Source organism: Chondrus crispus, genomic scaffold (genome assembly GCF_000350225.1).
Source record: "Chondrus crispus Stackhouse genomic scaffold, scaffold_293, whole genome shotgun sequence".
Taxonomy (NCBI): Eukaryota; Rhodophyta; class Florideophyceae; order Gigartinales; family Gigartinaceae; genus Chondrus; species Chondrus crispus.
In genome coordinates this window covers 932-72087 of record NW_005179177.1, presented here as the reverse complement: position 1 = coordinate 72087, position 71156 = coordinate 932, and the positions used below count along the sequence as shown (strand labels likewise).

Genomic DNA, 71156 nt, shown 5'->3' with positions numbered 1-71156 from the left:
TTTGTCCTCTCCTCACGTAATGTTTTGCATTATCGAAGCATTTTTAGGAGAGGATGCACTGCATGTTGACAACTGAGATTATTAAAATGCTCCCGTTGTTGTGCATTACATTAATTGCGTTCAGGTGCATTTCATTCGTCCTGTATGCGTCACCGTCCTACCATAATTTCCCACAAGTACCCTTGGTACTGTGCGTATATAGTATCGTAACACTGAACCATGCCGGATGATACACGTGTGGGCTTATGATAACTTGTGCCAGAGGGTGAGCCATAGCACTATATAGAGGGAAGCACTACTAAAGAAGACACAATCGAGCGACCCCCCTGTATCTCGACAACATACCCAGCAGTACAGGTATACCTATCTCTGTACCCCAAAATCACTTGGTACGGTGATACAGCGCTATACTTTCAGAAATCGCATTCACTGCCGGAGCAACTTCGCTCCAGATTCCAAGAGCGAGGTTGATGCGGGAGTGGAAGCCACCCTCAAGATGCCCAGAAGCGTTTCAAGGGTGACGGGGCAAAATTACTGCAGTTTATACTGTACCTAAGGGTACTGTACAACGATGCATATTTTTAACGCCGTCTCTTCCACTAGCTGCACCACCCCTTACTCACACAGTGGCAGCTGCTGGTTGATGAAGTTTCGAAACGCGTCCTCATATTTGGTCTTCCCAGGTTCCCACTCGGATACGAGAAGTAAGATACACTTATACAAGTGGGGTCACCCATTTTTTGAACAGTGCTCCTGTGAGTTGAACAGCCCAAATTAAATTAAATTTAGGTTTCAACGCATCCTGCCTAAAATTGAGAACATCTGGGAGCTTTACATTGCTGTATCTCTTGAAGTATTGACCTAACGAATAAGCTGTGTCCAGAATCAGATTCCGCGCGCGACTTTACTGTACTTGGACATACTCAAACGCTTTGGCTTCCCACCATTCGCGAATTGGCTAGAATATAGGTAATTATGGCGATCTCAATAGACTTCCAATGTGGTCCCAAGAGCCATGAGTGTGCGCCGAGCTGCTGCACGAAAAGGAGTGCTGTGAAAATGTCTATCAATTTAATCGCAAGAGGCCTCACCACGCAAATGGGCCACGCGGTGAGAGCAGAACTTGCCTTTGCTTAGAGTTAGATTAATGTAGTATATAAGGAACGGACCTAGGCGACTAGCGCGTTGGTCTGACCCCGAGGCAGGTTTGAACAGACGTGTCTACGCAGAATCCTTCTCGAACAGCGCTCCGATTATCCAGAGGTTCGGTTGGGTTCGAAGAGCCGGTCGTAGGCTCTTCTAGACATTTAATAAATTGTTGAAACTATTCTCTATAATTTTTTCTGGGACAATTCCTACATTCATCAATCGCGTTTTCCCCTTACGTTTTTTCCCGACCATTCCATTGGCCAGGCGGCGATCCGCCACCACTCCTTCGGAGCACCTCGCGTATCTCCATCCCCCCTAGCTCGTGTATTCCTCGCCGCTCGCTGTCTGCCCTTTCGCCGCTCGCTCGCCACTGCCCTCGCCGCCGCTCGCTCGCCACTGCCCTCGCCGCTGCACGCTCGGTGCTGCCTTTGTCGCCGCTCGCTCGGTGCTGCCTTTGTCGCTGCTTGCTCAACGCTGCCTCACCGCCGCCACCCGCTGCTCCCGCCGTTGTCTGGCCTGCGCTGCCGCTGCGCCCCGCCGCTCCCCCTGCTGTGCGGGCTGCGCCGCCGCTGCGCCCCTGCCGCTGCGTCGCGCCCACCGCTCCGGCTATTGGCTGGCCTACGCCGCCGTTGCCTCGTCACCGCGCCGCCGCCCGCCGCTTCTTGCCGTAGCCCTGCGGCTGCGCCGCTGCCACCCGCCGCTGTCTGGCCTGCTCCGCCGCTGCACCCCGCCGCTCCCCGTGCTGTCCGGGCCGCGCCGCCGCTGCCCCGCCGCCACGCCGCCCCGCCGCAAATTGAGCTGTCCAGCCTGAGTCGCCGCTGCCACTGCCCGCCGCGCTGGCCGCTCTCGCTGCTGTTTGGTCCGCGCCGCCGCTGCCCCGCCGCCGCGCCGCGCCCGCCTCTCCGGCTGCTCCCTGGCCGACGCCGCCGCTGCCTCGTTGCCGCGCCGCCGCCCGCCGCTCCCGCTGCTGTCAGGTCTGCGCCGCCGCTGGCCCCGCTGCCGCGCCGTCGCCCGCCGCTCTTGCTGCAGTCTGGGCCACGCTGCCCACACTTCCCCGCAGTCGCGCCGGCGCCTGTTGCGGCGCTGTCTCTCGTCAGCGCTTCGTTCTGCCTGCCGCCGCATTGCCGACCGACAGCCGCTCCGGTCTGTACTACCTGGCCGCCTGCTTCCTCCGCCAACAGCTCGCTATCGCTCTGCACTGCGCCTGCTATCACAGTGCAGCAGAGCAGCCGACGCTAAACTCACTGCAGCTAGCTGTCGCCCGCTGGCGCTCGCTGCTGACCGCTGCTGCCACTCGCTGTCGCCCGCCTCTACTGCCCTGAGGTCGGTGAGCCTGCACGCTCCGTTTTTTTGTGCGCATCGCATCGTTGGTTTGGGAGTAACGATAGGGTCTCGGCTATTGTTGGAAGGGACTGAAGGCCTGGTCGTTGAGGTGTGTGGAGGCTAAGGACGCGGTACTGCCCTTACTTTGCTCGATCCGCAACATGCCCCCGCCCCCCTCCCGCGAGGGAGCAGGGCCTTCTGAGAGCGGAGAGCATTCCGACTCGTCACCACTCGAACCCCTGGTTCCATTCATGAAAGGCATAACGAACGACGCGTTGGGTGCGCTTACGAGTGCCCAGAAAGGCTTCATCTCCTCAATTCGGTTCCTAGAAACAACTCCGGAGCTAACCGGAACCCAACTAAAGCGCACTATCGCTGACATGTTCCCGCCGGCTTCGCTTTTCCAACAAGAAATATGCGACCTCCCTGCAGTTCATATTGAGTTGCGAAACTTCTTGGATATTAGAGGAGGGAATTTGGAGCAACACTCATCTCACCGTGTTGTAATGACCCTAGCTCATGGCCTTTACGAAGAACCGGAAGACTCTCAAGCGGCCATTGACATGGCACGAGAACTCGTTGCTGCCGGCCGTCGGTCCCGCTCGGACACTCCGGGTTCGAACAGAAGAAGCATGAGCCAGCCTACTTCACAGTCGACTCAAGTGACCCTTCCGAATCACACTTCCCCGGAAAAGGTTGCGCACAATGTAGCCATGAGACTAAAAGACAAAGATAAAAAGTTTTCTTGCGATCTAGGGGAGTCCTGGATGGAGTACGTTGACGATTACCTCCAGGTTTGTCGAGACTATTCCCTTTCCCGGCTGCAAAAGCTACAGTACCTCCACAATCTACTTCGAGGAGACGCGAAGAGGTATTACCTCGACAAGGTAGATGGTTACGCTACCAGTTTCCAGCAGGCGACACAAATGCTCGAGAATGAGTACAATTATGCAGTACGTCAAACTCGAGTTAAGAACTACCTGAACACGCTGCGAGTTACTTCCTTTGTTGCTCAAGGGACAGAGATGTCTGCCACACTTGCAAGGGTCTACACGTCTATCATCCAGCTATCTAGACAGGCTCCAACATCCTACCAAGGAGACGCCCACAAAGTGGAATTCCTTCGAAATGCAGTAATAGGGACGCCATGGTCGAGCGAACCGCTAAACAGAGTTGCGACTCATAATCTTACATTCCAACAGCTCTATACCGAGCTCAAGGCTGCCCTGCAGCTAGAGAAGGAGTCCAAACTAGCGATCTTACGAGACCGCGCACAGATAGGTGAAAGGACGCCTTCTTCCGACGACAATGCCGGAATAATGTACACGGGGCAAGTAAGGTACTACAACAGCCCTTCTTCGTCACGTTACCAAAGAAGGAGTACGCCTTTCCGAAGCTCTCCCACCGGCCAAAGCGCGAACAACCGAGTTGCAAAGACCGGAAGCTTTAACCCTCTATCGGTCTCCGGGTGTTTCAATTGCGGAGGTACGCATCTTTTGAAGGACTGCACGCTCCCGTTGAACACGTGCAGGGCAGCTGCACGCAAAATGGAGTACTATGCGAAGAAGGCTGCCACAAAACCAATTGCGGTACACCACGTTCTCGCGGACGTATGTCAGCAACTTGATTGCGAAGCGAAGGAGGACTGCGGGGAAGAAGCAGAGGCCAGTGACCTGCGAATATTTGAAAGTATCCTAAAGCTGGAACACACGAGCTCAGAGGAAGACAATCCGCATCGGGATCATGATGAATCTTCAGCCGCAAGTATAAACCAGGAATACGTCACTGGAAATTCATGCGACATTCCTTCATCAGATACTTTCCAAGGGGTATGCAACGATTCCGCAGCCCAGAAATCGGTTATAGGAGCTTCCCAAGCACGCGCATACTGCGGCTTGTTTGATGTTCCCTTTCAGCCCTCCTCAACGAGGAGAAGAAATGTCTTCAGTTTCGGGACACACAAACACCTTGGACTAGGTCTTCTCAACATGCGAGTACCAACTACGTCGAGTCACTTCCTCCCTATCACGGTCGATGTCGTTGATGCGGACGTACTTTTCCTGTTAGGCTTAGACAACATGGAATTGTACAAGATGGTGCTCGACACAGATAAGTGCGTACTGTCTTCAAGGTTACAAGGATGGGACGTGCCCCTTAAGAAAAAGCTAGGACACCTGTACTATGAATGGGGCCCCCAAATCCTCTTCACAGAAACCGAACTCATGAAAGTGAACAGGCATTTCCACCATCCGGATTCTGGAAGGCTCTACTTGGTCATGAAAAGGGTAGACCCCGAAAAAACCTCCCCTCAGGTCTTGACTGACTTAAAGCGCATCAGCGCGGCATGTGACCTCTGCCAAAGACTCTCACATGCACCGCACCGGTTCCGGGTGGCACTCCCAGACGGAGAAGTCGTCTTCAATAAGACCGTCAGCCTGTACCTTGACAATGTAGCTGTTCTACACGTGGTAGAAAAAGACACCAAATTCTCTGCGGCTTCTTTCCTATCCAATGAGACGGCTAACGAAACTTGGAACACGTTCATGCGCATATGGGTCTGCACATATATTAGATTCCCAGACATTATGGCCACTGATCAAGGCACTCAATTCAAGTCCAACAGGTGGAGCAACCTGCTCAACCTAGCAGGGATTTAGCACCACCCCTCTGGTGTTCAAAGTCACAACGCATTGGGTGTCGGTGAGCGGTACCATTCCTTTCTACGGGGAATATACCGCAAGGCTCGACAGCAACACCCTCAGCTGGAGAATGAACACATTCTCGCCCTTTCCGTCAAGGCTATGAACGATACCGTTGGGTACCACGGTCTTGTACTTACTCTAATCGTGTTTGGAGCCATGCCACGGATTCCAGTGACCCCTATGGACCTCCCAGCGCAAGTAGATAGAACGAAAGCGATGGTTTTGGCTCGAAAGGAAATGGCTCGGGTCATTGCAAAGGAGAGGGTCACAAGGGCTTTGCGCGCGCATGTACCGTCAGGAGCTCAATCCGATATACCCATCGGCTCACGTGTCCTGATATTCAGGGAGAAACCTGAGAATAAGTGGATTGGGCCGTACAGGGTTTTGGACGTAAATAATAAGTGCCTTTTCATGGACTTGGATGGTACCGACTACCAAGTGTCCATAGACTAGGTGAAAACTTACGAGTCCCCCCGCCAGTCAGTACAATTGACGCCACACCCGATCTCAAGAATACGTCAAATCCTGTTGCGGAGCCTCCGCCGCAGAGAGATGTCCTGGACTTGGAAACCATATTAACTAGGATCCGTGCGAATCCACAAAGCTCTCAGTTACTGTTGACACCTCTACAAAGTACGCCCCCTCCTTTACAAAGCGCAGTACCCGTTGGGGCGACACCGACCTCGACGTTTTCATGACTGAAGTCATCGAACAAACGGACGGAAGAGCAAAATCAGAGGAATTCGCCAAAGCCATGAGAAAGGAGGTTGTTGGACTTGAGAAAAGGAATACTTGAAAGGTAATCCTGAAGGGATCTCTACCCCCGAGGCCGAATATTTTTTGGGGGGCCGTTTGTTCTTGCCGTTAAGAACGCAGGTACGGATATTGAACTCGCAAAAGCCCGTTATGTGGCGCAAGGTCATCGTGATATGGACAAATCATACATGGACCATAACATCACGCACTTACGCCAAAGTTCAACAAGAATAATAGTTTCGGTCGCCGCTATCAAAAAGTTTCGTACCTTTTCACACGACGTCACTCAAGCTTACCTTCAAAGTGAGGAGAAGCTTACCCGCAAGGTGTTCCTGCTCCCAAAAAGAAGGATATGGAGCATTTTGGGTTGGCTCAGAACGAGATTCTAGAATTGCTGAGGCCAATATACGGTATGACCGACGCAGGTGACAACTGGGGAGTCACCATCGATCACCACGCCAAAGATGACCTTGGACTTGTGCCCTTACTGGGTGACCCGTCGCTATACATCAAACGCAACGATGAGGACATTGACGGACTTTTAGGAAAGTGTGTGGACGATGGGTGCCTAGCAGGGAACAAATCAATGCAGGAACTTACGGAGCTAACGCTTCAGAAGTTCGAATCAAGGCGACGAGAATGGGATAACTTCGAGTTCTTTGGAACGACTATCTCCACAATGAACCACGGACATTTTGTGATATCCCAAAAAGCCTATATAAAACGACTAAAGCCGGTACCGCTTGACGCATCATTCGAACGATTCCGATCGTACAGAGCCACAATCGCTTGGGTGAGATACACAAGGCCCAACGAATTATGTGCTATCAAGAAAGCAGCAAAGGTGACTGAAAGTGCATTTGGGGTGGAAAAGGTCAATGCATTCAACACTACGATCACTTTCTTACAGAAAGCCCCCGAAACTGCCTCTAATTTCTTCCCTTGGAAAAGCAGACGCTTCATCTGAAGGTACGTGAAGATGCTTCATTTGCTGGAAATGATGATTTGTCATCACAACTCGGGTTCATCATCCTTTTATGTGATGAGTCGAATCGCACGCATGTTTTGGATTACTCCAGTAGAAATTCCAAGCGTGTTGTCAGATCCATTCTTGGTGGAGAAGTGTACGCTTTCGCTGATGGTTTCGACAGAGCATATATTTTACGCTATGACCTCCAAATGATATTTAAGAAGATGATTCCACTTCATATGTTCACAGATTCTCTACAAATGTTTGAAGTCATCACGAAGGGGTTATCAACGACAGAAAACGGCTGTTGATTGACATCGCATCTGCGCATCAATGCGACAACCGAGAAGAAATATCACCCGTCAGTCTTGTATCGTCTAAGAACAACGTGGCCAATGGGTTCACCAAAGAAAGTCCCAATGACGCTTTAGAGAAGCTCCTCGATACTGGTTACGACCAGAACACCGTGCGAAAATGGATTGTCCGGACTCCGGCATGTTCTCCTTCTGGAAAAATGGCAATGTGAAAATTTCTATCAATTTAATCGCAAGTGGCCTGACCACGCAAATGGGTCGCGCGGTGAGAGCAGAACTTGCCTTTGCTTAGGGTTTGATTAATGTAGTATATAAGGAACGAACCTAGGCGACTAGCGCGTGGGTCTGTCCCCGAGGCAGGTTTGAACAGACGTGTCTGCGCAGAATCCTTCTCGAACAGCGCTCCGATTATCCAGAGGTTCGGTTGGGTTCGAAGAGCCGGTCGTAGGCTCTTCTAGACATTTAATAAACTGTTTAAACGATTCTCTATAATTTTTTCTGGGACAATTCCCACAAGTGCTAGCAGCTCGCTCTGGACATGCGCTTGATTCTTGTTCCGAACATTAAATGAGATAAAATTTGAGGATTCCAGTCACTGGGATATGCACCGTGGCGTTCAAATAATAGGCGCAATGTTCGGTGACGTGTATCTTCAGATCGTGTTTGATACAAAGAAATGCCATTTGTAAGCAGTCCTGGGGTCCTCTAATTCATGAGTACAGTAGGGCTCAGGGCATTAGGAGCTCTCCTTTGGTGGCGGTTTCGTCCTGGGACGTAAAGGGAAAGTATATTTTCCATTAAGTTTTGTGAGGCGTTCAAGAAAAGGGTGACCCCACTTGTACAAGTACAGGACTGTGCCTTTAGTAAAACGTTACCCTTGGTACAGTATTGCACTGAGGATATCTGCCTGGGGATTCTTGTCGTGCGACACATAAAATACTTTATGTCCTGCTGTCACCCCGAGCCCTGGGAATACAGCAATGTACATAATAAATAAACATGCAGGCAATCAGTTTTTACTGTCCAAGAATTGAGACATCTCGCATCCATGCGGCTGGCGATGTGGGAGAAAGACATGACCTTGGCCACCCACTGCCACCGACTCCCTATGACATCACGAATCTCGGACGCACCTTGAATGTGATTTACTGCTCCATTCTGCAAGTTGGGCAATCCTAATGGTCTACGTAGAGTGGAATTTTTGGAGGCAGCAAGTTTAATATGTTTCAAAAACGAAACTAGAATACAACAGTACAGTACTAGTTAGGGGCATGCCATCTGGATGGTTTCCATGATGCAAGTCAAGATGAGCAAGACAGAGTGGATCTAGCAAAAACCCAAGGCCAGTTGCAGAACAAGGTGCGCTCGCCAACTGCTTTTCATGATGGAGATCACAATCGAAGACAATTAGATGGCACTTTTACGTGTTGGCTTCGTAGCAAAGAAATCTACGTCTACTGGAGGGCAAACTGCACCTCAGTTCCGAACAAGGTTTTTGGTTGCGCAACAAAAAGACAATCCTTTCTTGGGGTTGGTTCAGTGGGTCAATGATGATGCATGAGCATCTCCGGTGATAATAGAGCACGCAGGACGAGTGCAAAAAAATTGCTTCATGCTCATAAAATAGCCCCTACTGCTCGCTCGTCCGTGAGATTTCGCAAAAGGCATTATTTTCCGAAATCAGCAGACCGAAGCTCCAATGAAGTGCCTTGTCCCGTTGTATATGGTAGAATCCTCCATACAAGGTCCTCTTCTGTCGCAAGCCACACGCTCTCATCATACAGGCTTTGAAACTCGAGTGCTTGTATTCACCAATCTGAGTCCAACCAACCCCTCGCCGGGTCTTCCGAGCAACCTTCGGACCAAAATCCAGCGTTCCCAAGCTTCTTCTCATGGCAGGAACAATTTTCTCCGTGCCGGGAATGTTGGGCAGTTGTTGTGATATGAGGCAGTCTTGGATGCGCCATACGTGGCGATACAACGATAATATCTACAGTGCGCGCTCAGGTCACGAGAATCATAAATCGTGCGGCTTCTACAAAAGCGGCGTTTACAAAAACGGCTTGTACAAAAGCAGCTTGCGCAATAGCAGATTGTGCAAAACGCGCTCGTGCTGTGTGCTGTGTCGTAGATTTTGACTATTTCATTATCTTCCTCCTTTGTTCATGAACGAATCAAGCTCGCAAATGACAAGAATCGCATCGCTCTGAGGTTCTCTCACGAAGGAGATACCAACGCGAACATGTTCAGCAAGTGCAGAGCTACGCACACAAGAAAGTGATGGGTCCTTCACGCGAAACGGAAAAGTTTCCTGTGACAAGAGAACTCAGTTGTTTGAAGCACAAATGCCATTTTCCAGTATACCTCTTGTCGCCCAGTCGTTTGTTGAAGTTGTTCCAAGATTTTCGCCAACATAACGACGTATGTTCCGTTTCTTCGGCCCTCAAGGACCTCGACCAATGCATAAAGCGTCACGGCGGTGATTCTTCCGCCTTGCGTCGCCGAGAATATGATTTGGCTAGCTTGTTCTCCGAGTTCCTAGCTGACGCGGTTCTTCCAGTTTCAGGATGTGTCTCAAACCAACTGGTGTCTCGTTTTGGCGCTAAGCTACAAAAGGTCTTAATAGAATTCGGAGTAAGCGTATACACGAGCAAGTCTGCAGCGAAAGCAGTAGCAGAGGTTTTCAGGTGCGAGAAAGCCTCTCAAAGTGTGAGAAGATTGTACTCACAAACCAGTGTCGCCCTGCGAAAGGCACCCCAGACCGCCAGAGATGCGGCTCCTGCTCCAGATGCAAATTCTGCAGAAGAGTCTGAACAGGACCCCTTACCCGTAAGTTATTGCCTGCACGTAATAAATCACCTGCTCAGCGTGGCAGGGGCCGAGGTGAAATGCTCCTTTCGTCGACTTGAGGATGCCTACAGGCAATCAGAACAAGCTGCGAGTTTCAAGTACAGTCGCAAGCTCTGCAGAAAGATAGAGCAGGCTGTCTTCCACTATCTACGTAAGAACGTTTCTGATCCCCGAAAGGCAGTGCACAAAAGGATGCGTGATGAACTGGCAGCTATAGTGGTTCGAAAGCTCGACTACGCAGGATTTGATAAGGGCTTCCTGGATAAGGCGTCGTGCCTGGTTGTCAGGATGGCATGCGACGACGCAGTTCGGGAATTGGCTTGGCAGTGGGCGGCCAACATGAAAAAAATGCAAACCACTTTCACGATGAGCACAGGTCAAACAGTTTCGATCCGATATTCTTCAAGCGCAGCAGAATCAGCAGACAAGCACCACGATACAATTAACAAAGACAGCAAGTCTCAGAGTCAGCACGGGTCAACGGCGAAGATTACACGAAAATCAGACGCAAATCGACCGAAACCAAGCACACCTGCCTGCGTGCCGGCAACATCAGGTAGTGTATCATCTTCCAAACATGTACCCAGTTCTGACCAGTCACCCGAGAGCGATTCGTCACAAGCAAAGCGAAGAAGAAGTTTTCGAAAAAAGCACGTGCAAGCCCCTTCAATGAGCACACCCCGTGAAAAGGAGATTCTCCATAAAATACTGAGTCCACCCCGGAAAAAAGACGTGGCAGAGTCGAAAATTCCATCGAAAGTGAAAGTGGTTATTGACGGCCTTAACGTAGCCAACTACTATGGGGGTAAAAGGCCGCAGGGCGGTGAAGGTAAGAAAGAGCCGGATTGGGATCTTCTCATGAAAGTGCTGCTAGATTACGAGCAATATGGAATGACAGCAGTTCCAGTCTTGTGGGAAAAACATATTGAGGACTTTAGAAGAAAAGCCGAAAATCGGCTAAAGAATGTCTACTTCAGCGTGGTACTGAGGGATGATAGCGACGATATGCATGCCCTATCCCTCGCATATGAAAAGTGCGCGCTTCTCCTGTCCAACGACAAGTTTAGGTCGGAGATTAGACGTCAGTTTACTCGAGATGAAAAGCTTAGGCTTGCAAGATTTGTGCGAAGTAACGTGATTCAATATTCGATCAGAGATGGACAATTCTTTCCAGGGGAGCCTAGATATCCCTCTAGGAAGTAGAATGTGCGGAAAGCCTATCAGCGAAAGTGAGTTGAGTTTCAAAACCCGGTTCAATTGGAGACCAAGTGGAATTAAGGCTCACTTCAACTCACTTCGTGGGCACTGTATCGTTCAATATGGTATAGGTTTATGACATGTGAGGGTTTATGCACTAAGATTTCTGGAGTGTATGTGACAAATTCTCCGTAAACATGTTGCTGCTATCTTGTGCTGGGAGCTCAACTCTTGATGAAGACCTGCGCCCGGACAGAGCAGCCAGTGTCTGCGCAGAAGGATTGCTAAGAAACGCACTCCATTTGTTCACAGACAGGAAGTCAGGTTGATGACTGAAAGTGTTTGCCCATAAACTTAAGTATTGTTCCTTTCACTCATCGTCACAAATTTGCTTTTCTTCATCACCACTTGCGCGCATTGATACAAATTTGCGGTGCAAGTTGGTTTTTGCTATCCTCCTGTCCAGGATCGCTTGTGCCATCCAAGCCGTTGCTTACTTGCAACGAGGACAGGAACCTCAGCGACAAGCCCAAGATGTACTGAGACACGACGAGATCCCGGGTCTGTTTCCGAACCCCATCCGAAATCTGAGCGAGCAAAACGCTCTCGTTCTAAGCTGTAGCCAAATATGGCGTGGAGCCAAATATGGCAACTCGGGGATCATTCCGTCGCTCCGAGAGCATTCGAGCTTGCATTTCTTTCGTGTCATGCACAGCTGCAACTTTAGCTACAATTGCATTTTGCACCTCTTTCATGGCATATATCGCTCTCCAGCACTCGTTGCCTCCACTCGTGTTCTGAATCCCTTTACGATAGATTAGTATATAGTCTCCTTCTCTTACGACACATAGTAAAGAGGGGCATGCTACCGCACAGCATCACTCTACAACGGCCCTACCGGCCTTACACCACTTCCTAGCTGCACGACAAAGACGCGCAGGCTAGCACAGTGATCACTTCGCATAAACGCCGAGCACGTGTTTTTGCTGCACGCTGTTCCGACTGACCTGCACCAGGTATTTACGGAACCTATCACACCTCAGACGGAGAGCACGCTCTCTGCAGTTCTACACCGAAGATGTCTAGTGCATCCGAGGCGCCTGTTTCGCGCGGCGCCAAATTTGTGGGTACCTCTATCGACCACCCTCATTTGCTGCGACTCGATGCAGAGTCCATCAGGGTATTTCTACGCAGATACGACGCTTACTGCAAAGAATTGACAGCTCGGGCAGCCCAGCTAACCGGTGACGGTGTCACCACAGAGCCTGTCACACCAGTGAACATAAAGTTCTGTGTAGATTCAGAGCAGCTGGAGTCGGCTCTCGACCTTGGGTTCATCGAAGGCGCCGATGACTACGATGGCTTAACGGAAACGAAACTCCGAGACTATCTAGACAAGAAGGCCGCTGAATCAAAACATTTACTTACAGCCGCCGACCTGGATTCACTCGTAAGAAAAGAGCTGCACATGGACATGTCTGTTAAATCCGCTCGCTCTAGAATGGAACTTCTCTTCATGGCATATATTTCTTTGCTCCGCCGTTCGGGTCTCAAATGGGTTATAGAAAATAGCCCAAAGATGTCCGTGTATCATGTTTTGTCTGCCGTCAAGCCTCATCTACTACGCCAGCGCCTTGAAAATGATCTCCTATTTTCACACGCCAACCTTCGTCGGGACTTTAGTCAATTTATGTGCCATGCACTGTCCTTATCAGAAGCTTTTGAAAAGTTGGACAGCGGTCCCCCTGCCAAGAATAACAAAGTTCCCGTCTTTGGCGATGAAAAAAGCAGCGGCGGCCGCGGAGGAAGCTCTAGCACAACTAGATTCCGTAGCGGCCCTAACACAGTCGTTGATAAGCAGGATGGCACACGTAACAAGCAGCTAACCCGCACTAAGACCAAACGTGATCCGCCACCATGTCCATTTGGCCCCTGTCAGAACATGGGGATGCATCATTGGATTAATGATTGCGACAAATCGAGCGATGACCAAAAAAGCGCTATGAAAGCCGTCATTGCTGCGTCTAAAGCCCGTGATGGACCGTCGAGGTCCACTCGCTCGCAGAAAGCAAAAGAAAGCCATTCTTATACTAGATCACCCACGGGGTCTGTGAAAGGGACAGCTGGCCGCCTTTCGACCGGAGAAGGCCCCAACACAGCCGTGCCGAATTCTTCGTCATGCACCATAACCGTCGCGGAACACAACAGCGCAATCGAAATCCTCGGCCGTTGTGACGACGGAAGTGATGATAGCATTATCTCACCAAAACTGGCTGAACGCGCCACCATCCAAGGAATCGGGAAGATGAGTTGCATCACACCAGTTAGGTTACAAGTGGCATTGAAAACTGGTGATGAGGCCCAGTCTTTCTGCTTTTCCCGCACCTGGACCGTCCCTCGCACTGTCCTTCATCTGGCATCTGGACGGCTTGCCTTGCGGAACATAACATACCTGGTCGCTGACGATGAACTCGCCTGCGAGGACCTCTTAATTGGTCTTCCAGTGCTGCGACACCTCAAAGTAGATACAAAGACCCTTTTGGAGACCAACCGTGCGTCGCTCGATGGTACTGACTGCACTCTGACTCCCAACTCGACCGCACCTGCCGGGGGAGTTGTCAGCAGGCTGATGATTGCTCGCATGAACGGCCTCCCGGATGACGGTACCGGAAGAGACAGTGCCCACAGAGTGCACCGCCCGCACGTCAATTACTTTACCGTTCGAACGGAGGAAGATCCGTTCCCAGATCCATCGCTCCTTGACCCTGTTGACAATGAGCAGCATGACACCATTCGCGCTGCTGTCACTCAACTATCGACAACGGCACGAAAAAATGGTTTACCTAAGGAAGACTCTGCTACCCTGGATGATATACTGTTTAACAATCTCGACGTATTTCGAACTTCCTTCTCGTCCGGTCCTCCGGCAGATATCACTCCACTCAAGATCATCCTCACTCCCGATGCCCGCCCAGTCAAAGTGCGTCTCCGAAATTATTCCCAAGAGCAGCGGGAGTTCTTGGAAGAGTTTGTCTCCAATCTAGTACGCCATGGAATGGCGTATTCAAATCCAACCTCTCGCTGGGCTTGTGCCCCGTTGTTAGTTCCAAAACCAGGGGCATTGTTTCGGTTTACGGTCGACCTTCGTCCCGTTAATAAGTATACCACCCATCACCAGTACCCCATGCCCAACCTAGAACACGAGCTGACAAAGCTCTCCAATGCAAAAATTTTCGCCAACTTTGATCTTTCACATGGATACTGGCAGCTACCATTGCACCCTGACTCACAGGAGTGTCAATCGTTCGTCACACCCGACGGAATTTATACACCCACCCGCGTTTTGCATGGGACTACCAACGCAGTCTCTCACCTTCAGTCTGCTCTTGCCGGCCTTCTCGCTCCGGAACTGCGCAAAAAGGTCCTGGTCTGGCTGGATGACGTCCTGTTCCACGATCCAACCATCCCCGGACTACTCCACTCTATCCGCAACTTTATTGCTATCTGCGTCGCTCGAAATATCAAGCTGCATCCTTTGAAATGCATCTTGTTTGCTACGCAAATCCGTTGGTGCGGCCGCCTCGTGTCCGCGGATGGAATCAAGTACGACCCCCGCCGCATGACCGCCTTGCTCGCCATGGAACCCCCAACCACTGGTGCGCACCTCCAACAATTTATTTGTGCGTTACAGTGGGTCAAGCAGGGCATCCCGCAGTTCTCAGACCTTGTCAAACCCCTTCATGAATTTATGGAGCGTGTCTACGAGCAGGCTGACAAACGTACGAAGCGATCTGTCTCCCGAGTGTCGTTGTCTGCCTTAGGTTTTGCGAGCCATGAACAAGCAGCGTTTAAGAAATGCAAACAGGCCTTGGCAAATCAAGTGACGCTTTCGCACCGCGACCACCGAAAGAGACTATGTGTTTACACCGATGCTTCGGACACAGTCTGGTCCGGAATTGTAACACAGGTCCCATATTCAGACCTCTCGCAGTCCCATTCTCACCAACGCCACAGCCCTCTTGCATTCCTATCCGGCAGATTCAACGCAACACAATTGGGCTGGTCGATCCTAGAAAAAGAAGCCTTTGCGGTTCTTGCTACACTAGAGCGCATGCATTGGCTCGTGGCCTCACCGGACGGCTTCGACTTACACACCGACCACAACAACCTCATTTTTCCTTTCGACCCCCTTTCCGTTGTTCCAGATCTATGGCAGACATCTTTACGCAAAGTACTGCGATGGGCGGTCCGTCTAAGTATGTATAGCTACACCTGTTTTCATATCAAGGGCGAAGACAACGTATGGGCAGACCTTCTGGGACGCTGGTCGGTGACACCGACTACTGTACGCCGGCTAGTGCGCATTCCTGAACTGCCGTCCTCCTCAGCCACCGACTTTGAGTGGCCATCGTGTGCCGACATTGCTGCAACACAGGATGTCCATATTTCCGCCCGACCACCCCACCTCGTGTTCCACAACGAACTGTGGTCATTTCCCGATGGTCCGGTCTGGATTCCAGACGATGCCTCGGACTTGCAACTGCGGCTCTGTATCATTGCTCACACCGGCCCAAGCGGCCACCGTGGTCGTAAGTCTACAGAGTCAGTTTTGAAGGCTAGATTTTCTTGGGTAACCCTACCCGCTGATGTTCATGCCTTTGTACGCGCTTGTATACATTGCCTTTCTACAGTGGGCGGTGAAAGAGTTCCACGCCCGTACGGACCAGCCATTCACGGCACAAAGCCTAACGACCTCTTACAATTTGACTACATCGAGTTGTGTCAGACTCCGGGAGGTTCGAAGTATGTTTTGATGCTTCGAGACGACCACTCAGATTACAAGTGGTTCTTCGCATTCCAGGACACAGCAGCCGAGAATGCAGCTCACGCCATTATTGACTGGTGCGCTGCCTTCGGAGTCCCTGGTAGTTTAATGTCCGACGGACCCACGCATTTCAAGAACGAAACCATCCGCTTGGTTTCGAAAGGGTTGAAAGTACCCCATCACTTTACGTTACCGTACTGCCCATGGAGCAATGGTGCCGTGGAACGACTGGGCAAAGAACTTATTAGGGTCACTCGTGCCGTGCTGTCCGAGTTCCAGATGCGCCCCGAAGAATGGCCAGACTTACTACCGCTCCTACAGAGCGCCCTCAATAATGCCCCGTCCCCACAGCGTGGTAATGTTTCCCCTATCACAGCGTTTACTGGGATGGAATCTTCGCCACCTATATCTACGTTCATGCGTTCTACTACGGCAGCTGCAATTTCAGTCAATGATGCGCAACGCGAGCGTCTCCTTAACATTAAGAGACTCCAGGAGCATTGCCAAGAATTGCATCCGATAGTGCAGAATACGCTCCAACGCAATCGCGCACGTTCCCGCCAAGCATCGTCGCAAGGTTCGCTTCCTACCTTTACTGAGGGCGACTTTGTACTTGTCGCCCGGTCCGACTTCACTGCTGGTGAAAAATTAGCTCTTCGCTGGCGGGGCCCTCGACGCGTTCTCAAGGCTCTCAACGATTATACTTTTCAGGTTGAAGACCTCCGCAACGGAGCCGTCGAAGATATACATGGATCTCGCCTCAAGTTTTATTCGGATGCTGCTCTGGATACTACTGCCATCATGTCCCATGTTTTGTCCTCGGAAACAGGAATGCCGGTTGCCCGCCTTCTCGGTCTTGTACAGAACGCTGAGGGCCTCAAGATCCGCATCCGTTGGAAAGGCTTACCAACCTCCGAAGATACCCTTGAACCTATTCTACGTGTCAAACACGACGTACCCCAGATGCTGGAACGCCTCCTTCAACGCAAGAGCACCCCGTCCGCGCTGGTCGCAAAAGCCCGAGCCGCACTTGCCCTCTAAAAGGGGGGAGTGTAGCCAAATATGGCGTGGAGCCAAATATGGCAACTCGGGGATCATTCCGTCGCTCCGAGAGCATTCGAGCTTGCATTTCTTTCGTGTCATGCACAGCTGCAACTTTAGCTACAATTGCATTTTGCACCTCTTTCATGGCATATATCGCTCTCCAGCACTCGTTGCCTCCACTCGTGTTCTGAATCCCTTTACGATAGATTAGTATATAGTCTCCTTCTCTTACGACACATAGTAAAGAGGGGCATGCTACCGCACAGCATCACTCTACAACGGCCCTACCGGCCTTACACCACTTCCTAGCTGCACGACAAAGACGCGCAGGCTAGCACATAAGCCCACATATGGTTTCTCGACGCCACCACCCACGGAAGAAGACCCCCGACCCTCCACTGAACAATCCCCGGAGGCTACGACTGAGCTGGCAACTGGACCTGATTTGCAGTACTGTGATTCAGGCGGTATATCGTTGGAACGTCGCTTCCGTGAGGAAATTGCTCACCCGCTATGGAAACCAAAGCTGATATTATTCAGCACACTGGCCTTCTCAGCAACGATAGGGGCGCTTTTCGCCCTTGCACGGCTGGCCTAAGGCGACGATGCACCCGCGCAGGTCGCGCAAAACGTCGTCGTGGATACGATCGCCGCTGGACTGTTTGGATACCTCGCATGGAGGGAACTGCAGTTTGGGCGACGCTCATTGAATTCACTGGCGGGAAGACCTGAGGCGAGGGACTTGCAGCTTATGGTGCTTGACGAGAAGCCACACAGGCAGCTGCTGTTGTGGGAAATGGATCGGGGCGCAGGCTTGGGTCGTTATTCAGAGAGAAAGATGTCGTTGTAATGGCTGGAGGGGCGATTGATGTGCGCAAATATTTAAATCGGGTTCATGCCGGTGAAGGCGGAGCAAATCTCTCCTTGGCCGACGCGCGACGTCAAGACGATGCATTTGAGCGGCTGCAGCTGTCGCTCCTGGTGAGGCTGACATCACGAGACACTGCGCTTCGTGGATTGGTGATACAGTACCCCCGAGAAGGAATGTTGCTCTCTTGGGCATTGAGGCTGGAGACAAGGGAGGGTACTGTTGGGGAATTAAACACGTGTCAGCTTGTGACTGCTCGAACGCTGGGCGGCAGTTGCTCCGAAGAGAAAGAAGGCTTGTCGGTTGCTGATTCGTGGGCCAGTGCGGGGATTTGCCCATGGAGGGACAAAGGGAACGTGTCGGGGAGGCCCCGAAGGGAAAAAGAGGGCGGAGAAGGCGAAGGGAAGGGCCAGCAGGAGGGGAAGGGAGGGAAACGGATCAGGGTTCCGGGCCCTGGGACTTGGGGGCGGGTTGGAGAGGGAAGATAGGTAGAATAAAAGGGAGCCCGGCGGGGAGAAACAGAGAGAGGGGGACAGCAGGTAAAGTCTATGTTTTGCGTAAATGTTTTTGAAAAGTGTTCACACAATTTTCAGAAATGGATTTCAGAAATAGATGATGCAGAATTTCTGCGTGTGTATTGCTGAAAATTCTCGTTTGCGTAAGCTCTGTAATGTTTCCTCACACGCTACTGTACACCCTGCGCTCTGTCGTCTTCTGCACTGCCCATCACACGGAAGATGGGAACGCTTGTGTTGTGCGTCTTGGGGCGAGACGCCGAAGGCGGCGTCTCGAGTGTGTGTGACGGTAGAGATGCGCACGAGCGCGAGGACAGTGCGCACGAGCGCAGGGACAGTGCGCACAAGCGCAGAGACAGTGCGCACGAGCGCGAGGACAGTGCGCACGAGCGCGAGGGCAGCGCACACGAGCGCGGGGACAGTGCGCGAAGGCACTTAGCAAAGTCTTGCTAATGACGGGGTGAATGCTCACCAAAGCGTGAAGTTTACTTCGTTCTGTGTTCGTGCCTCTCTCTCTTCAGCTTTGCAGACAACCCTCTACGATATGTATCCTATCCTATTTCGAGCAGTTGATGGTTTCCTAGGAACAGACAGTGTCGGTTCGAACAGTGTCAGTAGGCTGAACAGTGTCGGTAGGGAGAGCCGTTGCAGTAGTGCAAGAAGTGTCGGTAGGGCGCACAGTGCTGAAGCACCTGCACACGTAAAGATCACTGAAGGTACAGTACGAGCACGAGTAGACCACTCCCCCTCAACGAAGTTTTGTGGGACAAAGAGGCCTTGTATGGAAACCTTGTACAGTGCATCTAATGTTGACGAATGACACGATTGTATCAACACTACCGCCTCTTCAATGTCTGAGGACAACATTAGATGGGGGAGCCTAGTTTTGACTGGGTTGGATTACCCACTGTCGTATCGGGTGACTGACTTTGTTGGTTTCCATCAGCTTTTGCATGGCACCGTTTCCTTTGATCTTTGCGAGTGAGTCAGCGTAGTTGTAGTCAGAATGAATGAGAGCGACGTTGGCAATTTTCTTTTCACGGTAAGCTTCTCTTGCAGAACTGATATCGATCATCAAACGTTTTTCGGTTGTATAACATGAGCGAGTTAACACATCAAAAAGTATTTCGCTATCCGTAAACATGAGTATAGGTAGCTCTCGGCCAAGCCAACGCATGAGGTCATGTCGCAGGAGTAATTCACAGTCGAATCTGTCCACGAAAGCCAATGTCTCACCAGCCATACTTGAACGAGTAACGCGTCTCGACTTGTAAGATGTGTAATGAAGAAAGGAACAACGATCGGTCTTGTCTGCCAGTAGTATGAGAAAACACAGTTGTGATCTATTGTTTTCTCGGTTGTTGTGAGATGCGTCGACGTACACCAAGATCCGGAGCGAATCCATATCCAGTTTAGGATATTTCAGTTCACGATATGCGGTGGCCTGGAGATGTTTGAGAATTGAGTTCAGAGCCTGGTTGCATGTGGAGTCGTGCATTGTTTCAGTGACTTGTGCCGCGAAAGACACTGCAGCGGCGATGTCCGGGCGAGTGTGGACAACCCACGCAAGCTGAGCTCGCAGCGAGCTAAATTCCGGAAAAGAAGAATCCTTCTTGAGAAAATGCAGCCTAGAGATGTAGTGCTGTTGAGAAAGCTTGCGTTCAGTCTTATCGCCAGTGTCACATTCAAGTCCGGTGTACATGAATTTCTTGGCATGGGAAATCTTCACATCAAAAACCTTTCGGAACTCTTCTTGTATCCGCTTCTTCTCCTCCTGCGTTCCAGTCTGCAATACGTCATCCACGTACGAGCCGGAGATCGAAATCAACTTGTTCATGGCGCGGCGGAAGAATAGAGCAAAGTCTCCAGTTGATTGCTTCATGCGTAATTTGTCCACGTGGAACCTGTGATTCGTCTCGCACCAGTAGTCTCCGCTCTCTGTTAGCCCATACAAGGGTTTGACAACTTGTAAAAGCTCGCCTGGTTTGAGTTCGATAGATTCAGGTTTGACGAAAAGTTTTCGACGTAGCTTGGATGCAGCTTGAAGGTAGGCTTGCTTTACGTCCAGAGACCACACATCAAAACCTAGTATGGTAGCAAGTGCTAGAATGATCCGGATGGACGATTGTTTCAAGTTGTACGTGTTGTGTACCACTGACCGTTTCTCCTTGTCTCGATGACCACCAAGTACAAGTCGAGCTTTGTAGACTGTGGAGGCGTCGCTGGAATGCTTGATCGCTAGAACGTAACGGGAGGGTATCAAGTTAGGATTCAGACCAGCTTCTTCTTCCAGTACCAACTTGAATGTGCCGCGCTCGACTAATCCTAATATCTCCTTCCTCTTGGCTGCATCAAAAAGTCCTGCACGAGGGTCTTTGGGGTGTAGTATTTCGGTGTGCAGGACAGTTGGTGGTCCATCATCAAGTTCCATGAGTTGTTCATCGTAGGTCGGATGTCTTGTGACTGGGGCAGGTCTGAGTTGGGACACATTGAATGATCTTGGTCCAGTACGCTCTCCAAGATACAAACGAACGCATTTGTCGTCAACCGAAGCAATGAGATGAGGACCCGTGTAATGCCTCAATCCTTCGCGATAGACGTATGCAAAGTCACCAGGATTGTACTTGCGGTCGGCAGCTGGGGGAGGGATAGATCGGATTCCTCGTCGGACTTGCATCCTGGAAATAATCCTCTCGTACTCAGCACGAGCGGTCGCCGCAGCTCTCAGTCTTTCCCTCTGATTTGGGAATTCTCTCGAGGAAACAGATGGTAAATTTGGTAGAATTCCGAACACGAGAAGTGAAGGGACTAGCCCATGAGGTCCTACTGTCTCGTTCATAGCCTGCACAGATTTGGCAAGAAGAATATCTTCTGTTAGATCACGGTGGTCACAGCGAACCTTTTGGTAGATCGTTCTTAAAGTTGAGTGGTATTTCTCCCCTATTCCCAAAGAGTTGTGGCTCTCTGTACCCGTATGACGTAGTTTGATCTCTGAAGTCTCGCAATTTGTATGCCCATTCTTTTGAAAGGAATACAGAACCTTGATCAGTAAGCAAACACTCGGGAAATCCGACATACATCGAGGACCAGATCTTTACAAACGTATTCCAAACGGTGTTTGTGGAGCTGTCTTTGAGGAAAGAAGCTGAACTGAACCGTGTACCAGCATCAATTATATGAAGCACAGGGCGAGGGCGATTCTTCTTGTCCTTCAAAAACATGATGTCCAGTATGACTTTGTGGTTGAACTTGATCTGATCTGTACTTCTGATCTGGAAAGAGATTTGTCTGGGAGAGTACAAATTGCAAGTCTCACATGACCTTGATATCTTCTGCAAGATGCTCAGTGTATCCGCAGGCAACTTTTCAGGTTCGGCACGGCGCAGCAGTTCATACAGCTTTCGGGAAGAAGGGTGAAGCAAGTGACGATGAAGTCGCTCTAGCTGTCTTGTTGTGTAGAATATAGTCATAAGGTTGGGTTTCCAATAGAGATAGAGGTGTCCGTGTCGCAATTCGATGGGTGTTGTCCAATTGTGCTTCACACACTGCAGCTTCATGTCAATCGCCAACGGTTGTAGGGAATGTGCAAACATCGTATCCAAACCGATGAGTAGAGGTATATTCTCAGGTACAACATCTACATAAACTTTCAACATTCCCTGCCGGGTAGGGATAAGGACCTTGAGTCTTCCTATGGATCGAGAGGGGTAGGTGCCAAAACGGAAGGTAGTCTGCGAGGGTGACAACTGAAGGGAAATTCCAAGTGCTCGACAATACGCTCGGGCTTGACTGAGACCAATGAGTGACCGAGGAGAGCCAATATCAAGACAAGCCCCTTCGAAGTCCGGAGGGCGTCCAACAGAATGTCGTCTAGTGTGGCGTAAATGTTCAGTGAGATAGTGGAGTTTCACTGGTATGTACAGCCGTTCTGAACCGGAGCGCCATTTGAGTCGCCCGATTTTGCGACGTCTACCACAGGTCATTCTCCAAATAAAAGGCTTCTTCTTCCCAACTGATTCCCATTTCGTTGGACTGGGAGGTAGTGGAAGCATTGAAGCCAGTGCATTATCCACAAAGTATGCACTGGCACTCAAAAACCCGGATTACCATTTTCTGTCTCAGTCTCATTGCTGTCGGAAGTGACCAGCTCGTCGAATGTATTCTTGAGCTCTGTGATGATGTCTTCATCTGGGTTCGTCTCATTGAACAGTGTTTCGAATGCATTCGCGGAGTTGTCTTCTGTCTCTTCAACAGTTCCCACGGCTTCCATGTACTCCTCGAAGTTGTCATCGCCTTTTACAAGGGCATACAATACCTCAGCAACGGCCTTGTCGCTTCTACCCCTGTCCTTGATGCGTGATCGAATGATGGAGGTCATGGTTGAGCCACGTTGAGGGCATTCGTTCTCCCAATGTCCGAGTGCATTGCAACAGAGGCACCGGGTCCTGTTCTTGAGGGCGATCAACTGAGCTAGTGAACGGCGGTAGCGTGCTCGTGGGTTTCCGTGTGAACTTTTCTTGTAGAAGGGGGTGTTTCCGTACCTTTCTCCATAAAAAATTGATGGAGACTCCGTTCCGGACGTAGACGAATGGTTCTTGCGGTTTTCGAGGAGAGTAAGTGCGGAGATAAGCATAGCATAGAAAGAATTGTAGTCCATTCCATTCAACGAACCGGTGGCAGTTATGCGGGCGGTCAGAACGTTTTCTGCCCAATCTTGGCCGTCAACCATAGATGCCAGGAACTCGGACATGTGACCGTCTTGATGCTCACCCTGATACGATGGACCACAATGAGGGATATACTCGATAATTCGAGAATGCGCAATAGAAAGGGCTTCAAGGTTGGAGCAACTCTTTTCGTTTTTGATACCTTCAAAAGATAGACGACGAAGGTAAGCAAGGGCCTGAGAATGATGTTGCTTGGAGTTGAAGCGGTTCTCGAGGTCTTTGAATGCCTCGTCAGTCGTCTTGGCGACGTCACGAACGTTGGAATAGAAATACTCGTTGGCAATGGCAGAAAGGCAGTTGTGCATTAACTGTACTGTCTGAGACTGTGGGATTTCTTGTTCGAATATCAGTTCGTTGAACTTCCGTTTGACCAAGTGCAAAGCGAGACCAGTGCCTGGGGAACCCGAAAACTTAGAATCCCTTTGGTTAAATTCATTCGCAACAGCCTGCCTGTTCTTTGCGAGATTGGAATAAGTTTGTGTCAGCTTCGAGCGATCATGATCAGGACCAGACGCATAATTTTGCCGATTGCCAGGTTCTTCTTTTTCAGAATCACTTCTGTCTTTACGGCGGTCTGCGTCCACTAACCTTGGCCGGTATGTCATCGAACCAGGAGCAGGAGATAAGGGGGCAGGGGAACCTTCGTTCGGAGTCACAACTTTGTAAATCGTGCCGTAGGTTTTATAGTTGCTGAGCATATCGTTCGCTTGTTCGAGCAATTCAGGATACCCAGCGTACAGAGCAGACGATATTTTGTTTGGCATCGGTATACCTGGAGCATAGCCAACCGTAGTTCCAGCAAATTCCAGTAGTTTTCTCAGTGCATGGAAAATCTGCCTTTTCTCCATTGAAGCAGGGTTTATTAACACTTCAGGAGTAATACGATCCAGTAAGAAAAGAACAATCTCAGGAACAGGTTGTTCCAGGGCCTCAAGAACCTCAGTGCAAATGTTATCCATCATCGGATGGCTCCGATCAACCTTGTCCAACTCTTTCTTGACTTGATCCACAGCGTTGGCCTGTAGCCTGGAAGAAGAAGAATCCGTCATGACGATATAATTTGTGTTGAACAACGAAGTAGGGATAGTAAAAAAAAGGAGTACGTAAAACGATATAAGTGCAGAAGAACGCACTATAAACTTGCAAGTGTTGTGCGTCTTGGGGCGAGACGCCGAAGGCGGCGTCTCGAGTGTGTGTGACGGTAGAGATGCGCACGAGCGCGAGGACAGTGCGCACAAGCGCAGGGACAGTGCGCACGAGCGCAGGGACAGTGCGCACGAGCGCGAGGACAGTGCGCACAAGCGCAGAGACAGTGCGCACGAGCGCGAGGACAGTGCGCACGAGCGCGAGGGCAGCGCACACGAGCGCGGGGACAGTGCGCGAAGGCACTTAGCAAAGTCTTGCTAATGACGGGGTGAATGCTCACCAAAGCGTGAAGTTTACTTCGTTCTGTGTTCGTGCCTCTCTCTCTTCAGCTTTGCAGACAACCCTCTACGATATGTATCCTATCCTATTTCGAGCAGTTGATGGTTTCCTAGGAACAGACAGTGTCGGTTCGAACAGTGTCAGTAGGCTGAACAGTGTCGGTAGGGAGAGCCGTTGCAGTAGTGCAAGAAGTGTCGGTAGGGCGCACAGTGCTGAAGCACCTGCACACGTAAAGATCACTGAAGGTACAGTACGAGCACGAGTAGACCACTCCCCCTCAACGAAGTTTTGTGGGACAAAGAGGCCTTGTATGGAAACCTTGTACAGTGCATCTAATGTTGACGAATGACACGATTGTATCAACACTACCGCCTCTTCAATGTCTGAGGACAACATTAGATGGGGGAGCCTAGTTTTGACTGGGTTGGATTACCCACTGTCGTATCGGGTGACTGACTTTGTTGGTTTCCATCAGCTTTTGCATGGCACCGTTTCCTTTGATCTTTGCGAGTGAGTCAGCGTAGTTGTAGTCAGAATGAATGAGAGCGACGTTGGCAATTTTCTTTTCACGGTAAGCTTCTCTTGCAGAACTGATATCGATCATCAAACGTTTTTCGGTTGTATAACATGAGCGAGTTAACACATCAAAAAGTATTTCGCTATCCGTAAACATGAGTATAGGTAGCTCTCGGCCAAGCCAACGCATGAGGTCATGTCGCAGGAGTAATTCACAGTCGAATCTGTCCACGAAAGCCAATGTCTCACCAGCCATACTTGAACGAGTAACGCGTCTCGACTTGTAAGATGTGTAATGAAGAAAGGAACAACGATCGGTCTTGTCTGCCAGTAGTATGAGAAAACACAGTTGTGATCTATTGTTTTCTCGGTTGTTGTGAGATGCGTCGACGTACACCAAGATCCGGAGCGAATCCATATCCAGTTTAGGATATTTCAGTTCACGATATGCGGTGGCCTGGAGATGTTTGAGAATTGAGTTCAGAGCCTGGTTGCATGTGGAGTCGTGCATTGTTTCAGTGACTTGTGCCGCGAAAGACACTGCAGCGGCGATGTCCGGGCGAGTGTGGACAACCCACGCAAGCTGAGCTCGCAGCGAGCTAAATTCCGGAAAAGAAGAATCCTTCTTGAGAAAATGCAGCCTAGAGATGTAGTGCTGTTGAGAAAGCTTGCGTTCAGTCTTATCGCCAGTGTCACATTCAAGTCCGGTGTACATGAATTTCTTGGCATGGGAAATCTTCACATCAAAAACCTTTCGGAACTCTTCTTGTATCCGCTTCTTCTCCTCCTGCGTTCCAGTCTGCAATACGTCATCCACGTACGAGCCGGAGATCGAAATCAACTTGTTCATGGCGCGGCGGAAGAATAGAGCAAAGTCTCCAGTTGATTGCTTCATGCGTAATTTGTCCACGTGGAACCTGTGATTCGTCTCGCACCAGTAGTCTCCGCTCTCTGTTAGCCCATACAAGGGTTTGACAACTTGTAAAAGCTCGCCTGGTTTGAGTTCGATAGATTCAGGTTTGACGAAAAGTTTTCGACGTAGCTTGGATGCAGCTTGAAGGTAGGCTTGCTTTACGTCCAGAGACCACACATCAAAACCTAGTATGGTAGCAAGTGCTAGAATGATCCGGATGGACGATTGTTTCAAGTTGTACGTGTTGTGTACCACTGACCGTTTCTCCTTGTCTCGATGACCACCAAGTACAAGTCGAGCTTTGTAGACTGTGGAGGCGTCGCTGGAATGCTTGATCGCTAGAACGTAACGGGAGGGTATCAAGTTAGGATTCAGACCAGCTTCTTCTTCCAGTACCAACTTGAATGTGCCGCGCTCGACTAATCCTAATATCTCCTTCCTCTTGGCTGCATCAAAAAGTCCTGCACGAGGGTCTTTGGGGTGTAGTATTTCGGTGTGCAGGACAGTTGGTGGTCCATCATCAAGTTCCATGAGTTGTTCATCGTAGGTCGGATGTCTTGTGACTGGGGCAGGTCTGAGTTGGGACACATTGAATGATCTTGGTCCAGTACGCTCTCCAAGATACAAACGAACGCATTTGTCGTCAACCGAAGCAATGAGATGAGGACCCGTGTAATGCCTCAATCCTTCGCGATAGACGTATGCAAAGTCACCAGGATTGTACTTGCGGTCGGCAGCTGGGGGAGGGATAGATCGGATTCCTCGTCGGACTTGCATCCTGGAAATAATCCTCTCGTACTCAGCACGAGCGGTCGCCGCAGCTCTCAGTCTTTCCCTCTGATTTGGGAATTCTCTCGAGGAAACAGATGGTAAATTTGGTAGAATTCCGAACACGAGAAGTGAAGGGACTAGCCCATGAGGTCCTACTGTCTCGTTCATAGCCTGCACAGATTTGGCAAGAAGAATATCTTCTGTTAGATCACGGTGGTCACAGCGAACCTTTTGGTAGATCGTTCTTAAAGTTGAGTGGTATTTCTCCCCTATTCCCAAAGAGTTGTGGCTCTCTGTACCCGTATGACGTAGTTTGATCTCTGAAGTCTCGCAATTTGTATGCCCATTCTTTTGAAAGGAATACAGAACCTTGATCAGTAAGCAAACACTCGGGAAATCCGACATACATCGAGGACCAGATCTTTACAAACGTATTCCAAACGGTGTTTGTGGAGCTGTCTTTGAGGAAAGAAGCTGAACTGAACCGTGTACCAGCATCAATTATATGAAGCACAGGGCGAGGGCGATTCTTCTTGTCCTTCAAAAACATGATGTCCAGTATGACTTTGTGGTTGAACTTGATCTGATCTGTACTTCTGATCTGGAAAGAGATTTGTCTGGGAGAGTACAAATTGCAAGTCTCACATGACCTTGATATCTTCTGCAAGATGCTCAGTGTATCCGCAGGCAACTTTTCAGGTTCGGCACGGCGCAGCAGTTCATACAGCTTTCGGGAAGAAGGGTGAAGCAAGTGACGATGAAGTCGCTCTAGCTGTCTTGTTGTGTAGAATATAGTCATAAGGTTGGGTTTCCAATAGAGATAGAGGTGTCCGTGTCGCAATTCGATGGGTGTTGTCCAATTGTGCTTCACACACTGCAGCTTCATGTCAATCGCCAACGGTTGTAGGGAATGTGCAAACATCGTATCCAAACCGATGAGTAGAGGTATATTCTCAGGTACAACATCTACATAAACTTTCAACATTCCCTGCCGGGTAGGGATAAGGACCTTGAGTCTTCCTATGGATCGAGAGGGGTAGGTGCCAAAACGGAAGGTAGTCTGCGAGGGTGACAACTGAAGGGAAATTCCAAGTGCTCGACAATACGCTCGGGCTTGACTGAGACCAATGAGTGACCGAGGAGAGCCAATATCAAGACAAGCCCCTTCGAAGTCCGGAGGGCGTCCAACAGAATGTCGTCTAGTGTGGCGTAAATGTTCAGTGAGATAGTGGAGTTTCACTGGTATGTACAGCCGTTCTGAACCGGAGCGCCATTTGAGTCGCCCGATTTTGCGACGTCTACCACAGGTCATTCTCCAAATAAAAGGCTTCTTCTTCCCAACTGATTCCCATTTCGTTGGACTGGGAGGTAGTGGAAGCATTGAAGCCAGTGCATTATCCACAAAGTATGCACTGGCACTCAAAAACCCGGATTACCATTTTCTGTCTCAGTCTCATTGCTGTCGGAAGTGACCAGCTCGTCGAATGTATTCTTGAGCTCTGTGATGATGTCTTCATCTGGGTTCGTCTCATTGAACAGTGTTTCGAATGCATTCGCGGAGTTGTCTTCTGTCTCTTCAACAGTTCCCACGGCTTCCATGTACTCCTCGAAGTTGTCATCGCCTTTTACAAGGGCATACAATACCTCAGCAACGGCCTTGTCGCTTCTACCCCTGTCCTTGATGCGTGATCGAATGATGGAGGTCATGGTTGAGCCACGTTGAGGGCATTCGTTCTCCCAATGTCCGAGTGCATTGCAACAGAGGCACCGGGTCCTGTTCTTGAGGGCGATCAACTGAGCTAGTGAACGGCGGTAGCGTGCTCGTGGGTTTCCGTGTGAACTTTTCTTGTAGAAGGGGGTGTTTCCGTACCTTTCTCCATAAAAAATTGATGGAGACTCCGTTCCGGACGTAGACGAATGGTTCTTGCGGTTTTCGAGGAGAGTAAGTGCGGAGATAAGCATAGCATAGAAAGAATTGTAGTCCATTCCATTCAACGAACCGGTGGCAGTTATGCGGGCGGTCAGAACGTTTTCTGCCCAATCTTGGCCGTCAACCATAGATGCCAGGAACTCGGACATGTGACCGTCTTGATGCTCACCCTGATACGATGGACCACAATGAGGGATATACTCGATAATTCGAGAATGCGCAATAGAAAGGGCTTCAAGGTTGGAGCAACTCTTTTCGTTTTTGATACCTTCAAAAGATAGACGACGAAGGTAAGCAAGGGCCTGAGAATGATGTTGCTTGGAGTTGAAGCGGTTCTCGAGGTCTTTGAATGCCTCGTCAGTCGTCTTGGCGACGTCACGAACGTTGGAATAGAAATACTCGTTGGCAATGGCAGAAAGGCAGTTGTGCATTAACTGTACTGTCTGAGACTGTGGGATTTCTTGTTCGAATATCAGTTCGTTGAACTTCCGTTTGACCAAGTGCAAAGCGAGACCAGTGCCTGGGGAACCCGAAAACTTAGAATCCCTTTGGTTAAATTCATTCGCAACAGCCTGCCTGTTCTTTGCGAGATTGGAATAAGTTTGTGTCAGCTTCGAGCGATCATGATCAGGACCAGACGCATAATTTTGCCGATTGCCAGGTTCTTCTTTTTCAGAATCACTTCTGTCTTTACGGCGGTCTGCGTCCACTAACCTTGGCCGGTATGTCATCGAACCAGGAGCAGGAGATAAGGGGGCAGGGGAACCTTCGTTCGGAGTCACAACTTTGTAAATCGTGCCGTAGGTTTTATAGTTGCTGAGCATATCGTTCGCTTGTTCGAGCAATTCAGGATACCCAGCGTACAGAGCAGACGATATTTTGTTTGGCATCGGTATACCTGGAGCATAGCCAACCGTAGTTCCAGCAAATTCCAGTAGTTTTCTCAGTGCATGGAAAATCTGCCTTTTCTCCATTGAAGCAGGGTTTATTAACACTTCAGGAGTAATACGATCCAGTAAGAAAAGAACAATCTCAGGAACAGGTTGTTCCAGGGCCTCAAGAACCTCAGTGCAAATGTTATCCATCATCGGATGGCTCCGATCAACCTTGTCCAACTCTTTCTTGACTTGATCCACAGCGTTGGCCTGTAGCCTGGAAGAAGAAGAATCCGTCATGACGATATAATTTGTGTTGAACAACGAAGTAGGGATAGTAAAAAAAAGGAGTACGTAAAACGATATAAGTGCAGAAGAACGCACTATAAACTTGCAAGTGTTGTGCGTCTTGGGGCGAGACGCCGAAGGCGGTAGAGATGCGCACGAGCGCGAGGACAGTGCGCACAAGCGCAGGGACAGTGCGCACGAGCGCAGGGACAGTGCGCACGAGCGCGAGGACAGTGCGCACGAGCGCGAGGACAGTGCGCACAAGCGCAGAGACAGTGCGCACGAGCGCGAGGACAGTGCGCACGAGCGCGAGGGCAGCGCACACGGCACTTAGCAAAGTCTTGCTAATGACGGGGTGAATGCTCACCAAAGCGTGAAGTTTACTTCGTTCTGTGTTCGTGCCTCTCTCTCTGTGTTCGTGCCTCTCTCTCTTCAGCTTTGCAGACAACCCTCTACGATATGTATCCTATCCTATTTCGAGCAGTTGATGGTTTCGAACAGTGTCAGTAGGCTGAACAGTGTCGGTAGGGAGAGCCGTTGCAGTAGTGCAAGAAGTGTCAGTAGGGCGCACAGTGCTGAAGCACCTGCACACGTAAAGATCACTGAAGGTACAGTACGAGCACGAGTAGACCACTCCCCCTCAACGAAGTTTTGTGGGACAAAGAGGCCTTGTATGGAAACCTTGTACAGTGCATCTAATGTTGACGAATGACACGATTGTATCAACAGCTTGTAACCCATGTAAGGCTCTAGTGTCTAGGTGACAAATGACCTCATATGAGGTCACTTTTCAACTTATTTTTCTCGACTTGTGCTAGCTCAACAAGATGGAAAAAGATACTCTCGACACAGCAGTTGACTTCTGCGTTGTGGAAGGGTGGAGTTTGGTGAGATCTGCACGTCTTCTCCAGCCATTTTTGAAATGCCCAAAAAGGAGCTTTTTTTGACCAACCTCAAAACGTTTTATGTTGATATCTTCGAAACCAAAACGCCTGTTTAAAAAGTCAACTCGTCATTGATACTTCATTAGATTATTAGTCTCTCTGTGCATTGACAACCACCATCCCAATGTTTTGCAATATGTTATTGCCGAGCGCGTATACGTTAAAGAAATGGTGTCCAAACTGAATGTTTTAAAGTTTCGATTTAAATTATATATTTTTGCAAAAAAAGCTGGCCTCATATGAGGTCAAATTGCTTGTCGTCTAGACACTAGGACTACCCTTTCCCATCAAGGTAATTTGAAAAAAGGGTAATTTGGAACACAGCTTCGGAAAGTCTATGTGTCGATAAAACAGTAGCGCTTAATCTGCACGGAAGCAGATCACTCACGAGAGTAGCGCAGGTTGGAACATTCAAGCTTCTCGCACAGGCGAGGAAGCAATACTTGCAAACAAAACAAGTTTATTGTTGTAAATCTCAAAACGTTTCACCTCTCCCTTCGCATACACCATCCCGATAAAGCTATGCCATTTAAATGCTGTCACACACTCTTTCTCCTTTCGCGACTGTCGGGGCACATCAGAAGCCTTGACCTTTCGCTCCCGCTCGTGGTACCCGTTGCATTCGAACAATGCAGACTTACAGTCCCTTTCAATGAGTAGGTGGGCTGTATCAAAAACCCGTTCAGTAATTGGCTAGGTCAGACCAGCCTGCACGATCGAATTGTTCGACACTCGGGGGTTTCTGAGGACGGAAGTCAAGGTGCTGCTCCCTCCTTGTCTTGGTACCGCCAACTCTGATTACCCACTGCAGTACTGCAACATCAAGTATTCCTTCGTCCATCAGCCGATTCATCGGCAAGCACTCACCCTTTTTCGTCAGACCATCTGCCGGGTTGTCCTGACTGCGAATCCATCCGATGTCGCTTATGTCGCCATTGCCATACGCCTGACTGGTTGCCTCCAAGTCAATCGTCAGCCTTCGCTCCGTCGTCATTGAATTTTGGACTATTACTTTGAAGACGCTGTCAGAATCCGTATACATAAGAAGGGAATGTTTCCGTTCAGCATTGGTGTAAGGTCGTGCCTCAGGGAAACCCCCTAATCAAATCCGTCCGCGAACGCAAACACCTCTCCTCCCATAGTAGATCTCACGACCCTCTTGGATTTGTAGCTCCCGTAATGAATAATGTTTGCCCTTCCTGTCTGATCTCATGGTCTGATCGGCACCTTCATATGTCGGGGATCCATGAAACAATCCAAAACAGCGCTATCCACCTGCGAGGCGGAATACATTGCTGCAACCTCCACCGCACAGCAGACCACATGAACACGAGGAATCCTCCAAGACATCTCCATGAACCCCAAACAGGCCACCCCACTCTTCATGGAGAACCAGGCGGCAATACGCATCGCAAACAACACAGGACCAACCAAACGGCAGAAATTCATCGACTTCCGCCACCATTATCTCACGCATCTCACACGAGCTAACAAAATCCGTATTTGCCAATCCTTAGCCCTGACATGCTCGCCGACATCCTAACGAAACCCCTGAAACGCCTCGCATTCACGAACCTATCACGAAAACTACAAATCACAAACCACCCCCCGCACCCATTAAACCAGCGGATTGCGCCTCAGCGACGGGGGGAGTGTCATGATAGCCGTAACTCAGTAGTGTCACTTCGGCGCTCCCGCTCACCTAACGCCACAGCCATTGTCATGATAGCCGTAGTCAGCCATACGTTTCCACGTAACACACGCACATACGCCGCTCGTTACGCGACGGCGGCGTCTGCCTCTCAGGGCGATCCGGCTTCGAGCGGACAATAAACGAGGTATCGTTCCTTGCACCACAGCCTTAGTTACAGAAATAGAGATACTTACGCAAGCTCAGGATTTCAATCATTACTCATGCTAGGGATATACTGTGCCTTTAGGCAAATATTGTGAAAAGTTGGAAGCAGAAAATCTTGAGAAGCAAGGCTGTTTTTCATGACACCCATTTAGTCCAGTACCGTATCATACGGGGGAATCTATATTTTTGATATCATGGGGACGGACGTCAAGGAATTACACTTGTGTAGGACGGGATAGGACCGAGCCATGATGGCATACGTGTAGACGCTCAGATCTCTTGTGAAACACGCGAACCCCGACTCATACAGTACACATGTAGATGAACAAGCTACGGTATCTGATTGACCGCGCGCAGTATGATTGAGAAAGACAATTGGAGGATCAGGGGCGGTGCTCCTTGGGTATACCGCTTGATCCGATTTGGTGTCAGTACCACCAGGTCCCTTTCGCTTCACGGCCGCGGGTGCCATCCCTAGCATTTCGTCTCACGATTCCCTCATATGCTAGGAGAACAAAAAACAGCGAACGAAAAAAGGCCTTTTCCCAGCCAAGTGACGTCCCCTTCAGATAAGGTCCTACAGGGCTACATCCGCAGACCTCTATTTGCGCCTGTATCCCACATTGCGTAGGCGTGCTCTGGCGTTTTCCCGTCGGCGTCTCTAGAAATTTCTATCTGGCCAGAAGACTTCAAGACTACGCTGTATGGTGACGACACACCGGTCGAACTTTCCAAGCCGACCTGGACGAACGTATTACCAACGACGTGGTGTCCACGAGACGACCCAGAAGCAAGAAGAAGGCGGAATGGCATCAGACGGCGAAGAAGCCGTCAGGGCTGTGACGGTATTTGCACTAATTTCTCATCCGGTGTTGAAATCCGTCGATCCGGTTGCAGTATCGACTTTCATCCGCGAGAGACAGCGGTACGAAGGACAAGTCGCAGAAAAAAGTACGGAGCTGCCTACGTTAACGGCAGCCTCCTATACTGTGTCAATAGACGCGGGATTGCTGGCAACGTTGGTGTTCCTCGGAAAGTTTGACGAGATCGCACCTAACGTAGAGGCCGATGATCTCACGTCCAAGGACATTAAAACCTACATAAACGGACTGGTAACGGTACCAACTTCCGGATTTGATCCAAAGGTGGTAGAGAGAGCCCTCAAAGGGTTACGTGTCCCGATCACCATCGCTGATCCTGAAGCACGTATGCTTCATTACGTCAACGACTACTTCCAAAGGTTAGACGCAGTTGGATATGGAGAATTTCGCATGGAGAACCCTAAAAAGACAGTCGAACTTCTATGTCAAAACATAGTCCCGTACGCACTGCGGGACACGGTAATAAAACGGGTGGAATACGATCCATCACTGAAGAGGAATGTGAAGATGTTCGTCAAGGAGCTCATATCGGAAGCAAAGGCGTGTGAGAAGTACGGGCAACGCAAGTCCGTACCAACCGCCCCGAAATCGAGTAACAAGCCGGAGAAGACGACGTCGTATTCTCGTCCGGTGCCCACGTCCAAGGTACCAGTATGCCTGTATCCAGCGCATAAGGCGAAGGGTTTACGACATAAGATAATGGACTGTCGTTCATGCCCTGATGACGAGAAGAAGAAGTTTCTCGATGCCCACCGTGAGGAGCTCAAGAGGAACCGAGGCGATAAGGTAGAACGTTCCGCTAAACGTGTCACGAGGAAAAACAAAGTTACGCACGACGAGAGCAGCGTCATATTCGCATGTACGTATGCCGGCCGTACTCGCGATTCTGTGACGGCGGACATCGGGGCCGACGTCAATCTGATGGGTAGCGACCTACTCGAGCGTATCGTGCGTGAGGGCGGTAACGTTGCCGTCCAGAATGTACCGAACCAACGCGTGTAGAACGTGGCAGTACAAAACTCGGAAACATCTGAGCCGGTCAATATCGTATGTGGTAAGACGGCAGTGATGCCCATTGAATTGCACATACGACATGGCACAACGTTAGTACTGCGAAACGTTCAGTGGATGGTAACGGAACAGACATGCACGGAGTCGTTACTCAGCAGGCCGGTTCTCGAGCGTATTGGTCTGAACGCCCGAGACATCCTCGCACGTGCGGCGGATCGTCTCGGTGGCGAAGTGGATGTCGCTGAGTTAGGCTTCAACGATGGAGCCATTCCTAGCCGCATCTCGCGCATCATCGAAGAAGGTGTCTTCCACTCAAACGGAGGGGTGGACGAATACGACAACGATTTCGAAAATTGGCTGGACTTCGGCGAAGACGAGACGGAAGAGAAGGACAGAGCAGTAAGAACGGCAATAAGTGAAGCTGTCGATAACGGTTTATCGGAGAAAGGAAGCTCCACACTGGCCGGGATCCTCCAAGAGTTATCAGACGTCCTCCGGATACGCCTTGGAAAAGGACCACCGGCTGACGTACAGCCTATGATCATTGAGGTGAAGGATGGAGCACGCCCAGTTCGGGCTGCACAACGTCGCTACCCACAGGCGAAACGTCAATTCCTCGAACGCGTCACAGGCAAATTGTTGGAATACGGATTCCTCAAACTGTCGACTGAGGCCGATTGGGTGGCGGCACCGCTCGTAGTGCCTAAAGCACCACCGGCGAAATTCCGCTTGACAATTGACCTACGACCAGTCAACTCGGCAACGAAGCCAATGACATGGCCGATGCCAAATATCGAGAGCGAGCTCGGAGACTTACGTGAATCCCGATTCTTTGCCGCTATCGACTTCGTGTCGGGGTACTGGCAACTACCGCTTGACGAAAGTTGTCAAGCGTACCATTCATTCATGACGACTCGGGCATGTGTCATGCCCACGAGAACGTTACAGGGAGCACGGAATAGCGCCGCAAACTTCCAAAGCCGAGTGGAACCGTGCTTCCATCACATGCGGCACGCACTCATTGCCTGGCTAGACGACTTCGCGATTCATGCACCAAACGAGGAGCAACTTCTGAAGGAACTACGTAAGTTTCTGACAACGTGCCGCGAACGTAATCTGAAGGTCTCTGTACGGAAGAGTACGTTCTTCACTCCAACTTTGAAGTGGTGCGGACGTGTTGTCGACCCTGAAGGCGTGCGTCTCGACCCACGTAGGTTGTCTGGGCTAGTGGACGTATCTGCGCCTGAGAACGCTTCAGAGCTATGCGAATACGTGAATTGCGTAACGTGGATGCAAAATTGTATCCCGGACTTTGCAGAACGTATCGCGCCGCTTAGGAATTTACTCGAACAAGCACACAAGCGTAGCGGCTCCCGTAAGAAGCGTTCAGTACAGAACTACACCGTCTCCTCTCTTGGTTGGGGGCGTGATCACATTGAAGCGTTCGATAAGCTTCAAGAACAACTCCGAACGGCGGTGAAGCTGTCTCATCGTGATCCGGAGAAAGAAATGTGCGTATACACGGATGCCAGCGAGCGGTACTGGGCCGGCGTCGTAACGCAATGTGTTCCCAGTGACTTGGAGAAAGACGTTATCGATCAGCGCCACGAGCCCCTCGCCTTCCTAAGTGGCGAGTTTACGGGGCCAGAAGTGGCGTGGACCACGTACGAGAAGGAGGGGTATGCGATAAGGCAAACTTTCCAGCGCCTGGACTACCTCCTTCTATGCGAAGAGACACGAGTGTTCACCGATCACAGAAATCTGCTGTTCTGTTACGCGCCGGTCGCGTTAGAACCTTCGCTTGCACGACACAAGATAGTCAAGGTCTTACGGTGGGCTGTGTTTCTCTCCCAGTTCCAATACCGCATTGAGCACATCGATGGGACGAGCAACATCATGGCCGATATCATGACCAGATGGATGCGTGGCTACCGCGGAAAACGAGCCGCGATAAGACGCGTGACGTATAGACTCCTCGAGAACTCTATAGTACCGTCGCCAGAGTCAGACGTATTCAAATGGCCAGACCTTAAGCAGATTATGGCTGCTCAAGAAAAGCACTCCGCTAAACTACCGAACGGTGCAAAACGTGTAGGCACCGCACCCTGGACAATAGACGAACGTGTCTGGATCCCGGACGAAGCAGACGACTTGCAATTACGCCTGCTTGTCGTCGCGCACTGCGGACTCGGTGGCCATCGTGGCACGGACGCAACGTCCAGCAAGATACTCGAAGAGTTTACGTGGAATACATTGAAAGAGGACTCACGTGAGTTTGTCGCGGATTGCATCCATTGTCTCATGGCCAAGTCTGGCCACAAGATACCACGCCCAATGGCAGAAACGTTACATGCGACGAACCCGAATGAAGTCGTCCACTTTGACTTTTTATACATGGGACCGTGTCACGACGATTACCGATACGTATTGGTGATCAAGGATGATCTTTCAAGCTATGTATGGCTGCGTAAGGCCGTAGCCACAGATGCAGCGACAGCAGCTACGGAGTTGTCAGCATGGATCCGTACGTTCAGTTCCATGCACGTATGGGTGAGCGACCAAGGGTCTCATTTGAAGAACACCGTGATGGAACTGCTTGCATCTGACTACCGTATACGTCACCGTTTTACCGTCGCCTACTCGCCGTGGGCCAACGGCACGGTCGAAGTAGTGAACAAGCACGTAATGGCAGCGTGCCGGGCGCTGACAACGGAGCTGCGCCTTGGACCACACGACTGGCCTGACGTACTAGGCATAATTCAAAACGTCTTGAACGAGGCACCACTCGCACGGCTAGGTAAACGTGGCGACGGAACGTTCCGTTGCCCGCTAGAAGTGATGACGGGCATTCGTCCACGACGCACGTTGACAATTGGGACAGAGCCAACGCCGGATAACGTCAAACGGATGACACTGGAACGTGTGCAAGCTGAGAAAGTCACACGCATCGATTTGTTACAGTCGTCTTTACTGGAAATGCATAAGCAAGTTGTGCGTGTAGTATCCAAAAATCGCGCTCGTCAGCTCCGCGCCCACAATCAAAAAACGAACGTCGTGCAGCCAAACTTTACCGTAGGAGATTTTGTGCTCGTACGTCGAGCACAAGACACGGGCCACAAGCTGAACTTTCGATGGCTCGGACCTAGGCGGATCACCAACGTAGTCAGTGACCTCGTCTACGACGTAACCAAGCTACATGGGAAGTCTACTGAACGAATCCACTGTGCCCGCATCAAGATGTATCGAGCTGCGGAGGAAAACACAACTGTACAGGAATCGCTGCTCGAGCTAGCAGAACGTACGGAGGCCAAGTACGAACTCGTGAAACGCTTTCATGACATCGGTGAGGACAAAGACGGTCTTTTCTTACATGTCGAATGGGTCGGGCTACCCGACAAACGAGACAGGACGTGGAATCCAATTCAAGAACTACATGGGGACGTGCCTGACATGGTAACGGAATTCCTCCGGAACGTACGTGGCCGCAAGAGACTCGTCACGATGGCCAAAGAGATCCTCTCTCTATCTTTTTAAGCGTGTGCAATACGTGAACACACTTAAGGGGCGGTGTAGACGCTCAGATCTCTTGTGAAACACGCGAACCCCGACTCATACAGTACACATGTAGATGAACAAGCTACGGTATCTGATTGGCCGCGCGCAGTATGATTGAGAAAGACAATTGGAGGATCAGGGGCGGTGCTCCTTGGGTATACCGCTTGATCCGACTTGGTGTCAGTACCACGATCCGATTTGGTGTCAGTACCACCAGGTCCCTTTCGCTTCACGGCCGCGGGTGCCATCCCTAGCATTTCGTCTCACGATTCCCTCATATGCTAGGAGAACAAAAAACAGCGAACGAAAAAAGGCCTTTTCCCAGCCAAGTGACGTCCCCTTCAGATAAGGTCCTACAGGGCTACATCCGCAGACCTCTATTTGCGCCTGTATCCCACATTGCGTAGGCGTGCTCTGGCGTTTTCCCGTCGACGTCTCTATACGGGAGATAGTTGCTGGTGCGACGCTTGACAGAGTAGCGTAGCTCACGTGCTCAGAGAGGCGGGTCTTGGCTATGCCAATGGTGTTGTCGGTGTGGGTAGCAATCTTTGCGCAATGGCCTCGAGCACGGCTGTTGTGCGAGCGCTCAAGACGCGCACGGTGTCGAAGGTCAGCGGCACGAAGTGCCAAGCAAGGACAGGATGCGGGACAATGGACTGCAAGTGTAACGCAGAGCGTAGAATGCACTTGTGCGCACGTAGTTCGCTGTTGTGTGCCGCATCGGCAGCACCTGTAACGGACCGGGCAGCAGGTATGAGAGGGGCAGTCCTTTGCGTGTATATATAAAGAAACGATGAAGTCATTGGAATAATCGTTGCATTTGCAAAGGGGCTTTTGTAAGATTAGATTGTGTGGCGTACTTGTATCAGCAGCCTTGCTGTGATGGAAACTGGGCTCCATCTGCCCGTTTCTGTCACAGCAAGGCGTGGTGAGTTCGGGTTGATCGTCATCCCTGTAGTGTCCAGAGTCTGGACTCCAGACGTGCATATTGACTTTGTCTCCATAAAACGTTGGAGATATCATTAACAACTCAGCCTGAATTGACGAAGTGCTGCATCGCGTTTGCTCATGCTGTATCTGAGGGGTATGAACGTTGTGGAGGATGATATTGCTGACGGAGGCCGCTTCATGAGAATTCATATTTTCGGGTCCTTTTCACGGTGGTCAAAATGCGGTTTTCACCGTGACGATCTCGACCACGGTGAAAACGGCTGTTGGTAAGATTTTCCGGACGTTTAGCATCAAAACCCTATTTTCACGTTTTAAATTTCGTTGTACATGTGTCGTCGCTGTCGGCAGTAGTTTCTGTCATATCGAAATGTTGCGCATTGCTGTTCCCAATCTTCAAATCTTCGAAAATATTACTGCTAGCCGTGACTTTGAGGACCAGTTATTTCTACCGTGGCCAATTTGTCACGGTGGAAAACACCATCGGCACGGCGCAAATGACCCCCAGAAAACAGAATTCTCATGAAGCGGCCTCGCCACATATGTCAACATACATATGTGTACGCATGTGCGTCAATGTGGCGTCAACGCCACATACTGTGCGAGTAGTGCACTGCATTATTACTGCATTGTCACTGTCTTCCCAATTGGCGCGCGATACTCTCAACCATGGAAAGAGAAGACGAACACTTCCGGGGGCAGGCAAAGGCTGACACCCTTGGATGCTGAGAGCAGTGCTTTTCGTACATGGACTGTTATGGCACTACAGTAGTTCCTCCTTATAAGAATGCCTCATATAAGGATATCCTCGGTATAAGAATGCAAAACGCATCCACTGTTTTCGTTCCTGCAAAATTGACCCCAATTTCGAACATTTATTCATACTCTATACAAGAATACAACGAGAAAGATTTGTCAAAAATCTGGTACAGAACCAGCTACTTTTACAACAAAAATAAGGGCCAGTACAATATTCAGAAACCAGTAACGGCAGGAAATCCACCCGTTTCCTTTGGGGATGGCCGAATCCCCAAAGGAAACGGGTACTTACGTCGCCTGAGGCGCGATTGCAGGCTGGCCAGAGTACGATTGCAGGAGGCCACGGCCGGTCGCCAGAGTAGGATAGACGACTTTTTTAAGTTACAGTAATAGCTTAACTCTCCTGTGTTGGTAGGACCAAATCCTCATTAAAGAATATCCTCTATATAAGAATGGAAAACCCGTCCGCCGGACATATTCTTATACCGAGGAACTACTGTACTGTTATGACGTTGACATGTAAGCGACAGGAAGTCTTGTGCGCAGGATACGACGGATGGTCGCGATTAAATTTCGAGCGAGTGACGCGGGGGAACGTGCCTATTCGTCAAACACCTGTTTAGCCTGCTCGCCACGTGCTGTATGAAGCATCTTTGTTTCGGAAGGTCTTCGTGCTCACGCTAACAAGTTACTCCCACCCTCGGCTTGAACCTTTTCCACTTGCATTATGATACGCTTGGGGCCCATTTGCCCGTGCCCTATTGGCCATAAAGGCATCGCTCTCCGGGAACTTCCGGGAGAGGCAGACTGGCCGAGACACTGTTCCGAAGAGTGCCATCGCCATTGCACCCTTCTCTTTCCCTCACTGGATTCACCAAATCGAACCCAATTGCCATCCTCTGAAGTGCCCTGACCCCGCGATCTGTCACAATTGGATTCTAAGACAATGTTTCGCAAATGCATGGTCAACATCACAGCAGTGTTCGGCCTGTTCCTCTGCGCGACTGAGGCCATGGAGCGCGATCTCGATGGGGTCAATCTTCGCTGCTGCACCGCCATAGAGAATCCAATAATCGTAAGGAACAAAGCTAAGGTAGGAACCATGTTCATTCTAATCTGCGACAGAAACGCTTGCATAGCTAACCTTCACATCTTGTGTTGCTTTCAGATTCATGGATACGACGGGCTGGCCATTCGATACCTCGAACAGCTGCAAGAAAGGCTTGGATTTCGATGCGAGTCTCTCAAAGAGTTGAGAAACAAGGACGGCGTGCAATTCAACGCTATCGTCGAAAATATAGACGAGTGCACTACAGAAGATGGGAATATTCGGCAAGACCCAAAATGCCAGTGCGAAATGGCCGTCGGTGGCTGGTTTCGGAATCCTGAGCGATTCAGGCGAGTGGATTTTCTGCCGCCGTTCGCTATCGACGGCCTGAGCATCGTTGTGCATACGGATAACACTTCCTCGGCATCTGCGGGCGCCTTCTTCATCACTGCTTTCTCTACCACTGTGTGGATTCTCATATTGGGGCTTGTTTGTGTGTTTACGTTTCTCAAAATGCTTGACAGGCGCTTCGTACCCCCGGATGAATCTTACCAGCCGCTGCCGAGAACATCTTCTCGGGTGCGCAGGGTGAAGCATTATTTGTTGAAGAGTCGCATACCATATCGATTGCGAAAGGCACTGCAAAGCACACGTAAGTCTTTGTCGAAAGAAGTTTGGCTTCATTCAAATTCTTTCTTTTGCCTCTGACTTAGTTTTCTCTCCCCATTTCTATCACTTTTCTACTTTTCGCGAACCATCTCCATTAGTGAGCCGTATGGTCGGTCAAGGTGGCTACGATCCCATCGAGGGCAAGACGAGCTCGAGACAATGGGTTCTCAACCTGCTCATTGCTCTATGCAGCCTTTTCCTGATTTTGACATACGAATCGGCAATGACGTAAGTTGTTTTGTCTTCAGACACCAGCAGCCTCAGACTCCCAGCGAGGATCTCACGGAAAGAAATTAACGCCTTCCCACGTTTTTAACAGTGCGGTACTTGTACAGGACACCCTCGTTTCTGACTACCGCAATATTGAAGACCTGAAGAAGTGCCATATACCCCCGCATGAAGTGTGCGTGCCAGAAGGAGGATCCATACAAGTGTTCTGGGATGACGTTATCGCTACAGAGTACGTCACGCCTACCTCGTTACCTCCGTGTTTCTCTCAAGCAGTGGTTGCTAACAACTACATTTCCCATTCTCTTCGCCAGTTCCTGCCACAAGGGCCAAAGTCCGATGCTGGTTTAATCATACGAAAAAGGCGCCAAGAACTTGTACGAGAAAAAGTGCAAATTTATGATCGGTCTCACTACCACGGGCATGACTCTTGCCCACGGAATGTACTGCCAGAAGATAGTGTCATCGGGCGAGCTCTGCTTCCTAGGTGGACTGTCGTTCCTTCTTCCGCGTGGCTCCAAGTACACGGAAGTGATGAGCAACGCAACGCTGGACATGCAGCGATCGGGGTTGCTCCCAAGGGCAGAGAATTATGTCAAGTCGATCGAGCAGTGTCCAAAGGACAGCCATTTGACCCTGACGCTGACCAAGCTGCAGGTTTTCTTCATACTGGCTTTCGTGGCGTGCTTCGTAATCTTTTTAGAAATGGTGCTTGACCCGCAGGAGGCGGAGAGGGTGAACAAAGCAAAGAGGAGGGAAGGTGATGATGACTCGACGACGGAAGAGGGCTCGATCGAGGGTACTTGTACTACCGTGGATGTAGCCGTTTGTATGAATACGGATGAAAGAGGTTAGATGAGAGGTAATTCCGTACGACGCAATGTTTTGTGGGTGGTGCTGTTTCAGAAAGGTAGTCGGGGGTGCACTGGCTGGGGTTTTCGTTGCGTCGTGGCGTACTGCACACACCGTGTACTGAGTACACGGTGTGTGCAGTGTGCCACGACCCTCCGTGTACTACACGGTGTGTGCAGTAACAGTTCATGATAAAATGTGGCAAGTGACCGATTTTTTCTAGGCATGTCTGGTGAAAAGGCCGTATCCTACCCAGTCCTTCACCGATTTTGACTTTTTAAAGCTCAATAAACACATAAAGCGCGCATATACAGTACCAACGGTACTGTAGCTTTACAACTGTAACGAAATCACATCATGTGTTCATTCAAGGGAATGAAGTCCCTTAAATGAACGCCTTTTACAGGTCTGAATCGCATGGAAACTAATTTGGCAACCTCAAATAATGGCCGTGGCTCGAAAAAAACTCTTTATTCTAACAGTCAAATAATGTCCGTTAACTATTTTGGCAAACATGAACTATTTTGGCAACAAGCGAAAGTAATGGGCTTTCGAATGGCGGTAAAAACAGAAAAGGCGCGCAGGTTGTAATCAGTCACAGAGCTACCAAGGTTAGCAAGTGGCGGGGGCGGATCTGGGTGACTCGGTTTCAGAAAAGTGCCGCAAAAAGGGGAAGCAGTGCGTTGCCAAAATAGTTGAATTTGTCGTGGGCACTGTACAGCGAGGACAGCGCTAGCCCTAAGCGACTGGCAGTGTCCGCGGCGGTGCGCCGCCGGTCCCAAAATTACAAAGGGGAATTTTACCGGGTACTTAAATCAAGGGGAAATTAAAGGGACTAGAAATCCGGGGGATACTCACGCACTCACGAGACAAGACCCCCGGTGGCTTTTGTGGCCTTTCGCTTCGCCTCGCTCGATCACCTCCGTTCTGCTCCCTCCGCTGCGCACGTTAAGGGAAACCGAGCCTCAGCTTCCGCTCGAGACTAACATTCCTACCACAGTTATGGGCCCAGGGAGTGGTTCGGCCCGCGATCGCGAGAGCCGTTTAGACCCTCCCTTCTTCTATCCGGATGGAGATCTTCAGGATTGGCGGCGGAAAATCGCTCGCTGGGTAGACCTTATAAAGTCTGCCGCTGAGCGTGGCACGGATCGCGTGTACGCCACGGTGTACGCCACCCTTGGGCGCCAGCTCTATGAGCGTGGCTTGCCCAGTGCTCAACAGTCAATTGTTGACGAAGCACAGGCAGCAAGAACGATCGATTTTAAACAAAACGATCAAGTCGCAGCCGTTCGAGACATTGTGAATCTCATCGCCATTGACCCCCCGATTGCTATGGTATCAAGGCTGATAAACTCGTTTCACAAGGTATCAACCTGCCGCCGGAGGAAGAACGAGGATCTCTCTGTTTTCGTGTCACGGTTCCGGGGACTGGCTGCGGAGCATCTTATGCATTCCAACGCATCGACGTCTTCCCAGATTGGTGAAGTCCTGGCAATCACTTTGTTGAACAATGCCAACCTCGAAGAGGGCACTCTGACTAATGCCAAGCTGCAGTTAATTTCGTTGGCTGAAGCTCGGGCTGTCGAAGTGAATCCGCCAACAACGAGGTCGTTCTCCATCAAAGATCTCGACGAATTCAAGTCTGTTATTGAGAGCGCAGGAGAGCTCCAAGGTCCGTTGTACTTCCGTACAGACGATGAAAATGGTCTACGGAATGCCCTCCGTAAGTACCGCTCTCAAGCACGAGGGACAGGAAAGAAAATCCAGGACGCATTTCAGAAACTGTACACCAATCCGCAGGAAGATGAAACGCCTAATAATTCCGTAGCGGGTATCATCTTGTCCAAGGTGAAGCCTTGCAAGCTTCACTTAGATGACGCCGTTTCTGTCCTTGGAAACTTGACCCTCACGTCAACACAAGGTCCCTCGATGAGCATGAAGGACGTTGAAAGCCTCGTGCAGCGCAACGTCCGACAAGCACTTCTCGCCGTAGGGCATAAGGCTTCTGGAGCTGGATCCGACAACTTCGCCTATAATGACGTCGTACGCAATGGAGCTCGTGGACGTAGTCGGAACCCGCCCAGAGGAAGACGCAAGCGCCCTCACGAAGAAGTAGGAACCCGCTCCTACAGGACCACCTGTGCGGAGTGTGGTGAGCAGGGACACCTCCGTGGTGATCTGCACTGCTCAGCGTCCGACCATCACGCGAAAAGACGAAGAACCACTGGGAACGACCGTTTCCGGAACACTGGGAACGAGTACAAATCTCCTGTTTTTTTTCGTCCAGGCTCCCGTCTGGGACGCAGAGACAACTAAGTCTCGTTTCCAGGCGGGGAGCCAAGTCCGACGTCTTCTCCTCACGTGAGGACCCCAATCCAATTTTAGACGTTGGCTGTCCGAGGAGTGTCGGCGGCATCCAATCCGCGGCTACACTCTGCGTGAAAATGGGAATCAAGCTATCTATTCGTCCGCTCGATTGCAAACCATTCTATCACGGATATGGAATGGAGTGTAGCGAAGCCGAGCTTGTGGTTGCCATATGGGATATGCCTGTTACGGACATGTACGGGACAAACATAACAATTCCGTTCTACGTCACAAAGGGAATTGGCTTCCTCCTTCTCGGCAACGAAGTGCTCCACAAGTCAAGATTGCTCGGACCAGAGAACGCCCTTGTCATACCACCTGGAGTGTGCGGCCTCTCACAGAAAGAGGTCGTGCTTCAGACATACAGTGAACAAATCTCCCCGGAAGATAAAGACGCCAAGAGAACGTACTTGTTCGTGGTACCTTCAAAGACTTCGTCTTTCGAAACGTACTTCGCATCTTTGCGCTCCCTCATGTCGAGGCAAATGGGGCATCGTTTCGGAAGAACCAAGTTTATGGACGGAAAGGTGGCAAAGAGGTTTGCGCTCAAGCTTCATGGCTCTTCCCACTTGCCCCTTGACGATATGCTCGAGTTATGCAAACGAGGATCTATCCTCTCCTCAGTTCTTAGGCAAGCCCTCACCACTGTTGCATCGAAATGTACGTCTTGCAAGAGCACCGGAAGACCTTCCAACTCGAGAAAGGTCTCTTTCGGAAAGCTCCTCTCATCTTTCAACGACCACGTTCAGCTAGACTACATGTACATCACAGAGCTGGGTAATCAGCCCATACTCCACATCGTCGACGTACACACCGGGCTTTCCGTTACCTCACTCATGACTACACGAGAGATGGACGAGGCATCCCGTGTGTTCGATAACAAGTGGTGTGATGTACACGGTCCTCCAGCTGTTGTATCATCTGACCCTGAGTTCAATAACTCCGTGTTCAAGGGCTTTTTGCAGTATGCAGGGGTCAAATTCCAGCCCCGTCCTGCTCGAAGACACAACAAGCTTGGGGTGGTTGAGAGCAAGAATGCGGTGGTCCGGTTGATAGCCCAAAGGATGACCAAAGATGCACAGTTCTTCATGCAGACTCGCAACGTGGAAGTGGAGAAGTCCGACGTTCTTTCCCGTGCAACATATGTGAGCAACATACTGTACGGTAGCAAGAGAATGAGCAGCTTTGAACTCGCTAGGGGCTATACTCCTTCCATCGCTGGACTCCCAAAAAGTGTTGTGACCGACCAAATAATCGCTGCTCACGAAGAGCAAGTTGCCCGTCGGGCCCTCTTGATGCTTGACAAGGGCCGGTCACCCAACACCGTCCTTCCCGAAGACCTTCGACGTGGCGTCCTCGTCTACTACTTCAAACGCAACGTCAAGTTTGGCAAATGGGAATCCGGGAATGTACGTGCAGTCGAGCCGCACATGGTTATTGTCTCAAATAACCCGGAACATCGTGGAAAGCCAATTCGGGCTGCGTATGAGGATGTGCGCATAGCTCCACGGTCACCCTTGCTGTTGGATCTGAACCAGATTGGTTACGTTTTCCCCCGGTCGTACGCCGTCGTTGATACGGATGACACTGAGGTAGCGATGAACCAGCATCAAACCGACAACGCCGAGTCCCGGAGCCAAGTTTTGCCGACCGAGGATGATCTCCCAGCAAGCTTTCCGTGGGAAGAGGGAAACGACGTCCACCCTCCTCTACACGATGACATTCTTGAGATCAGAAAAGACGGAGAGGACTCAAGAGTACATGCTGATGAAGATATCGCAAGGTACTTCGAAGAACAGCCTGCCTTCTTTGCGAATACTAAGAAGTCTCCAAGCTCACGCAACCTTGAGAGACCCCTGCAGGAAGGAGTCACTCCTTCAGATCCGGCAAGGCAACAGGGCACTCTCAACAAACCGTTTGACCCACCTCGTCCTGAGAAAGACATCGGTGAGGTGAGAGTCACGCCTCCCCCGGAGCTGCCGTTTGAACTCCAGTCCATGGAGCAGGACGTCCTGCGGCAAGTAAAAGGGATCATCGGAGATAAAACCGCTTCGGAATTTCAACTGCAGTTCGTGCCCCGATGGCTGCTTGACAAAGCCATAGCTGCAGAGAAGAATAACTACGACGGTGCCTTTGAAGAAGTCAGGTTGAGTTCCATCCCTAGAGGTGCCAACATTATATCATCGCATCATTTCTTCCAAGTGAAGACCGATGGGGAAGAGGACAAACTCCGGCTGAAGTGTCGAATGGTGCCTCACGGCAACCGCGACAAAGATAAGGAGAGTGTCCGGAAGGATTCTGCAACTGCACAATTCCCAGTGATCCGACTGGTGTTGTCCATCGCCGCCGTCTTGAACATGGTCATAGCCACAATCGACATTAAGGGTGCGTACCTGCAGGGAGGTTACCTTTCTCGAGACATCTATGTTCGACCACCAAAAGGTTGGGCGGCCCGAGGGATTCTGTGGCGACTTCTTAAGCCCGCCTATGGAATCGTCGAGTCTGGAAGACTCTGGCAGCTAACCATAGAAGGTTGGATGTCTCGGCAAGACATTGTACCCATCCCTGGTATGCCACAACTCTTCATGAAGTTCGGCGATGGAGGTAATATTTCTCTTGCTATTTGCAAGGTCGTGGATGATTTCCTGGTAGTCGGTTCACCAAGAGAAGTCAACGACTTCCATGCTGCCCTTGCAAAACGATTTGAAGTTGGCCGGTTCGTCGTAGACGGCCCGCTAATCTTCAATCGCCTCCACATTTTGCAAGGCCCTGATGGTACAGTGCACATCGATATGAAAGAGTACATGGAGAAAATCGAGTTTCCGGCGCTGTCTCGGGAACGGAAAAAGCAGTTCCACGAAAGAGCCACCCCGGAAGAACTCACCTCGTACCTTGGCTTGGCAGGATCACTAAACTTTCTTGGTCATGGTGTCCTCCCGCAGGCTTCTTTTGCAGCAAGCTACCTCCAGCAAGCTGTAGGCAACCTAAGAGTCTCTGACTTGGTTAACGGCAGTAAGGTTCTGAACGAACTGCGGGGCTTGACTCCACAGCTGAAGTACTGTGCTCCCCCGATGCTAGACAAGGACCCTTCGTATTTGTGCTTCTCCGATGCTAGCCATGGTTCCACTCATATGGGCAGACCGGATACCTCTCCGGGATATACCTGCCTGCGGGGGGTGCCAGTGTGTACCATGTCCTTGATTGGCATAGCTGCAAGCAATCCCGAGTGGCGTTTTAGTCAATTGGAGCTGAAATACTTGCCGCAGCAACGTCAACAGACCGTGGATCGCTAATGGCCGAGAGCCTCAAACGAGTGTACGGATCGGACGTCCCGCTTCCGTTTATCCTCACGGTTGACTCGCACGGCTTGTACTCAACAGTGACGACGCTCCACGAAGGGACAGATTACCGTCTCCGACCCACAGTAGCACGAATGCGAGACTCCTTCGAAAACGGAGAGATCGCTACGATGCAGTGGATTGCCGGCAAACTGAACCTTGCCGACGCCTTGACGAAGAGAAACTTGGAAATGTTCCGAAAGCTGAACAAGGTCATGCTGAATGGAGTGCTGGACCCTTGCATGTTCGATAAGGCCAAGCGGATCCAGTTTAATTAGCATCTACGGCTCATCGATTACCATCCTCCTCCTTGTCTGAGAGGAATCAGTGGTAAAGGGCTTCTTCTTTCGCGAAACATCCTTTCGCTTACGTTGAACTTCGGTGGATATTTTCCTACCACCACCATGACGCTTGCGCTTCCCAACTGGCTGTTTGGTGAGGCGACGAAGCTCCGGAATGCCGAGTAGGTCGATCCCATCACCAAGACAAGCGCTCAAGGTTCCCTTGCCCATCTGTAGTGCAAAACGCTCTGTGCAATCATACACGAGCTGCCTTTTGGCATCCAGAACGACGACATGGTCGATTTCTTCTCCTGAACTGTCCATTCCCCCTAACCTGGACAAGAAGATCCCATCACGTTGGGAAGCCAACCACTCTTCTTCGTCAACACGCTTCGGAATCGAAACCTTTTCCAGGCGGTAAGAGCCCAACTGCTGTTCGAGCCACGCTCCAGCTTGGGCGACGCTCACGGCTGGCATCGGATGGATATTCATCATGCCTAGTGCAGCCACTTCTCCAGCCAGCGCATATAGTCCATTCCCGATCGCGGCTCGGAGACACTGGCCACGTGGAGAGAACACGAAGCTGGGAACGTTCGTACGGCGGTGGAGCGTTGCAGCCGAATCCCCGCGAGCACCAGGGCATCGAAGTCTGAAGAAGTGGTCCATCCGGCGAGTGCAAGCTCGGTGCAGATTGTCCAAATATCGCGCCTCGGCGTGAGCATCAAAAACTATCTCCACTTGCAAGACGCTCCCGTTTTCCTTCACCTCCAAGTCAGACTCGACCTCACTGCTCAACTCGATCATCTGCTCCAAGCTACCCACGGCCCTTTGCGACTTCATGGTGTAGAAGTCGATGGGCCAGAAGGAGCGATGTCCCCCGCGGTCGTCTGCTGAGGCAAGGAACCCCCGCTTGCCAAACCGTATGTCCTTCCCGGACGAAAACACAATACGCCGGATAGTGTAGTCCGTTTGGTCAGCCTCGGGGTCCATCAGCCGAGAACCCCAAAGGCTCAAGAACCCGAGTTCCTCGAGTATTCTTTCGGGTAAAAAGCGACCACGGCGCAACGACAGCCAATCCCAGAGCTCGCCACAAATTTCTCGGGGCAATCGCACACTCCTCATCAGTGCCTCCTTTGTCACTGACACCACCCGGGAGCCACTGTGTAGCTGAACGCGGCACTTGCCATCCAGCATCTCCATTCCGGAAAGCGGTGCGCGTTTAGATTCCATCGAGACCCACCGCACGTCAGGCATCGTGTAGCCTCACGCTCACCCCTCCGTACCGTGGCCCGCGGGCGCTTTTATCGGTTTCGGTCAGGGCAGGCGCGAGGCGGAGGATGACGAGACGAAACGGAGGATGACGAGACGAAGCGCTCGACGCCGAGACGAAGGGCGGAGCGCGCGGCAGCTGCAATGGATGAGGCCCCAGTAGGGGAGATTGAGAATGTGATGCTTGGCGCGGTGGTGCGGTGGTGCGGTGGTGCGGTGGTGTGGCGGCGCGGCGAGGCAGATTGTGACGACGGAGCTCAAACAGATCGCGAGATGCGCGACGGGCCCAAGGAGAGGAGCCGGAAATGCAGCGCGATTTAAGAAGCGGGTGCGCGGACGCGCGAAATGGGGGACCGATCGCAGGTAGGGAATGCGGTGTAAGGCAGGAGCCCGAAGGAAAAGGGAAGAAGGAGATAACTCCGTGGAGGAGCACGCGGTGCATAAGGGGAGCACGCTGACTGGGGTCTGCCAGAGAGTCGGACCACGTTCCCAACGGATATACTCCGCCGTCGGCGTGCGCATGTAGTCGGCCGCCGCTGGCCGCCGTCGAACGTGGCCCGACGGGGGGTGTGTCTTGGGCACTGTACAGCGAGGACAGCGCTAGCCCTAAGCGACTGGCAGTGTCCGCGGCGGTGCGCCGCCGGTCCCAAAATTACAAAGGGGAATTTTACCGGGTACTTAAATCAAGGGGAAATTAAAGGGACTAGAAATCCGGGGGATACTCACGCACTCACGAGACAAGACCCCCGGTGGCTTTTGTGGCCTTTCGCTTCGCCTCGCTCGATCACCTCCGTTCTGCTCCCTCCGCTGCGCACGTTCAGGGAAACCGAGCCTCAGCTTCCGCTCGAGACTAACATTCCTACCACAGTTTCGATATTTGGCTGTTTGATGCTTCGGAAAGAACTGCCCCACCGGTGAGAACCAAATGAAGTACATTCCCCTCGTACTCACCATCGCATCCTTGTACTCACACTCCTACTCACCCTCGTATCGCACCCTCAGTCGTAGTCGCACGCTCACTCGAAACCCATCCCGCGACCTTCTCCCTCGCCACTCTGTCTGCACTCCTTCCCTCTCACCTCCACCGTGGACAAAGACAGACTGCCGGCGCTGTCCTCCCTGCTCACGGACAGCACGCGCTCCCCACGCGACCGCGAGCAGCGCGATCCCGGAGAGAACATACGCGCCGGCGGCAGCGGTGCTGCGGCGGATGATTGGCTCGACAGCCGCGAGCGACGTTCTCCTGCGGCGGCTGCTGCTGCTGAGCAGCGAATCGCACTGCGCTAGCACTGTCTGCGCTTGTGAACCTGTCGGAGGACGAGGCGGCGGCGGCCCTGACGCACGCGGACGCGGTGCGGCTCGCAGCGCAGGTGGTCCTGGACGCGGACGTCGTCGCGCTGCACGCGGCGCTGCTGTCCAACCTGACGCGCTTCGCGCCGGGCGTGGACGAAGCGGAGCGCGCGGACGGGTTTCGGGAGAGGGGCACGCTACTCGTGCTCGTGGAGAGGGTACCGAGTATTCCGAATGTGCTGCGGCTGTCGAATGCGTGCGCGAGCCAGGAGGGGAGGGACGTCCTGTTGGTCCAGGGAAGGCAGGCGGAGAGACAGCTGTTGACGAGGTTCCTGAGATTTCTGGAGGCGGGGGAGGCGGAGAAGAGGCTGGCGGGGGCGAGCTGGGTGCGGAACTGCGCGATGGCGGACGAGTGCCATGATGTGTTGGTGGGGGTACGGCGGCGGTCGCAATGTGCTTGGGGAGGTCAAAGGAGGTGGGACGGGAGGAGATGGCGGAGATTCGCGCCTGGTTGGTCGAGGAAGTGTTGTTGTTGTGTAAGAGCCGGGCGGGGAAGGACGCGCTCAGGGATGGCGGGGCCGTCGACGTTCTGGAGGGATGGAAGGGGGAAGAGCATCAGGGATGGCGGGGCCGTCGACGTTCTGGAGGGATGGAAAGGGGAAGAGCATGCACGCCGTAGTGAGCATTCTGGATCGGCGGGAGACGCTGGTAATCTCGAGGCAAATACCGCATCGATGCACTTTTGGTGGGAAGCCGTTTCGGTCGACCAATAGAACGTGCACAACTGGATTGTCAAGGGTAATCAAACAGAGACCATCCGAACCAAATTCTTGATATTTGGTTCCGATTTTTAGATCGACACCAAAAATTTGATGATTTGGTTGCACCGGTGGGGATTTCAATCGACATCAAATCATCAAATTTTGGTTGTTGGGGTATTTGATTCTACCGGTGGGGATGCTTGATGAATCGTAATCCTCATGGGGGTGTCTTTACTCGTCGTCGCCGTCTCGTGGGTCTAAGTACCGCTGGTGACAGACTGTAATGCTGACAGTCTGTCCTTGCGGTCGGTCACGCGCGCACCTGTCAGCGTCTGATGAAGAGAGTTGCGGTCCGTCAGTCCCGGGGGACGCTGAGGGGTGCGCGTGAAGGTTGTTCCGGGGTGCGCTTTCGGATCGGGGCTGCGGGGTTCATTTGGTTGGATGATTTTGCAGATTTCTTCAAAGCGGATGGGTCCGAGCGCTTTTGTGAATAGGTCTGCTGGGTTGCCCGCGGATGGGATGTGTTGCGCGATGATAGCGGCGCCTTGGACGTGATGTTGAAGGTGGTGGTGCCTGACATCAATGAGCTTCCTTCTGCGCGTGGGGGCGGAATTTTCCGCGACTTGTATGGTCGATTGGTTGTCGATGAATACTGTCGTGGGATGCTGTTGTGGGTGCTTCATGTCCCGAAGCAGCCGACGAAGCCATAGTGTCTGCTGGGCGGCGAGCGAGGCTGCGATGTATTCAGCCTCGCAGGTTGACAGGGCTACGACGTCTTGTGGCGTCGATGTCCAGGCTATCGGGGAGTGGCCGATAGTGTGTATTATGCCTGTGAGCGACTTGCGGCTTTTGGCATTTGCATAGTCTGCGTCACTGTATGTGGGCAGACATATCGGGGCTCGAGCGTGATACGAGATGGCCTTGCTCTTGGTGCACTTGAGATACCGGAGGAGCCATTTGAGCGCGTGCCAATTTGCTTGGCTCGGTTGCTTGCTGTGTCGTGTCAGCTGGTTGGTGGTGTGGTATGCGTCGTAGCGGGTGCTGTCGACGACATACCGGAAGTCTCCTAGAATGGAGCGGTAGTGGGTGGCCAGCGTGGGGGATGGGGGCGCCGTTTGGTTCTCAACGTTCTTGTTTGGCTTTTGCGGCGCGGGGGTTGTTTTTGGATTGCATTCCGACATGTTGTGTTTCGCAAGTATGGTGCTTATGGTCTGTTCTTGCGAGATGTGGATGGTGCCTTGTGCGTCGTGTGTTATTTGCCATCCGAGGCACGTATGGGGGAATCCGAGATTTTTGATGTTGTACTTTTGCTTGAGGGCGGTGAGTAGTTCATCGATGAGTGCTTGGTTTGAAGCGGTGACGAGGAAGTCGTCCATGCTGACAGCGAACAGCAGTGTGCCCGTTGTGTGTGTTTTGGTGAATAAGCATGGGTCGCTGTCGCATTGCTGATAGCCTTGCTTGATGAGATGTTTCTGAAGGCCGGCGGTGTAACGGTGGCCGGCGGATCGGGCCCCATATAGGTTGCCTATTAGTTGTCCCGCTTTGGTGCCGTGCTGGAGGTTGCCGTCGAATCGGGGGAGCTGTCTCACATAGACGGGGAAGCGGGGGTCATGTGTCTCGTGTAGGTAGGCGGCCGTGATGTCCATGTACTGTAGAGGCCATCTGTGTGATGCGGTGATTGCTAGGATTGTGCGCACTGACGTTTTCTCTGCCATAAAAGTGGACGTTTGTTTAGGGTCAAAGTGTTTGCCTGGCTGCATGCGGTCGCCTCGTATGGAACAGCGTGCCTTTCGTTTTGCTATTTTACCTGTTGGTGTACGTTTGTATCTGTACGTCATCGTGAGGGGAATGAGTTTTTCGTGCGGGGGCACGTCTGATGGCGGTATCCATTTTATCGTGGTCTGTTGGTCCAGCATGTCTAATTCAGCGTTGTGTGCGGTCTCCCATTCTGCCGCGTCCGGGTACTGCCGTGCTGCGTGGGCATGGCGTGGTGCTGTTGTGGTTTGGTCGATGGTTCGTGATGGTGGTATGTATCGGCGCTTGTTGTTGCTTTGTGCTCGAGGTTTGGGTCTTGTCAGTTTGGTTTTGAATGCGTGCGTTGACGTGTGTGTGGGATCCCGGTGTCGTGAGTATGGTTTGAAGTCGATCGCTCGGATGACCCTGTATCGCGCACTGTTTATCGTGATGGTCATGATATGCGTTTCCGATGTTGGGAACATGTATCGGACGGGTTCGCTGCGAGCTTGGAGTTTGGTTTTGTGTGCGTGAATTGGTGCTGTTCCGATTTGCCCGAAGGCGAAGATGCGTGTCATGCGCGCTGGTCTGCCGTGCCAGAGGCTCCACGGGCTTTTTTTGGTGACGCTGTGTCTCATTATGTTGTACTTGAAGACGACATCGCGTACTGCGTCCTCCCAAAATTGGGGTGGTAGTGATGCGTGATGAAGTGCTGCTCTGGCACTTGTGAACAGCGTTTTGTTGATTCTTTCGGCAATAGAATTTTCTTGTGGCTGGTGGGGGGTGTTGGTTATGTGCTGTATGCCGTGAGATTGATATGTGCTTTTGGCGTGCGTCGATGTGAATTCTTTAGCGTTGTCTGTCCTGTACGCTTGGGGGATTTTGTTTTGTAGGGACAACGTGTGGAACAACTGCGGTATTATGGCGTTCACTTCTTGTCTCTTGCGAATGTAGTAGGTGACCAGGTATCTGCTGGCCGTGTCTATGCAGGTGAATATGTGTGCATTTCCGTGTGTTGACGGGGGTGTGATGGGGCCGCATGTGTCTGAGCTGAGTTGCTCTGCGATTTGTTGTGAGTGGTGTGCGGTTGGGTGCGGCCGGGGGGATTGTCGAGCGTGCGCACATGAGGAACAGCTGATGGGTGGGGGGGCACCTTGGAGGCTGGCTGGGAGGTTAGCGATGGTTCCTTCCTGTGCCATGCGTTGGAGCGCTTTGGGCGGGGAGTGATTGAGGGCGAGGTGCCACTGGTACGCGGTTGCGGTGGTTTTTGTCAGTTGTTTGGGTGTGTGTGGGTTGGGGTCGTGGAAGTGTTGTATTTTTGGCGATCGGGTTTTGGTGGGTGTGCGATTTGGCAATAGGTGTGCTGATTTTGTCGCTGATCGGGGTGGGGTGGCCTGTGCTGTGGCCGTTGGTTGCTTGGTCGTCGTGCGGTTGTTGGCTCGTGTTGGCATGGTGCGTGCACTTTTGGCTGTGTGTCGGGTGGTGCTTTTTCGGGGTGACCAGGCATAGGCGTGCAGTGATTTATTCCATGGAGCCGTGCCGATGACTTTGTTTTGTCTGTCCCTGATGTGTGCCGTATTTGTGTCAAATGTGACCGTGCATTTTAGTGATGCTAGAGCGTGGACAGATACTAGTGTGTATGGAATGTTCGGGCTGTGTACTGCTTTGAGGCGTAGGGGGTACCCCTTATTGGTATATGTCTGAATGGTGCCGGCGTGGGTGCATTTCGTGGGTTGGTTAGTTGCTGTGAGAGATTTTGTGGGATGGGTGAGGAGCTTCATGTGTGGTAGGGGGCGGGATGTGTGCGTGGGATGCGCTGCGGAGTCTAGGATGAACGTACCCGCCTCGCCTTGGTGGTGGTCGGGTTCGGTGTCGGTGTCGTCCATGTTGAGCTCACTGTAATGCGCGTCGTCTGGTTCGAGGATGGCTCGTGCCTTGGCGGCGGGTCGCCGACGTGCTGTTTTTTGATTCTGCGGATTTGTTTGGTCTCGACATTCGCTGTCCGCGTGTTGCGGGTTCCTGACGCCCTTTGAGATGTGATGGCGGCAGGGGTTGGTGTGTCTTGTGGCGGGTCGGCGTATTTGCCGGGGTTGGGGGCGGCGGCCGTGGGTTGGTAGGTACGCTCGTGTTCTGGCTGCTGCTTGTGGCCAAGGGTTGCTTGGTTGGATGGCTTGACGGTATGTTTCGATTCGATTGTATTTGTGCACGAAGTCCTTCACGTCTTTGGGTTGCAGTGATAGGAGCTGGAGTCCGATGTCCACTGTTGTTGGGTTGTGTTTGAGGCCTTCGATCATGTAGTCTACTGTTGTGCTCTGTTTAGCGATGTCGGGGTAGCGAGCCGCGATCATTTGCGCCCTAATGGTCTCATGGCGTTGGACGTATTCATAGATTGATTGGCCTGGTTCGATGTGGCACTGTTCCGCTAGTTGTTTTAGGTACAGGTGGTCACTCGCATTCGTTGTGTCTAGATGGGCTTTGAGCTTCTCCAGGATGTCATGTGGTGTGGGGTTCTCGTCAGGCATAAGAAAGAGGTTGATGATGTCCGCTGGTATTGTGGCTAGCATTTTGCCTAAGAGTTTGTGCTTGGCGTGGAGGTAGGATTTTCGTTCCTGCTCATCGTCTGGGGTGGGCGGGTTGCCCTCGATATGTTGGATTGCATCTTGTGTGTAGGCTGCGGATTCTATGGCCAGGAGCCATGGTCCATAGTTAGATCGGTCGAGCTTGGGGATGTCCTTAATGTCCATGGTGGTGACCGTGTGAGATCGTTGTTGCCTGGGAGGAGGGATGTAGAGAAGGGCTGCTGGATGCAGGAGGTTGGGTGTTGATGAGGATTCGGAAAGGGGGCGGCGGGGGCGGGTTGTGATGCCTGTCTTTCCGGCTGGTCTGTTTGCAGACGCTCGACGGCTGCGAGTGCGTGTAGCGCGATCCAGTTTGCGTTCAGTTGATGGTGTGTCGTAGTGGTGCGAAGCGGGCCATAACCTGATGAATCGTAATCCTCATGGGGGTGTCTTTACTCGTCATCGCCGTCTCGCGGGTCTAAGTACCGCTGGTGACAGACTGTAATGCTGACAGTCTGTCCTTGCGGTCCGTCAATGCTCTCACTCTATCGTGATTTTACTCTGTATTGTCGGCGACTTGCGTCAAAGGGCAGTTGTCGATGTGATTGGTGATGGCCGAAAGCGATGATGAGATTGGAGTTTATTTTTTCCTTACAGTATTCCAGACCCAAAGTACTGTAAATTAGTTGATTTGTCGGCAGTGAACTACAGTACAACGCAAGATATTTTTATATTGGTGGCCATGAAGGCCAGCTGTTACAGCACAGAGTAAACTTTCCCCCCCGCGTTCTGACAAATCCGCCACCATCAAGAGGCGAGCAACAAACAGCCCTTACACCCTGGTTGCTTCCTTCCACTCTGGAGTTCTACGAGCGTTCATTCACGAGGCTGTAATACACCCTGGGTGCTTCCTTCCACGCTCGAGTTCTACGAGCGTTCATTCACGAAACAGCAAGCGCAAGTACTTCGTCTCATCCTACTCATCCTACTCATCCACACAAACGTCCCCACTCATTCCGCTTTCGTTGACAACGCCGTAGACACGTTGACCGTTGACAAAGACAAGAGTGCCACGCGCTGAACGCGGCCATCAACCTTCGCATCCCTGTTTTCCGAGCGACCGGGGCCGTTTTCACGCAAAACACACTCCGCACCTCACCAACTTCTCTTTCTTTCTGTTCTGTCCTCGGAGTCTGGCTGTTTAGGAAGAATGCAGGAAAGCTTCCGGCAAGAGACGGGACCAAGCAGAAAACGGCGAAAGATACGGTCTCCCGATGTGTTCATAAGCCATGCTGGCCCGGACAAGCTACACATCGCACGTCTTCTTTCCCAGAAATTGGAAGATCAGGGTTTTAATTGCTTCCTCGACAAAACCTCGCTAAAGACCGGGGGCCACGGACCGGATACAATGAAGAAGGCTATGGAGTCTGCTATGGTCGGCGTTTTCATTCTTTCTCCCGAGTTTGCCGCTCGAAAATGGACTATGAGGGAGCTGCGCTGCTTCCTACGCCGACGGAGAGAAGCGATGGCGCGCGGGATGCTGCCACCGACATTGATTCCGGTATTTTACAGACTAAGTATTCGGGAATGTAGAGAGTTGGAGCCCGACCGGTACCGGGATAAGGAAGGAAAGAATATTTTTGAAGTGGAGAAATTTTTTAGCGAGGAACGACAACGCGAGGCGAGCACGGATATGGTGAAGAGGGAGCTAAAAGAGCTGGCAGATATCACTGGGATTGAGAATGACGTAAGGGCAACTAACCTGCCGGGAGATAAATTCGGCCATCTTGCAAGGGAACATCTTGTTGAACAAGTATTTCTGGAGGTGAAAAAGCTAGGTGAGGAGGATTCGAGCGATGTTGTGACAGAAGGCGTACATGGCCCACTCGAGGAAGAGGCGAAGAGGAGCGACGCCATTGGCGATGCTCGTCATCAAATGCGTACTACATCCGCGGAGAAGGACCCGAAGAAGGATGGCTTCAAGGCTTCGTTTCAAGTGCCAAAGAACCCGGACCATGTCATACTGAAGTTTGGACGCAGTGAAGATGCTGGCAACAGTACGGAACGTATGACGGCTCCGGAAGAACGATTGAGGCGGAGTGTTTTGCGTCCGGGAGACCGTCAAAATGTTGGTGCTGTTGGAGCGCGCCGTGGAGGGGTTGTGGGGACGAAGGGGATGGGAGGCATCGGAAAGTCTTGCGCCCTACGCGGTCTGGCCTTGAATGAAGAGGTTCGCAGCCGGTTTTGCGACGGTATATACTGGCTGGTGCTCGGTCAAGACGCGACAAAACGAGGAGTAATGGAACAGCTGGCCCGCATCACGAGAGAAAGCGGAGGGGAAACGCAAGCGAAGGCGGTGCGTGAAGAAAGCGTGCTAGAATCTGCGGTTTCGAGGGTCACAGAGTGGTTCAAAGGGAAGACAATTTTGTTACTTATCGACGATGTCTGGAGAGAAGGCATGGTCGGGAGAGAAGGCATAGCCGGGAGTAAAGTCATGTCAAGACTGAGAGAAATTGCGGATGTGGAGAACAGCAGCCGTACAGCGTTCACAGCGCGAGAGTGGGGCGTGGTGGAGGGAAGCGAAGAAATCCAATTTTCGACAAAAGAAGATGCTTCCTCTCTGGAAATCTTGCTGAAGTCTGCTGACCTACAACGTGAAGAGGTTGAGGACCTGGGGGATCAAACGGATAGGATACTGAGGTTTTGCGGTGGGCTTCCGCTTGCGCTGTCCGTGGTTGGCAGAGCGATTGCGAGACATCGTGAGATTGCGAAAGAACTTTGTCTGAAAAATGTGCTTGATGAGTACTTGGAGTGTCTGGAAGATACATCGTCAATACTATTGGACGAAAGAGCGGATGGGACGTACCTATACGAGAACCTGTCAATGGCGTTTGAAGTTTCGCTGTGCATGATGGATCGAAAGAAGACCAGAGGAGATGGGCAGTTGATGTCCTACGCCGAGATGTACGAGTCGCTGGTGGTCATTCGGCGCCAAGGATGGTTGCCGTTGAGTGTGCTCTGTTTGTTATGGAGACGGAAAGGAAAAGCTCAGGCATTGAAAGTGCTGCACGAATTCGTGGAGGCCAGTCTAGTGGAACGAAAGGATGGAGTGTTAAGTGGTCGCAACATCGCCGGAGTCAGTTTGCACGATTTGCAGCTCGATTACGTGCAACAGAGATGTGGGAATGGGGGAGAGAAGAGGTGGCATGAAAAGCTTGTGCAAGAATGGCAATGGAACGAGAGTGAGAACAGGCAAGAAGCGCCGCCGTGGGTTTGCGGGAGAGGGTGGAAGAAGGATATGGTGGAGGACGAGTATTTCCGACACAACTTGTGCCGCCATCTCAAGGGGGCGCAGCTGGGCGAGGATTTGTGGGATGTTTTGAGTGATGCCAGGTGGGTGGCAGAGAAGTTAACTCGGGCAGAGGGGCTAAATCTTCAAGAGGATTTCAAGATTTTGACGGACGTAGCCGGGGAAGACGGAGAACGGTGCGAAGCGGGAGGCAGGCTGTGGTCGTTGCAGAAGATTGCTAGACAGGCGAGGTTGAGTGCGTCCTTTGTTCGTCGAAGTTCGAGAGAGGTATGGTTTCAGCTGTACGATGGTCTGTTGAGATTCAGGAACGAGTCGGAAGTAATTGGAGAGTTCTTACGCAGGATAGAGGAAGTTGCGGAGAAGCCGTGGTTGAAGTCGCTTACACCTGGCTTGAACGTATCAGGCGCGGTGCAACACATATTTCCGGACCAGGGGAGGGTGGTGGGAATGTCGGGATGCGCAGCTAAGAACGAAGTGATCGCTTGGGGGGGAATGAGGAGGCATCTGTTTCGTCGGACATTCCGGGACGGGGAAATGGAAGAAAACGTGTCGTTTAAAGCGGGATGGGGGAGCAAGCTTTGGTCGGAGAACGGAAAGTATGCAGCGGTAGTACAGGAAGATGGAACAAGCTTGCAGGTGTGGGATATGCATACAGGAGCTACAGCAGAGCGAGTCGGACAGGAACTGGATGTAGGGCACCTGGATGTAGAGAGATACAGTCGCCCTTTTGACTTGACGGGGGATGGAAAGCGAGTAGCGTTTGGGAGAGAAGATGGTGTGGTTGTGTTGTGGGATGTTGAGAGAGGTGTGAAGATCAAGGAGGCAGCGAATATGCGGGGCCATGTTGTTAAGAAAGTATCGCTTTCACCGGGCGGGAAACGGTTGGCGTGCACGGGAGAATGCGGCTCAAACATGTCAATTTTGATACTGTGTGCAGAGACAGGGGAGATGGTTCGGGTGATTGGCTTGCCGAGTATTCGACTAGCCGACTTCGATTGGACCAAGTGGTTGATTTCGTGGTCGAACAATGGAAAGCGGGTCGCGTGCGTGTTCACGATGGTGGGACTTAGAAAAAGATCTGTTGAAGAAAAAGTATCTGCAAGATTGTGGATCTTTGACGGGGAGACTGGTAGGAGTATCGCGGAAAGCGCGCCTTTGGAAGACGTTCGCTGTCTTTCATGGTCGGAGGACGGGACGCGGTTGTGCTGTGGCGAGGTATATCGCAAGCAGAGTGGTGGCGAGCAGGGTGTGGTGTCGGTATGGGACGGACGCTCGGGGAAGAGAATATCGAAATTTGATGATTTTTTGGCAACGGCAATATCTCTGTCCGGGGATGGGAGATGGTTGGCTGCTTCCGGTGACGGCGGGGAGGTTTCTGTGAGGGACACAGAGACCGGGGCAGAAGTACGGCGGCACATGGCGACATACAGGGCGCGTGTTGTGGTCTTGGGCTGGCTAGAAGATGGAAAGCGGATGTTTTCTGCGGATACGAATTCCAATATTGTCATTTGGAGGTGGGATAATCTGGAGAGGGTGCAGGAGGAGGAAGAGGAAGTCGACAAGGTCAACAAGGAAGGGCAAGAATTCACGGCTGTTGCGTGGTCAAGCGATGACATATGTGCTACTGTGGTTGGAGACGGAGACGTAGTGATGTACGATGTGAAGACGGGGAAGAAGATGTGGGGGGATGCTGAGACACACGCAAGCCCTGTGCATTGTCTGGAGATGTCTAGAGATAGCAAGCGGGTGTTTACGGCAGCAGAAGATGGAACGTTTGCGATGTGGGACAGCAAGACGGGCGACAAGTTGTGGGAATGCGGGGAGGCCTGGGCCAAGGATGGTTACGGTGGTTACGCAAAAGCATGTTGGTCCAAAGCATGTTGGTCCAAAGCATGTTGGTCCAATGATGGGACGAGGGTGTTCGTGTCGTTTGGAAGGGGGATGGGGTTGTGGGACGGGAAGACTGGGAACAAGTTATGGGAGAGAATCACGGACACCTACATGTGGATCGGGTGCATGGCGTGGGCTGGAAACGACACGAAGATCGCGCTTGGCAGTTGGAGTAACGAGGGCAGGGTCGTGCTGTTAAGCGCCAGAACGGGAGAGGCGATCAGGGTGGCATGTGGGCATACAGATGGCGGGGTCGTGCTGCGGGGCGCCAAAACAGGAGAGACGATGGGCGATGCCCCCGAACGTGTCCCAGATTCGGTCGGCCTGAAATGGGCTGCGGACCGCGGTCTGCTTGAGTGGTATTCAGACGAATTTGCAGACGAAGTTCACATAGATTGGTTCAACTTTGTGAAGCGGCCCTGGAGAGAAGGTGAAGAAGGTGTGCGGGCTTCGTTCTCTGTTGAGCGGGCTCCGTTCTCTGTTCGGCGGGCTCCGTTCTCTGTTGGGGCTCTGTTCTCCCCTTATGATACTCTTTCTCGCTCTTTTGCTTCGGTGAAGTGGTCTCCAGATGACAAGTGGATCGCGTCAACTGGATATGTTGAAATTGAAATTGATGAAAATGGGAAACCAATCAGAGTCGGAGTTATGATCTGGAATTGGGAGACAGGTGTAACATATCGGTACCAGTGCCAGCTCAAGAGATCTCTTGGTGAATTGACGGGCGACGCGTAGCCTTTGGAATTGGAAGAGAGCTTGCGATATGGGATATTGAGACAGGGGTGATGTTAAAGTATAGCACAAACAGAAACAGGGTGATATTAAGGACAAACAGAAACAGTGAACCTCCAACGCATATTGCTTGGTTCCGGGACGGGTCGCGAATAGCGACGGTGGATGGAGGAACGTTACGAATCCTGTCCGTGACGAGTCAAAGCGCTGTCTGCGAAAAGCAATACGATGATGTTGGGTATCTCAAAGAGAGCGATCTGCGCCAGTTCATCGATACGAATGAGGGCAAACTCACGGCGGCGGATCTAGAGAGGAAACTGGAGAGGAAACTGAGGAGTCGGCAAAAACGAGATGGAGTGTTCTACAAGACAGGAGATGACGAAATCCGCCTAGCAACCGTTGCGAGACTTGGTCGTTGGTTCTGTTCTACTTCAGGTCGGCACATTGCGATCCAGGTAGAAGCAAAACTGTACTTTTACGAGCTCGTGCAGTAGTGTGATTGTGAGTGTGTGAATAACCACTGGGCAAAAGGGGATGTCCCGGCCAGGACAGGACAGGAGGGGTTGTACCCACGGTATATGTAGTAAGGGATGATGTGCCAGGAGAAATTTGTATGTATTCGATGTTGTTTCTAATTACCCGACGCCTCGATGCCCCTCTCCGCAAAAAAAGTAGTCGGTACATCTTTTCTATGTGTCGCGCGCAGTTGCGTCAGTGTGCGGGGAATAGTGTCGTCCGTAGAGACTGCGCGTAGCGAGACCAGCAAACAAAACTGGAGGCGGAACAGGCACATGCGATATCAGTCGTTGTAGTATGAAGTTCAAGATATGCACGGCGGATTTGCGGTGGTTTTCGCTTTGTCAGGTATTAGAAACTTCGTTTCCGCCAGGAAACGAAACCTTGACGACGGTGTTGACGACGGTGTTAGCGTTGAGGTTGACGGCGTGTGTAGCGTCGAAGACGGGCGGTGGTCGGGAGGCTGTGGCTTGTTGGTAGTGGTGGGGGGAGCATGATGGAGCATGAAGAGGTTGTGTGAAATGGAGGTGTTGGCTTGTTTGGCCACGGGCAACTGCTCGTGCACGGACACTCTCACATTAATGTGTATTAATGTGTAAGTGTGTTGAGTGTCCCTGTTCCAACCATCTAATCTCTTAAGAGATGGTTGGAAACAGGGAGGAAGAAGACAGGGGTACAGGATACCGCCGCGGCTATCCGATCAGCACTTGTTTGTGGTTACACCGTCAAGTAGACCGAGGCCAGGCACTCTTCCTTGTGCCTTCCTTGTGCTCGGTGGGATGGCCAGAGACGACATTGTTTCCTGCCGCGGCCATTCTTGCTCGCCGGACATTCTCACTCACCGGAGGTACGACAGTCAGAAACACGTTGCAACCTGAATGTGATATATACATGTATAGTGAAGTCCCTTCTGCAATACATTTCACATACCGTACGTGTACAAAAAATGGCGGGAGAACGAGAGAACGAGTGTGTGTTTTGTTCACCGTCGAGGGCTTGGATGACGTTCCCTTCAGTGAGGATGAGGGTGTCGTCGGCGGAGGCGATCGGGATAGAAAGGGGGGGAAACGAGAGGGCGGCGATGGGAACGGCGGTGCACCGGGAGGGGCGAGTCTAATGGCCATTTCTGAGTTGTGAGTTGCTGCATTTTTCTTTGCTCAAGACCTTGTTTCAATTAAAAAAGCGTTTATATAATTTAATACTGTAGCGCACAAGGGCCGACTCTCAGCACCCGGCGCCTACCGCTACGTGATCAACTTTCCGTGATCAACTTTCCGTGTTGCCAAACCAAAGGCATCAACCCCTCCTCGTCCTTCTCCGGCACCTTGACGCCGTCAATCTTCGTCAAAACAATGTGATGGTCCTGCACATCCTCGGTATGCTCAATCGTGCAACTTGCCGCCACCATGCACTCTTCCTCCACCCGTGTCCTATCCTCCTTCCCCAACGCAGCCCTCGTCACGTACCGCTCGGCAATGTCCTTCTGCCTTGTCGAAAGCGCGAACAGCCTCACGCCCGCCCCGACCCCGCCGAGCCCCGCGTAGAACGCGCTCGAGTGCCCCACATTGAAGCATATCATCCCGCGCGCCGCCGCAGGCACCGTGACGGACGTCGCCGTCATCGCCAGATCCTCCCCGTGCGCCGCGCTGGTTGACACCACCCACATCGCCGACGGCATCTGTCGCAGCAACGTTTTGGTTTGCTTGTCCAGTGGGTAGAACGGCAGCTTGGAGCGCGGTACGTCGAGTGCCACCGCGCGCTTGGCAAGGTACGTGTCTCGGTAAATCGCCTGCACGAATTCCGCCTCGCCTAGGCTCACCGCCGTTACCACCGCCTGTACCACGGTGCACCCGCCCACGACGGAGATGTTCTTCAGCGATAAGTCGGCCGTGACGCCTGTCTTGCGCTCGTCCAGCATCAGTGACGAGGATGATGATGATGACGACGTCGAAGGCCGCGGCGCGAGAAGCTCCACCCTTACCTGGTTGAGGGGGTCTTCCGCGACGAGCGACGCCCTTTTGAAAAACTCGTCATCCGTCACAAATAAGACCACCTGCTCCGGCTGCATGGAGCACCCGCGAAAGTTGTCCAGTTCAATCTCCGCCCCGTCAAACGTGCACCGGTAGTAGTTGGTCACCGTGTGGTGCCCAATGTCACCAACCGCTTGCTGCCGCTCTGCGGCGGAGAGGCCCTTCTCATCGCCGGAGCTCGTGGACGTGGAGTTGGGCTCGCTCCGCAGGGCGGGGCTGAAGATGTTTGCCGAGTAGAGGCTCTTAGCGGGTGCGTCGGGCCACGTGGCCTCGGCGCGGTCCATTGCGCAATACCCATACACGGTGTCCGGGTGGCTGTCGACGAGCTGCTGCAGAAAGGCCACGGCCTGCGGCAGGCGGTCAAACGTCATCGACGCAGTGGCGACAGCATCGGCGATGGCGCACGTCGACGCGGCGACGCACACCGACGCGACCGACATCTGGTTGGCCTTCATGACAGATAGCGTGTCTGCGCGTGCGATATGGTGGAAGCCGTAGCGCTGCACGGCAAAGTAGTCGCCCGACGTGGCGATGGCGGCGCCGTCAAGCTTGCCGGCGTTTGCGCGGTCGAACGCAAAGTCTGCGAAGAAGGCGACGTCGTCGTCGCGCAGCAGCTCGTCCATGGTTCCGTCCTTCCAGTGCCCGAATACGCGCTTCAGCGACGGCGGGGCCATGACGGCCGAGCGCCACGGCCTGCCGTCTGGGTGGTGGCCCTGCGCGCGGATATCGCCGGCCCAGTCCACGTAGCAGTTCAGGTGTCCAGCGTTGACGAGGGCGGCGACGAGCAAGTCAATCACGAATCCCTTGGCAATGCCGTCGACATCCACGATGGTGTTTGCGTTGCCACGCGTGACGGTGTCTGCGGTGCGTGAGATTCGCTTGCGCCAGCCGATGGCGTGCTTGTACCGAGCCGTCTCCGCCGGCAGCGGCGGGCGTGCGTTGTCGGCGATGCAGTTCTCGTACGCGCGTGAGATGACGCCAGTGGTGGGGTCGAAGCGGCCGCCTGTGAGGTCGAAGGCGCGGTCGACGACGTCGAACAGGGCGGCGAGGTGCGGCGAGAGCGGGCGTGGCTTGGCGGGCTTCTGCGAGTTGACGGCCGTGAGCTCGCTGGCCGGGTTCCACGCGTTGAGATAGGTGTGGGCGTGGGCGAAGACGTCGTCCGCGAGGCGCTGCACGGCGGGCGCGTCCGCGACGGTCGGGACGAGGACGACGTACGGCATGGTCATGGCGACGCCGACCACGCGCGTCAGCGGCTCCGGCGGCGGCAGCGGCGGCGGCGAGGACGACGCGCGCGGCACGCGCGAGACTTTGGACAGCGCGGACGTGGCTGGGCGCGACAGCGTCAGGCCATCGCTGTTGAGCAGGCCGTGGAAGGCGACGGCGGCCATCGAGCCGGCGACCAGGCTGGCGGAGGAGGCGGTCTCGTGCGTTGCGACCGGGGCGGGGCGCGGCGGCGCGGGCTTCGCGGGCGCGGGCGCGCGCGCGGAGGTCTCGGAGCGCGGCTTGGAGGGAGTGCAGCCCATTGTGGATGATGGGGAGCGGAGGATTGAGGCTGGGCGCGGATGTCGGAAGGTTGGGGCATGTCGTATGAAGGTGCAGGGGATAGCGGGAGATGCGGAGGACGGAGACGCACGACCGCGCACGAAAGGCGCAAGAAGATGTCGCCAATATGATTGTGATAACCACTGAGCAAAAGGGGAGGTGCCGCTGACCAACGACATGAGGGAGGAATGACTGTCCGGGCCGTTGAGAGAGTCATTAGGTCTCCCAACGCAAATGAAGGGGGTTTGCGCAGAACAGAACAGTGACAATTGCAGGACGACTCGGTCCTTTTGAAGGTGAGCTAAAATATGCTGTAGTGGACTCCAACAGCCGACTCAACGTCCTATACAGCAATGCATAAAAATCGAGAGCAAAAATGATAATTTTACGATAGTACAGTATCTTTCTGCTGTCCCTACATACTTTCGCTTGGCTGTCTCCCAAACAGCTCCCTCACCCCCTCTGCACGAAATTGGCGTTGCACGAAGTCCGCCCGTCTCTGACGATAGCGCTTCTGTATCCTTCGGCGTCGTTCGAGTTGAGAATTCCCAATGTGATACCACCTGCTTGTAAGCTGATGGTATAACTGCATGTCGTCATCCCGCAGCGGCTTCCAGCGTATGTGGAAGTTCGTCAGCACTAGACATAGACGAAATATGGGGTCATAATTAATCTCGGACCAGTTACATTTCGATCCTAACACATTCCAAAGCCCGCATAAACGTCCGAAATAGTTCTCTACCAAAATGCGGTCACTAGATATAAACTTGTTTGTCAAAACATCCGCGGGAGACAAACACGAGCCTTGTGGTTTGCGCTTGGGATGAATAATTCTACAAAACTCCCCAGCGCCTTGATAGCCTTTATCAGCTAGCACTGCCAACTGCTTCAGGTACCTCTCTGCAAGCGGGCCGTTGTCCGCAATGTCCATTTCATCACTCCTTTTGCGCTGGGTGCCGCGGTGAAACCATTGAATTTCCTGGAAAATGACGAGATCGGAAACGGACCCAGGCTCGTGCATGCTCACACCGACAGCGAAACCATTTGGGGTAACTGAGACTTCAACCTTGTATCCATACAACTTGTGTTTACCACTTTAATACCGCTTTCTCTCCTCGGCACTGCCCGACGGCCTGAAGGCAGGCTGGAACGTCACATCCGTGGCGTACCTTGCCATGGGATAATTTTTAAACACATGCCCATTTGTCTGCAGTTCCTTCATGGTCCATCTCTTCGTCTGGTTTGAGACGTAGTGCTCATATAAAGGTTCGGATAAGAGCTGTATAAACCGAAGCACCATTCGCTCAAACGCGGACGTTTTCTGCCCAAACACCCTCGCCAAAAAATCCCACGTACCCCCGTGCTTAAGAACCGCCAATACCATGAATAGCACGTCTTTAGGCTTCTGCGCGCATTTGCGCCCACGACCGACGTTGTAGTTTGCAAGGACCAACGCCTCAAACCCAGCCCAAATGCCGATGAATTGGGCCGGGTTGAAGTTGGTCATCTCCACAATGGCCTTTGCACCCCCCTCATCGTAGAAACCGTCAAATATTGGCGCATCAGTCCCATTATCCTCATCACTGTCCTCTGGACGCTCGTCCTCTAACGCCTCGAGCTCATTAGGGCGATCAATTGACGCATTGGCGAAGAGTTGCAGGGCTTGTGCTGCATCGTGAGATGAGAAGCAGGCCATAGTGCACTGTGCGATAATGATAGGAAATGGCAGGCGAGAGGGGCACGCGGCGGAGGAAGCGGGGGTGGGGCAAGAGGGGTAAAAGTGGCAGAGCAGATGGAAAGAAACTAGTGCAGAGTGGGACAGAGACGATGGAGGACAGGGAGATAGGATGGAAAGGTGTGGAAGTGGGCGTGGAGTTGTGTAGGTATAAAAGTGGCGTGTGTGGGATTGGAGTGGCAAGGTGGGGAAGGGGGCTTGACACTGTAGGTGTAGAAGGCGGAGCGGAAGGGGGCGGGATGAGGGCGGGAAGAACCAGTTCTGAATTTTTGAAAGGCGTTGACCTCTGTCATTACGATGTGGCCCGGTCTTTTATCAAATGAACTGGGCGTTACAGGTTGAGATGCTGCTCTTTCAAATTCAATCGAAGTCCAGCAATTGACCACGTATTGGCGATTCGCAGGTTTCTTGTCGAAACGGTCGACCATATTTACAGTTAGTGTGTGATTTATTTATTAATGTGTGATACGTCAAAAATAGTTGTCTTCTCAGTAGTTATTTGGCTCTTTGGGCTGTCCGAGAGAATTTGCGTGAATGGTCTATTCCTTCCATATCAAGGAATCACCACAATGATCGGCCTAACCGCTGACACATCGCACACGTGGACACCGGGCGTTTGTACTTGCGGGGAGGGCAACTACTTGTAGTGATTTGTATTTAGTAGCGGATGACAACAGGCACATGTGGACACGGGGTTTTTAATTGCAGTGGGAGCCAATTACTATGGGTGCTTTGTACTTGGTGACCGAAAACCCTTTTCGCCCCCGCGGCTGCTTTGCATTCTTCATCTCTCTCTTGCTGCCCGCAGCTCCTCCCTCCCACTCACCTCGCCATGTCCACTGCGTGGCAGAGCAAGGCCCGATCGGACGGAGAAGCCTGCTACTGGGAAGCCATTTTGCTTCTTTTCTGTCAAAGACGGAGAAGACCAGGTTGGACGACGAAGGCAGATCAGTGGCAGTCTGAAGTCGATCAGCGACTTCCTTGTTCACTTGTTCCGGTCCGACCCTTGGCGCCTGCAGGTAGGTTCTTTGGAGTCCGACTCCCGACGCCTGCAGCCCCTGCAGGTAGTTGAGGTCCGACTTCTGACGCCTGGATACCGTCCGGGTCAGAATACGATTTCTGCGTGCTACCCTTCTCTGCGTTCTCAGACAAAGAAGCTTTCTGGTCCTTACGAGACTTCCTTAGAGAGGCTATACAGTAAACTGCGCAACAGCCTTTAACCTCAGACTGGTCTCTTGCGGGAACGTAGCACGAAACCGTTTTAAAGCTTCACTACCACTGGCAAGACCCAATCCAAACAACGCGACTTAAGGACAGTTCGCCACTTGCTACCGAGCCAACAGCAATCAGCAGAAAAACAGTGAGGAAAAAGAGCGTTTTTGCGCCTAGCTCGCCATCCTTCCCGTCCACCTCAGGCCCTGGCCACTCCACCCACTCTTTCGAGCGACGTTGTTATCCGCCTCAAAGAGACTAGTGGGGGATCGACGAGTCGAGCAAGAGATCTTGGTACACAGGCAACGCACCCGAGAAGTGTAATAACTCGGTGCTAGAGCACGTTCAGATACCTGGCACTCCAGTCCACATGTATTGAACAGAGACAAATTGTACCTGGCACTCTAGCCCACAGGTACTTCAACAGACAACTAGTACCTTGCAATCCAGCCCACAGGTACGTAAAGACAGACAGGAACTTAATCGGGTTTTAATCGATTGCGTAATGTGCCAAAAACCCCGTCTCACAGCTGTTACACTGTGAAGCTGACTAGATAGCTTGATAGGTGCTCGTCGGGAGCACCCCTTTAAAATGAAACTCGGATTGGACACCGACTCGCCGATGTCTGAAGGTACCCCCGATGGGCGTGGGGGACAGCCTGTCCGAGGTGAACACTAGATCGGCTAGTTCGTTCTGAGGAAATACTTCTCGTTGATAATCGTTGATGTTCGGTTGGTAATGGGTGAGGTTAGTCCTCCAAGCCCACCACAAGTTGACCTTTTATAGAGTTCAAAAATCTAAGCTGGTACAGGAAACCGTGGCTTAGTAGCTCGGGTGAAAACCTATACAGCTCAGCAGAAATACACAACTACCAATAAAACTGCGTGTTAGGCAGAGAGTACCCTAAAACTACAGCAAGGACAACGTATAGTGTGTGCGCTGGCGTATTACACTTGTAACCCGTGTGTACGTTGACAGCGAGGTCCAGCGCAGCACAGCAAGGTTACTTGCATATCCCAGCCGGGTCTTGATGCTTTCAGATTACACTACTGTTGCGCGTCGGATATCAGGTTTCTACGCCACACGTGGCAGCTGCGTGGACATGCGCCTAGATCCCAGGATCGAATCACCCAAACTGTGCGCGCACTTTTTGGCTGCCCGCCGCTGACCGACAGTGGCGGGCGGGAAAGCCGTCCGGCGGGTGTAGGCGAGACCGGGACCGTTGGAGAGAGCGAGGCGGCGGGGAGAGACGGCTAGAAGTAGGAGCGCCGCGCGCATGGGCGCTGTGGTCGCAGGCTGCAGGAGAACGTTCGGAACACGCGGGTGCGGTCGGACGCAGGAGTGAGGAGCACTGCAGGCGCGAGAGGAAAGCCAGTTACGCGAACGGCGAGGCAGGACGCAGGAGGGAATCGGGAGGACGACAGGGGAGCGCGAACGGTAGGCCCTGGGTGGCGGCTTCAAAGTCGTCGGCAACGGCCCAACGGGATCGATCCCATGCCGACACTGCCGACAGCATGCGATCCGAGACCCGCTCGGCATTCACCAAGAATATAAGATAGAGATCGCTGGTAAGAAATGTAGGTATCGAGGGATCAAGTGGAAACGCAAAGGTAAACTAGAGGTTATCACGCGGGTCTTTTGCGCTCTCGGTCGGTGAGGTATGCGGCTTGGGCTAGCCGCAACATAACAAATTTGTTAGTGAATACCACATCTCGATGTTCAGGTCTGGGTTGACAGGGACAAGGAACAAGGGCCGTGTTTACGATGAGTGCACCAGTGAAGAAAATTGGAACAGGACCCGGAAGCATGGCGACGAAACAAGAGGAAATGGAAGAGCAATTTGCTCGAATGACTACCAGTGACGAGGTGGAAAATCTGAGGG

General features: G+C 52.0%; 4 protein-coding genes; 1 reads left to right on the top strand and 3 right to left on the bottom strand.

Moving 5' to 3' along the window:
* Positions 1-30777: 30777 nt before the first annotated feature.
* Positions 30778-30873, bottom strand: CHC_T00005438001 (hypothetical protein). Its single transcript, XM_005717040.1, has one exon. The coding sequence runs from the start codon at positions 30871-30873 to the stop codon at positions 30778-30780; it is 96 nt and encodes a 31-aa protein (XP_005717097.1).
* A 26646-nt stretch (positions 30874-57519) lies between these two features.
* CHC_T00008788001 (WD40-repeat containing protein) lies at positions 57520-62861 on the top strand. XM_005717039.1 is given in 2 exon segments: positions 57520-62241; positions 62242-62861. The coding sequence occupies 1 exon segment, from the start codon at positions 57520-57522 to the stop codon at positions 62239-62241; it is 4722 nt and encodes a 1573-aa protein (XP_005717096.1). The 3' UTR covers positions 62242-62861.
* Positions 62862-64006: 1145 nt separating this feature from the next.
* On the bottom strand, positions 64007-66004 carry CHC_T00005437001 (hypothetical protein). The gene has a single exon (XM_005717038.1). It carries the CDS (start codon positions 66002-66004, stop codon positions 64007-64009), a length of 1998 nt encoding a protein of 665 aa, XP_005717095.1.
* Positions 66005-66692: 688 nt separating this feature from the next.
* On the bottom strand, positions 66693-66918 carry CHC_T00005436001 (hypothetical protein). XM_005717037.1 is given in 2 exon segments: positions 66693-66741; positions 66742-66918. 1 exon segment carries the CDS (start codon positions 66916-66918, stop codon positions 66742-66744), a length of 177 nt encoding a protein of 58 aa, XP_005717094.1. The 3' UTR covers positions 66693-66741.
* Positions 66919-71156: the final 4238 nt, after the last annotated feature.

Coding starts and splice junctions, on each gene's coding strand:
- CHC_T00005438001 (XM_005717040.1), bottom strand. CDS start 30,873: ATGGCTGGAGAAGACGTGCAGATCTCACCAAACTCCACCCTTCCACAA.
- CHC_T00008788001 (XM_005717039.1), top strand. CDS start 57,520: ATGCAGGAAAGCTTCCGGCAAGAGACGGGACCAAGCAGAAAACGGCGA.
- CHC_T00005437001 (XM_005717038.1), bottom strand. CDS start 66,004: ATGCCGTACGTCGTCCTCGTCCCGACCGTCGCGGACGCGCCCGCCGTG.
- CHC_T00005436001 (XM_005717037.1), bottom strand. CDS start 66,918: ATGCAGTTATACCATCAGCTTACAAGCAGGTGGTATCACATTGGGAAT.